A 72089-nucleotide genomic window follows, 5' to 3' on the forward strand; every position below is an offset into this window, starting at 1 on the left:
CACTTTTTTCAGGGCTTTGTTAGAATTATACTAATGTGTATTTTTTAAAAAAAGGAAGAAAAAAGAAGGGAAAAGCACACAGTGTATTTGAGAAGAGATATGAACCATTATGTCTTTGTCTGTTTCACCTGAAATATTTATTTGTACATATTGACAATGAGCATTTACAGCTGTCTGCTGAGGAAATATTACCCTGAGCTGCTTAAACCACCGTGCTAATCGACAGTGAGGTAGATTGGCAGAGATTCCCTCTGGAAGCGCCTGGGAAGCCTTCTGCAGTGCTCTGTAGATCTCTTCCCAGAGAATAAAAACACCCCTTCCATCCCTCTGCTCCAGCGGAAAGGAATAGGGAAGAAAGATCATTTGGGGGCTGACAACCATCATTTTGCCCATCCATTTAAAAGCAGTTTGCAGTCACAGGTAATAAAGGAGACTTGCCCAAACCAGCGAGCCCCACGCGGGCCACCATTTGTTGCAGTTTGAGTTATGGTGGTCAGGAAATAATGCCACACAAATAAATTAGCAAGCAGCAAAAAGGCTTTACCCTTGTTCAGATTCTACTGTTCATGCTGGTTCTCTATCCTCCAAGGCCACAATCCTCCTTGTCTCTGCTTCATCCAGGTTGTTTCTCCCCCACTCCTCAGAGCTATTTTAACACTTTGCTGTAGGATCACAGCTGCACATCATCAAAGCAAGGCCACAGCTGCACGTTATCAATGTCGATCAACCCACTGCCTTCATTCCCCTACAGAGACTCAGTTCCTTGGGACAGAGAAACTTTTTTCTGCTAGCTACCTTCGCACGGAGGGAGCTGTCTGGAGTAAAGGGGTGATGAGGATTTGCTGTCCAGGGGTGCAGGAATCCTCTCTGTCTGCTGATGATTCAGCTTGGGCTGAAGCCTTCTTCTGCTAGAACTTTCTTAGATGAGAACCCAAAACCGGCTGGAGAGGCCCACCAGCTCTGCCCCTCTACCCCTTGATGAACATCCCTCCCTAGAGGCACAGGCATGGGTCACAGATATACTCCTTCTTGAGGACCTCATCCTGCCTTCAGTCCCAGCGCCACTGCACTGTGCAAGCACCATCTCCGTGCTGCCTGGGGAAGCAGTCTCCAAAAGAATTAGTAGGTTTTATTTCTGCCTTTGGATAACAGCTGTGACTGTGAGTCGCTTCAGTCGCATGTGGCAACAGCTCGGAGCGGTGCTAACAGCTCCAGGTGTGCGGGAGAACAGCAAGTGGAAGGAGAAGCAAGGCAAATACCTTTATACCGCCAGCACAGATCAGGCAATGGCCTTTGCTTATGCAGATCATAATCATAATCATTATCTTTTATGATGAAGTACTTCGGTATTATGGGGCACAGGTACTTTTTTGAAGTGGTTACTAACACATTAAATAAGGAATTTAGAGCCAGGAAACATTTGATAAATGGCTGGTTGGGGGAGCACTTAAGCCATAAAATCTGCTTGTGATAACAACAATACTTCAAGTTGGAGAAGACCGAATCAGCCCTGACTGTGAGGCAGTGCTGAGGGTGATGGAGGGACAAGGCTATCATCCTGGTAATGTGTCTCCAATCAGGGTCCTCCTGAAGAAATATCCTTTTGGACCCTGATCCAACTTAACACTTCTGCATGTGGGCAGCTTTAAGACATGCTTTGACTTCAGGCAAATGTCCTGTTAAAGACAGCAGGCAAAGCACACGTGCTCAGTGCAGGGGGGTAGGTGAGGTCTAAGCACATCCCCGTGAAGGTGTAAGTGGCAGCGAGCAGGTCAGTAATCAGCATGTTTCATCTCCAGGTATCCACGGTTTTCTCCTTCTTGCTCCATCCCTATGGTGGGACAAGGCTCAGAAGCTCTGAGCACAGACCATTAGCGGTGGATACCGTGCTGAGCTGAGGGGAGGAATTTGTCCTATTCCATTAGCTGCCTGTGCAGGCAACATGTCCCCTTTCATTGCTAGTAAGTGATCACGTCTCCTCGGATAGAATGGCTGATGAAATCAAAGCAGCTTCTGTTGTTTCTGTCTCCAAGGTTAATTTTATCAAAAGCAAAGCTCCTTTGACCGCTATCAGCAGAAAGTAAAGTAAAGCTCTTTTTATTACAGGGATATCAATAGAAGCATTTGTCTGACCTCCCTATCACCTCTCCCCTCCCCACCCCCACTGGCTCCAAATTAGGGATGGGAGAATAGAGCTGATAAAATAGGGCTAAGATAAAAATCTTAATATTGCAGAACCCATGACATAGAAATTAGGAAGAACTACAAAAGCCCAATGTCGACCTTCAAAGATGGCTCAGAATCAAAACCATAGGGCTGTATCTGCTTTACCCATCCCAGCCTCTGGAGCAGCTTAAATGAAGCAAACCTGTGTCCTAAACAACCAGGGGGTTTAGTTTTTGAAGGCAAATTCAGCCCTACAGCAGCTTGTCTTTCCTAGTGATGGGATACTGGACACAACATAAATACTGATCCCTGATGGATTTTAGCAGGCCTGGAAAAAAATTAGGACCTGAGATGTGCAAACTAGAAAACTACGAGATTAGAAGTCAACGTGCTGATCTCTACCACTGCCTCATTTTGTTTCCCCATTCTTTTGCTGTCATGGTTTAGAGGTATAAGCAAAGGCAAAAGACAAGGAAAAGTCGACTGATTTTCCTGGTTCCTTGTGGATTACTAGAAAAGTTGATCTTTAAAACAGGTTTAATAACCCCAAAAGGAACAATAGTGTTATGTGCAGCTATGTACACAAGATTGCTGCCCAGAAAGGGGTGAAAGGATGTCAAGTAACTAAGGCACTGAAGTGGCACTAAGAAAATGTGGGTTCAATGGCATCGATTTCCTCTGTGATCTTAGAGAAATCATATTGGGTCTGATATTCACTAACACCGAAGCATTTTAACATCATGGGAGAAATGAAAAGTGAGTGTAAATGTAATATATACCCACTTCATGGCCCGTTTATGCTGCCAGAGTAGTGGAAAGCAAATTTAGTGCAAATGAGAATCACACATTTTATCTTTCTGTGCCCCAGTTCTGCATCTGTAATACAGAAGTTAATAAAACTGTCTGACTCCCTCTCGCTCTCACTCTTTTTTTTCACTACTTGTCAGCCCTGTTTATCTGGCCTATAAGCTCTTCAGTGCAAGAACTGTCTCTCACAATATCCCTGTATAGCCACTTGCACAAGGCCAGCTGATCCGAGCTGGTACCTCTGGATGCAGTTGCAGTCAGACTGCTAACAACAAAATCCCCTCAGCCAGCCCAGGGATTCCTTTTAAAGTCAAGAGAGCACCTACATGACAGAAACTTAGTCTGAAGTCTTCATTCATTCTTTCTTTTTTCTTTTTTCCAGGGTTTTTTTGACTGTGCCAGGATCTAAGAGAGACATCTGAGGCTGAAGAAAGGAAGACACTTGCTCACAGGTTGACACCCTGCCAGCAATCATAACAAACCCTGAAATTGGTATTTTCACCCTTATTCGGATGATCAGGTGTAAATATAAATTTTAATTATTTACATAATTAAGTCAGTAATTTGCTGCCCATCAGAAATGTTTGACGATATTTTGGTGCCATCTGTTTCCTAATTGAACTTAATCTCTAAAAGATGTTACAAAAATATCCACAAAATAATAATGATAAACACAAAACAATTCCCCCTCTTCCCCCCATAATTACTGCTGTTTTCCGTCATTTCCTAGGGAAAAAACGCTGGGGTTCAGATGTGCCAAGGTCCCATAAATAAGTGAGCAATGAAACAACAAAGAAGTGCTTAAAAGGAGCATCGAAGCTAGCAAGGTGCATAGGGAAGACCGAACTGCAGGGGTATAGGTGGAAACAGAAAACAAATCAAACCAGAATGTGCCACAAGCGCTCTATAAGTGATTCCCAGAGCCTGCGATGGTCCTCTGGCTTTCAACCACATCAAAGGTGTCATAAGGCTCCAAACTCACATGTGTGCAGAAGAGCAGAGGTGCGAGACTGCAACAAGTGGCACAGGTCTGAAAAGACAACATAAAATAATAAGAAAAATGTTTGGACGTAAGAACTACATCTGTCTGCAGACTTTTCTTCTTCTCTGCAACAGAACAAGAACTTTTCAAAGGCAGATCAGAGAGTGCTGGGTCACTCTCAAGCAGCACTTGGGCTTTCAGATACTTCAGGCAAAAATGATAGAACCGTTTTGGTCCATGAAAATAAGCGGGCAGCTTTCAGTTGCAAACAGGATCAGGAAACCTGTCCGCACCTCTCCTCGGAGTGCAGAGACAAACTGCACAGCCCAACCTACACTCTTTTTTTGGTAAATCAGTTTCTCGGTTTGTTTCGAACACAGACTTTCCTGTTTTCTGGGTTTGACCATATTGAAAATTCCTGCAGCTGAGGACTGGGTTGCAAAACAATCAGAACATATTCATTTTTTAAGATTAATCCATTTATCAAGCCTCAGAAAAGATGCAGCTCAAGTTTGGTGTAAGTCTGACTTAAATATTTAGGTTAATAGTTACTTTATTCCTTGCTTTATAGGAACATAACCTTCTTGCTGATTGAGTTGTCAAAACCAAGGATCATCTGATGGCTCCCAACAGACCTCTACAAAATTGGTGTACTCAAATCAATTGGCTTTGCTGGAATTGAAAGAGCTAACTGTCAACCACATATGGTGCCCATTTGTTCATGTGGATGGACTCCAGACATTGCACCAGTGCTGTTAAAGCCAGAGCTCCTTCTCCTAGGTGGCACAAGACTTCCATGGGAAAGGCTTGCTGCCTTTGCTTTGACCACTTTTATGATAGATGGGCAGGGAAGGTGAGAAATGCAGCTTACTGATGGAAGTTGAAGGAAAGCACAAAAATCCCTTGTGTGTGTATGTGCATCTAAGGACAGTTACGTGGAACTTCCGTTGGTATATTTCAAATGCACTTTAATTGTGATGGAACATAGAAAAGATCAATATTTTTTTACTCGTGTCACAAAAAAATCATCATGCTCAAAGAATCACTAAAATTGAGTAGCTAATGAGTTTGGTAGGAAAGGTATGTCACCACCTCTGTAGTCACATTAACTTTCCAATTTCTTTTCTTTTAATCTCTCCTTTCAAGTGTGCACGAAGAAATCTGTTCAATTTAGTCTCAGCCTAAAGGGCTTTTGGTTTTTTGTTTGTTACTTAATTTTCATGAATGCCAGCAGATCTCTCCCTGAATGATTTGAGTTTGGAAACAAATGTACTTTCCTCATATATTCTGATCAGACATTTTGCACCTTGATTTCTCAAAAGTGGATCAGGACAGCCTTGCCAAACTGCCTTATTTTGTAGAGGTGGCTGTGACATAAAAATTAAGTCAGGCTAGAAGAAAATTGGGTAAGTGGTTGTATAATTAATAATACCTGATTCAGGAAATTGTGAGTTTACAAATTACGGCACTTTTCTGCCAGTCTGAATTTTTTAATGTATGTTCATAAGCAATTCCCTTAATGTAGGCTAGCAAAATAATTATTTAAGTTCATAATTTTAAAATTATTAAAACAATATTTCATCAAATATATTTAATTCCCAATAAAATCTATCAAGGCAGCCAAGTTTGATTTTTTCTAACCTTGAATCCTTCCAAACTGTAGATTCTGCCAAAATACTGTAAGTTTTTTTTTTTTAATATAATTTAAGAGGCTTAAGATACTGTAAGCCCTTAGAGCAGTTTAAGAGGCTTACTGTAAACTCCCAAAAACTGCAGAGCAATTTAAGCAGTTAGAGCACCCCCAAGGTCCACACCCTCCCCTAGAGTAAAGTGGCACAAGCCCCCTGGTTTCAAAAGAGCTTCAGCACTTTGCCAGGAATCTGTCCCTCAATCTTTCGAAGCCTTAAGCCTCTTGGGGCCGTGCGTGCACAAGGCGAGCAGGCACTCCAGCAAGCCCTTGTCAAAACAGCCTGAGCTGCCGCTGCTAGTACAGCACCTCGAGCCCGAGCACAACAGGCACGGGAGACATTTTACAAGTGCTTAAATTAGAGCAGTCGCTGCACGTCCAAAGTATTGAAACTGGCACAATCCATAGGGTTGCTCCTCAAGAAGAAAGAGGCACCGAAGGTGGCAGAGTGCTTTGGGGGCGGGGGGTGTCTCAGACATGAGACTTGCTAGGCTTACGTGCAGCAAACCAAGGTTTAGAAGATGTAAATTACTTCCTGTGGTCTGAGTCTTCCATTACGAGCACAGTATAGTAGCAAATTAGCTCAGCTTGAAGAAGTTGCTCAGGGAAAGTCTGGCATTCTCCTGTTCCCTCCATAGCACTCCACCACCTTGGCACGTAGACACATCACACCGTGGCTTCTCACATCTCGGTACCCTCTGGGCACCAAGTCACTGCTGGACTTGCAGGTGCGGAGGGGTTTTGCTTGGCTCACCATGACCATTTGCAGACCCTAGCATGATCTCCCAGAAGAGATACCCAGCTCATCCTGCACCTAGCTAACGGCACTAGTAGACCTCTGTAAAACAATAATGGAACTCAGTGTGCCCGTCACACGTGCACCCTGCTTGAGCTCTGATCTGGCAGCTGCACCTCCGCATAGGCCAGTCTGTAACATTTGACTCAGTCTTGTTGAAGTTCAGTCTGAGACTTAATTATGGATTTAGGCTTTCTCAATGAGATTCCTCTCCATTCCAAAATGGGAATTTAGACCCTTGAAAGCACTGATTGAGCTATCCCAGTCATTCCTGGATGTGCAACGCACTAATGAAGACAGCTAAGACCTAGTACTCAGAAAGACCTCAACCCATTCAGAGCTCCCAGGCTTTTGAGTCCTTGATTCAAACTGCCTTTAATCAAGGAAGAGGTTCATGAGGGGCAATTAGCCAGGGAGTAAGCCACCCCCTGTATGAGCAGGTCTGAGTACAGAAAATCTTTCCCATTTTTCTAGAGAAAACGGTAACAGGAGCTGGTGAACAGCTTTGCTCGGGGCATGCCCAGAGGCTGGATGCCAATTCAATTTCAACCCAGACCTACAGCCATTGGAATGACAAATCTTTCCTTAACACTCTTATTAAATCCTAATCTCAATCTTATTCATCATTATTAAGCCTTGAAATTGGGCTGAATATTTAAATGAGGTGAAATGAAAAGACGGAGAGGCGTTGGGGGTGTGTGAAGTGGGGGAGAGAGGAAGATTTAAAGACAACTTGAATTCCCTTCATGAGTTGAAGAGTAATCTATCCAGATTCAGGAACTGATAGAGGCAAAAGATTTTCAGACGTAGCTAAAAAGCAGCAGGGGGAGAGAAAGAAATTACCTGTTAGAATTCAGACTTGTAATATTAGTCTTTCAAAGACTTCTTAGGAAAGTAGCAGGGACATGGGGAGGAGGGTTTGTGGAACAGAGACTAAGGACACATCAAGAAAAGATGAATTAGATGAATTGAGGGATTAAATGTACCAAGGTGGTTTAAGGGATATTGAAATAGGACTTCACCAAGGTGTCTGTTTGGCCCAGGCTAACTGTGATGGTAAGGGACGGTCTGCGTCAGCTGGGCTGTGGAAGCCTCACACCACAGGGGAGTGCCAACTGCTTTTAAAAGTCACACCAATGACGCTATATCCTGATTTACACATGCTTTTTACAGGATGCTCAGCGCCGACACCAAGTACTTTCCCAACTAGGATTTTTTAATAATAAAAATACTCTGGGTTTGGAAGCACTGGAACGGGATGAGACTTTAGTTTTAGCTCCTTAACTATGGAACCAGACCCCCCCAGACTGACTTTCTCCACGGGGGGCCAGGTGACGGTCTCAGCTTCTCCAGCCCTCTGTGACTCTCAGAATCAATCCAGTGTCAATCCCACCTTCAGACAGCTTTGCTGATGTAAGGGAGATCGCAATCTGCCTCACAAGGAATGGATATTTTTTGTGTTTAAAAATAAATATTCAGATTCAGAGCATTTCATGAAGCAGGGTGACCTACACCATCTGCTCCTTCTGACAGTACTTGGGAAGCCTGCAGGTCTGCTTTTCATATCACATGATGTATATATCATACTTTTTTCTCATTGTTCCTTTTCCTTCTTTTTTTATTTTTCTTTTTCAGATGGTACCAAGTCAGAGGACTAATTCCTGCTCCCTTCTCACAGTTCCTGCCTACCCAGAATAATTCATCCAGCTCATTGAAGATTTGTGCCTATCCACAATCTGTATCCCAAAATGCTAAAACAATCTATTTAACCTTTACGCCAGCTAATGCATACATTAGAATGAGGACCTATATATGAACATAAAAATGTGAGAAATTGAAACTCACTGACATAAAATCAAAGAGCTTGGCCATAAAAGGTGTCACTTTTATGTGATTATCTTGCCAATATCTCCACGTTGCTAAACTAAATCAAACTGCAATTTTTCCCACATGTATTGCATTTAATGGAGTCCGTTAATGGCAGCAATTCCTTATAGATCTCCGTGTAATGGAAGAATGGTTCCTTGTGCCATAGCGCTGGGGAAGTGGAGCCCCCCACACACCGCTGTATATCTTATGAGCTTGACCTTATATGACTCGCTGTGTCAGGCAACACCGAGCACTACTTTTGCTAAGACAATCCTTCAGGAAGATGAAAAGGCGCTTCAAGGAACTCGCTGCTGCCAGAAACTGGATCAAACCATGCCCAAGGACTGTGCTCTCCAGCCTCCTCCTCCCACTGGCACCGCGCGCTGCTGAACTCAGGAGCTGTATTTGCACAGCCCTTCACTTACCAGAGAGTTTGGTTCCCCAAGTTTTGCAGCAGGGTCTCTAGCAGAGATACTGTCCTGTCTTTTGTCCAGAAGAATGGTTTCACTTCTCTGTAGAACTGAAGATTACCCTGTGGACAAAAAAAACCCAAACCACAGCAAGCTCCTTTAATCCATAGGTGTCAAAAAGTGGAGGCAAGTGTCTGATCCCCAGTTTTATAGCTGGGGAAGTTGAAATGAAGTGATTCCCTCATGTTCACACAGCAAACCAGCGGCAGAGTCAGGGCAGAACCCAAGTAGCTTATATCCTTGCACCATGCTCTTCCTCACAGGTGAAGCTGCATCCATGTGCCTTCAGCTCATCTTTTCCACTGTCATACTTTTCCACTGTCACCTGTACTTGGAGAAAGCAGAAAACAGAAAGGATGTGCAGATCATGTTGTGCAGTCCATAATCTGGGAGACACATGCCCAGAGCACCTAGGGCTCCTCCAGTACCTCACCGATGCCCTGCACCCCTCACACCCACCCACAGAACATAAAGTCCCAACAATGCCCATTCATGCCTGACTCCATATCGTGCCCTGAATAGGGGCGGTGGGAGCAGACCTTAGAGGGACATCGCTTTCATCCTGTGCAGTCCATAATCTGGGAGACACATGCCCAGAGCACCTAGGGCTCCTCCAGTACCTCACCGATGCCCTGCACTCCTCACACCCACAGAACATAAAGTCCCAACAATGCCCATTCATGCCTGACTCCATATCGTGCCCTGAATAGGGGCGGTGGGAGCAGACCTTAGAGGGACATCGCTTTCATCCTGTGCCCAAATGAACACAGATTGTTGAGGGTCACTTTCTACCACCATTGGTCCTTACCTCTGCCCGGAGAAAACCTTCCCTCCTGAGGCCAGCAGAAATCAACGTAATGGCAGCCCAGATTAATCTGACATCCACATACTATTTTTTTTACATTATGTTATTAGGAAGATTTTGCTCACTGTTGTTTTAAAACCCCTAGAAACATGAAAATTCCATTTCCCCTGCATCTATTCATCTTTATTAACCATGTGCTGATTTTTTTTTTTATTCTTTTCTGCTGTTGGTAGAAAATCCAAGCCTATCCAACTCTTTTATTTCACTTTAGTATCAGCCAGAATTAGAGATTTTTGTGTTCTGTATGTGCCAACATCTGTAAGCGTGTATCAGTCAAAAGTGGGATCATTGCTATTACTTTAGTGGCATTCCTGGTTAAATTGAGTTGTTTGCTTTCTATGTTTTTAAAACATCGGATTATTTATTTATTTTTTTAGTTGAAACAAGTAACATCTGCTGCTTAGAGTAATAGTGCTCAAAACCATTTTAAACAGGATGAGTGGGTGGGAAAGGGAGAAGAAATCACAACCATGTATCTTTTAATCATTTTCAGACGGCAGACAGGTGTGGTGGGATTTTTTTGGAGGGACAGCGACGATAAAGACTGGAAGTGCATAAGTAGCAATTTTCTTGGGAATTCCAAAACAACTATTTCATGGCAAATTCAAAATGCTGTTCATCCCTTCTCTGCATCACAAACCATAATCAGTTTTTAGCTTGCAATTAAAGAATTCCCAGAAAGTCTCCATACACAGAAATTCTTCTCCCAGAAGTTGACAGAGATTCATTTCCCAGAAATCAATGTTCAAGTAATTATTGTGGTATAAAATACTTTCAACAACTGAAAGAACCTGCCAGTCTTAGCCTGGATTTCCCACCAGATTGTAACATGTTACATCACCTGACCTGGCTCAGCAGGGTCGCACAGCAATACATGTTTCTGTCCGCATGGCTTGCACGAGCGGCAAAAACAGACTGGTTGGGCCCCTGAAAACTTCAATGCTTCTCCAGCATTTCAAACTTTAGTGAATTGATTAGTCATTTTTCATATAAGCAACATTTTCTACGCCATATATCTCTACCTCCTATTACCAGAGAAAAGAATTTCAATGTGTTATTTCTATAGGCTTCCAGAGTTTGGGATGTGGAAAGAGCCACTTGCCTAGGAGCTGCCGTCTATGTTTGTCCAGCTATATGATACTCTGCTGCAACGTTATTTGTCATCCTCGAGAGATCTTCAATCCCACTCCAGCCCTAAAGTCGTCCCCGTTGACGCTGGTACTTGGGAGTGCAGAAACCCTCACCATTTTTGCAATGTTAGCATGAGTTTGATACCAATTTCCTACAGTATCCCTCAGATCATCTAGGCACCTCATGGGAAAACTGAGTGCAAAAACTTCATCTGCCCTAGTTTTCCGAAATGAGCCCACTTCCACCCTCCCACTGCATCCCACAGATCCCTGCAGAGCACAGAAGCAGCAGCTATAGCCCAAAGGTGCAACAAAGGAAATGCAAATTTTTTCCACTTTTAGACTATTAAAAATGGAGAAGAATATACAATTTTTCCACATCCCTTGAGGCCTTTTTGGTGGCAATGTGGAGAGGAGATTCAAGGATACGGGTTGATAGGACTCCTCCCACAGAAGATTTACTCAGAGGCTGGGGTGCCAGGGCAGTGGGGACAGAGGGCAGAGCCCCACAGGTACAGGCGGCCCTGTGGGTTTCAGAGAGGTGTCCCTCCAGCACGGGGAACGTAGTTTGTCTGCATCCTGAAAGGCACCATGTAATTTTATGGTGTCATAAAAAGGATTATTATGCTAATAGGAGTTAATAATTCTAAAAGCTTCATGACCTCTTTGGTCATCTTGGCTCAGCTTCAGCCTGGGTGATTTTTTATTTTTTTATTTTTTTTGTGAGTTGAGCTGGCAATGACCATTACACACAAGAAGCCAAATCCTCAGCTGGTGTAACTCAGCCTGACTCCATGGGAGCCAGCTGAGCTCTGCCTGTGCATAGAGAGAGATGGATCTAGCCAATGGACCTCTGATATTTTGCAGACTTGAAGAGAAGAAATGTAAAACTCTGACATGATTTACTCTATCCTGGGATCTCAGACTGTGTTGTCCTACTTTTTGTCCTCTGCAGTGTCTTTTGAGCCACCCTTGGGTGTAATGGGCTTCTGAAGCGAGCCGAGCTATCTAGCGTAATCATCTTAAGGAAACAAATAACTGTGCTTACTGGCTGGTTTGATGGTACCGAAAAACAAATGCACTTCAGCTAACGTTAAGTTCCAGAGTCCTCAAATAGAAAAAATGAGCAAAGCAAAGGTCATACTTAGTAACAGGAATGTAAGGTCCACCTGTGCTCCACAACATCATGATCTTAACTGCCCACATACTGCTTGGGGACCAGACATATCCCTGATGAGAGGTTACCTGCAGTTTCTGTGTGTCAAGGTACAGACAGAACAACAACAGGCTTAAACCTCTTCCCACCATCCAGTGCACCACTTCACTGCATTTAAATCAACGTCATCACTCTGCCGCAGCTCTCCTGCTTAGTACAGCCTTGGGAGAAAGACAGCTGCACAATAAAAAGGTGCCCCCATGCCTGATTCCAGCTGCTGACCTCACCTCCCTCGCTCTCAATTTCTGGGCTGAAAATGATACACTGGGCATGAGGTTACCCGTTCTAAAAGAGAAGTTTGCACCAAAGTGCTCAGAGGTGGCTGCTTGGCACCACATTGCCTTCGCTCTTCACTGCAGGAGATGTTGGGCTCTCTGTTTCACCATCCTCTCTATGCACATTCTGATGTTTATATAGATACATTCAAAGATATACATACAGACATAAAAATACTTACATATATGTATACATACATGTATAAAAGTGACACTGAAGAACCATTTGCTCAAAGCACAGACCTGAGAAGATTAAATCTGTTCCGATGCCCAGGTGGTAGCTTGACCCCTGCGATGTTACTCCTTAAGTATGCTGATTTAAAATCAGCATCAGGCCCGTGCTTCTCTAAGAAAACGCTCAGAAAAAGCATTGCTATCAGTGCCTTGTGCTGGCACAACCTAATCAGCGTCACCTCTTAGCATGAAGAACCAGGGCTCAAAATAGTCCACTCCAGTGTCTTTTGATTGCAAAGTGTTTCAAGAGAGGGGACCTGTGTGCAAAAGCCTAATAAAACCACGACCCACACTGCATTTGCATTTTCCACTGGGTTTGCTGGCATTTCGCACCTGCCAGGGACCGCTGCAGCAATTCCCAGAGCACGGTGCTCCTGACCTCAACTGTGGCTGAGGGTCCAGAGCGCTGCACCGTGCTAGCAGAACTGCCTCCTCAGCAGGGGGGATGCTGTGCCAGGGGGAGGCAGAGGTGCAGTAAACAAGGGCACAACCCGAGGTTCCCTGGATTGAGGGTAAAGAAAAGCACTGAGAACAAAGCAAATATTAGCCCGGATCTCAGCAGCTACAAGTTAAATTGGAAAATGAAAGAGGAAAAATTAAATGGGGTGGGTACTATTGCTCCTGAACTGAGCAGCACTGGAGGGGCATCTCTCTCTATCCCCCTCTCCCTCCATCCTCTCTGTCTGTGGCCTGTACAAACAACTCAGTGTATATGTATTTTTGGCACAAAACACAGTGTCCTGTGATTCTTGATTATAATTATAATAATGGGTTTCAGAAAGCCTGCAAGTGGTTCTGGGAATTATAATAAGGGCTTAGGACAGACGTGTTGTTTATATGGTTAGTGTTTGTTGCATATTAAACCAAGTTTAGCAGAATAGCTGCTGGTGTAAGAAATTGCAAAATACACAATTAAATGCAAACTAGCAGAAAAACACCTCTCTTCTCCTTGAGAGACAGGCATGCTCATATTGTCATCTATACTCTATGAGCAGGGATTAAAGCAGACTCAGATGGCTAGTACTGTTGTGATGGTATGCCATTGCATTTGCTTTGTCTGAATTTCCACTCCTACAATCTTCTCTTAATTTACCATGAGAAAAATATGTATTCGATCCTTTTTTTCTTCATGTTCTACTCATCTCTCTCTTTATGATTATCCTTGCTTAAAGCATCCAGCCATGCAAAAGCTCCACTGAGTCATGCAGTTCCCATTACAACTGAAGTAAAATTATTCCCAATGATAGCATCTTTTTCCCATGATTTTTTTCCAAGAGTCTTAATTTCTATTCAGTCACATGACCAGATTTCCACTTTCTCCCTTGTGAAATTATTTTATAGTTTAATAGGTTGTAAGTTGTGGCCAAAAACCCCCAAGGTCCATCTGTCTCAGAGCCAGCTCCAAGTAATTGCTGATGGATGTGACCTTGGAAAGGCCCTCTGGTTGTGAGCATGAAGTCTATAGATGCTGGATGGAAATAGGGACCCTCAGAGATGATGCAAAGAAATAAGTGATTTTGTAAAAACCTGTATGAATTCTCTTTTCTTTGTTCGTGGTTATGGCAGATAGGCACTAAACCCACAAAAGGGACTGCTGGAGTCTGCAGGATTTTGCACCTGACTGAGCAGGAGGAATCGAGATTGCGCTCGGGTCCAAAGCAAGGGTTCTGCAGCCAAACCTGCCAGGCTGAGATAGCACCGAGGGTGGCACAGAGCACCAGCGCTGGGCTCAGTGGGGACCCTGCAGTCAGTGGGTTCACCCTGGGCAGACTCACCTCCAGTCCCCTCTAAGTGGTTTCTGCCTGCCTCAGAGCTGCAGCTTCCCTCTGTTTTGAAGGGGGAGAGAGGGAAAAATAAAGATAATAAAAAATAAGCCATCATCCTCCTCCTGGCTGTGTTTTCCAAGGCTGCATCTCGATGCCTCCCCAGCCTAGGGCCAGCTGCTGTCAAATCCCTCTCGGAGAATGCCAGCCACAGACACCACTGCTTCCCAGCCGTTGCAGGCTGCATGTTGATCGTGTTCCTCTCCTTTGTTAACACAATTGCCTTCACCTTTACATAAATCAGATTTAGAGAACACATTGCGTCTCAGAAGCCTTGGGACACCTCGAGGCCTCTCAGTTCAATGGAGCTCATTATGGAAATCAGCTAAATGCTGAGCAGAGAGATAAGTGCGAACTGTTTACCAAACCCCTCCACCAGAGATATACAGCAAGAGCTAATGGGAGTTCATTTGCAGCCTTACTCAGTCATTCAACCCTCTTTATCTGCTCCTTCGAATAATCTACAGGGAGAGATGCACCAGTTAGGGTGAAAGATCTTTCTGCCTAGCTCCTCGTGGACAGGCAGGGTGGGGAGATGGGCAGGGAGGACCTGGGGTTGTGCCACGAGGAACTAAAGCAAGACAAAAATCCACATGCTCAGCTCCAAGCATTCTTGAAGATCACCAATATTCTCAGTGTCGTGGTCAATGTCCAGCTTCACCAGCAATCATCGTGTCAGAGGAGGAAATCCTCCCAGCTCCGCTCCCCCTGAGAGCCTGCAACTCTGCCGAGGGTCACGGGCAAGCCCGGAGCTGACAGGGTGAAAAGAAAGGATTGTGGGGAAGAACAATGCAGCTGTGAGGGCACAGGCAGCGGTTACCCAAGGTGATGGAGCATCGGACATAATGGGAGAAATGGATGTCAAATGTTCCCAGTTGTGGGAGTAGGGAAATCTTTTCTGGAAGCACTTTCCAGCCTGTTTCAGCCAGAGCCAAGTACAGGTGATCACAAGGAAGATGTGGATGAAGATGCTCCTGCAGACACCTGCTATGCAGGGAAGGAGGTCCTCGGAACAGCAGCTACACTGGCAAGCCTGGGTGTACCTGTACAGCACACAAACCACAGCCAGCTCTAGAACAGGCTTTTTATTTTTTGCCAAAACATTTTTACTTAGGATTGTGAAACTTTACAAGCTGAGGAATGGCTTTGACTTGTTCCTCAACTCCATATTTTTTTAAATTTTACAGTTGTCAAAACATTTTGTTCTGACATTTTCTCTGAAAAATGCCAGTTTTCTAGTTCAAGATGACTTTCCAATTTAAAATTAGTGCAGAATTATTAATGTCATGATTTCAAAATAAACAAAGAGATACACTACCTTTTAACTAATTATGGAGGGAGCTGTTCAATTACCAGACAAAAACACTTTTCAGTTTTTCAAAGTGAAATATTTCTTCAGATTATAGGTTTGCAAAGGTCTCAAAGATGTCATCTTCTCACCTTAATTCAAGAGAGGAAATATTTCAAGCTCTCCACACTATTTTTGAAAGAGGAAAGACACTTTCCGCTCTAACAGACTCCTTTTATGGAACTACCTCTGTTCTGAGGTTCTCATTAACTACAGTCAATGGCTATAATTTTTGTCTGCCTAACATGAAGAAGTCAGAGGGAGTATGACACCTGTCCCTGACACACGACCTTCCACTGAAGGTGTGTAGTAAAGGTGCCTGTTCTTGCAAGAATAACCTCTCTCATTAGAATGCAAGCAGACTTTCCAAACTAAGATAATTTTTCTCTGTTGTCCCAAATTCCAATACTCTGCCCTCCTCAAATGATTTTCAAAGGAATAGTTTGGTACCAGGTGTGTTTTATTATTATTATTTACACCTTGTATGTTGAACTGCATTTCTTCCTCACCTCTGAAAACCACAGCGGAGCTTTTAGCTGCCATTGCCAACCCCAGCACTTTGAAATGGAACATTATTTAAAATTCAGGACAGATTGTCTCCTATCTGCCTATAGTAATTTCATGCAACCAGAGAGGGACAGAGAGTAGAAAGTGAGATGTAGTTTTGCAGTATTGTATATGCTCTCTAGTGGGTGGGCTGAGCAGCCTTGTGTTTTACCTGTAATTTTGTCCTTACATTCAGAAATAATTTTCTGTTCTAAGAGCTGAAAGAGTGATTTATAGATAACACACATAAGGACAGACACCATAACACTAAAATGCCACTACCTCTGAGACAGAACATGGCCGTTATTGACCAAAATACAGCGACGCTTTGCAAGGGTGAGCATGGGGATTACTGAGGAGTCCCGAGTTTAATTTGAAATTCAAAGAGGATTGAAATGGGTGAAAACAAGGTTGCCTGCATCAAAACTTTACCAAGAGACTGGACTCCTATTGCTATCCCACAGAGATGTTTGTGGGGATTCCTGGTGCTTACCTCCTGCTTAGCTGGTCCTGGCAGCAGGAATGGGAACTGATCCGACTGAAAATTAATCTGGCATGAAACTCCACCTGGGGTAGAAGCACTTCACCATTCACCAACTGTTCCCTGCAAACCGCTGTTGTCGCTTAAGACAACATGATTAACAGCCCTGGCAGCCAGGCTTTCCTACATGATGTTCCAGGTACAATCCAATTCATGTCTCCTAGAAGTTAATTTGTATTATTTTTTTAATATTTATTACTTTTATTACTTATAACATATCTTAAGTCAGTAGAACTTCTGCTATTTGTCATTACTTACATCTGTTTTCCAGCACAAAGTAAATCTGGGGAGAAACTACTTAGTGGAATGTGAGGTCACTCCCCCTAGCCAATTTGCTAGATCTTTTACTTCCAAGGAAATATAGTTGCTCAGATTTCAGGGTCATGCACTTCGGGATCAGGAAGGAGGCAGAATAAAGACGTGTAATTGGATATGTTGACTTCTCCATTTCTACTGACCTTCTGAGCTCTGAAAAGCATCCCATGCAACTAAATACACTGCATCTAAATGCAACTAAATCTGCAAAACATGCAACTAAATACACTGCACCTAAATAAGCAGGCGCTGTTGCCAGATGCTTTGAAACCTCCTTTCCCCTACCACCATTTGGATTTTGTCCTCAAGGCTCATCCAAGCTGCCTTTCCCAGCCTGGGAGTTTACATCAATATTAGCTGCGCTATTAGCTAAAAATCTCCAGCACAAATCAGTCTTGGGTGTCAACTTGCGATCCGTTGTTGAATTAAAAATAAAGAAACTTCTAGAGAAATCAACCAGTCAGAATTGTTTTGCACTAGACAGGAAGGCCAATAGGACTAACTATAGATTTCTTCCAAGACTGATGTTCTAATTTCTGCAGGATTTCATGGTGACCTTTGGTGCATTTCATGATCTGGTCCTTTAGAAAGCACTATATTACATCTCAGTCATTGTACAAATAACAACTTGGGATTATAGTCTGCTGCTAATAAATGTGGTTAATCATCAATAAGTGAGTTTCAGCTATTATATACTGACGATGTAATTTTATACCTCGCCAATCCAGAGAAATCGGTTCCATTCCTTTTAGATTTGCTGGATAGATCTGGGGCCTTTCAAGGTTAATGTCACTAAATCATCTGCTAATTTTAAGGAATCATTTGAGTACCTGGAGAGAACATGCCCTTTACGTATTTCTAAGTTGGGTTTTAAATACTTATTTGGCTTTATCTATCTGCTGGGTTTAGAAGGAAGATTGATACTGTTGTTGCCGCACCAAAGCAAATACACAATGACCTTGATAAGTGGACTACTTTATGCATAAGTTGCATAGGATGCAATAACACCACTAAAGTCGTCAGTCTCAGACAGTTAGATCTTCCCTCATTAAACTCCATTTCACTACCAAGTCAGTTGAAAAAAAAATAATATAAAATTAGAAGCCAATTAATGGTCTTGTTGGTGGGGAGAAGGAATGTCTGTGCAGAAGCTGAGCTGCAGTGATTTTATCTGTGCTAGCCGAGCACAGGCAGCGGGCTTGCCGTCAGCAGGAGCTCAGGGCGCCTCAACTTGCCTTCCTCTTAACTCACACCATGCCTGAACGCAGGCACACTGAATGTCAGCAAGGGAGTGAGAGCTCACTAAAGGCACCTGACAGTCTGGGTTTGTAGACCCTCGCCATGTGGCAGTCACACCAAAGAAGCATTCTCCCCCACCTCCACCCATTTCTGGTACCTTCGGCAAGCACACCTCGAGGGGCAAAGCTCACAGGAGGATGGCTGAGCTTTCATTTTGGTCACTTTGCACAACGCTTTTTGACCAGCACTCAGGTAAAACGGATAAAGGAACGCCCAGCGCCACATCCCACCAAACAGCATGGATACCTTCTTCTTTGGGAACGTGGCTGCAGGTGAGAGTAGGTGACCTGAGCCAAACCCTCCCAACAGACTCAGAACAGTGCCCAAGTCGAAGGCACGGGCCACTGTGGAGACATAAATTTTGCCCTAGGAAAGTGTTGTCAGTCACAGCAGGACTAAAGAGTTAATTTTGCCTTGCCCTAGGCATGCCCTTTAAATGACTATCAGTGTCAGATAGCTATAGTATAGTGCATAATATATATAATAAGGCATAATATATAACAAGAAAATACTCCCCAAAGTTTTTGGGAAGACAGATGTTTACGCATGCACATGTGGTTTCAATGGATTAAAAATTCTGTAGTTAAAAAAAAAGACATTTTAGATCAATAAAGTATATATCTTACTATCAATTTTCTAGAAAGTTTTCCAATTTTTAGAATGACCCATAACAACTTTAGTGAGTTTTAATCTGCACATTAGAAGCATCAGCCTTCTAGGAAATTTTCTTATACCCTCCCACCAGGCACTGCAATGACTAATAGGAACGAGAAAGCTTTTCTCTTCTAGTTCTTGCTGACTTCTTGTCTTAGAAGCACAGGGATTACTCCTATAATATTTTGTTTGCAAAGTGTTGTGAATCTGATCTATTAAACTTATTTGCAAATTGTTTCACCAATTCTATAAACAGCATATGTAATAGAGGAATAGGGAGGAGAAAACTGGCAAATAACGTTATCAAAATACTATAACATCAACTGAATAAATTACCTGGCAAATGCTGTTTGACTAGTTCCACTGTGATTGTCACAGGCAAAGCCTGAAACCTCATCCAGGCAGGAGCGTATGGGGCGTGATTGCTGTCTATAGGGTTCCACGGAGCTGCAGGGTGCGGATCAGCCTGCAGAGGCAAAACCCAACTCCAGGCATCTTTTCTGGAGGAAATTCAGGCTCCTTTTTAGGGTACTGCGGGAATAAAATACCTGCTTGCAGAGCTGCTGTTATTAGTCACTGGTATTGCTCATAACGTGCTAGGTGCCATGCCGATGAAAAAACCCAGTCACCAGCATTTCCCTCGCCCGTCTTGCTGAAGGATAGCAAAGAATGTAATTTTGTGGCTAAATGCAGTTCGTTTATCTCCTGCCTTTAGCCAACAAATTTATCACACACATTAATATCGAAAGAGGTTAGAGTTCAGCGAATGAAACATTTGTTTTCTTGTGCGCTCTCCATAAATAAACTCTCCCACCTTCGTGGCAGTATTTTTACAAAGCGAGTGAGAGAAACACACACATTAAACAGATAGTTATGTGCACATGGTGGGGGAGGCTGTGCATGTTAAAATGCTCCCACAGCAGACCTCTGTGACTCTGCCTGCATTACATCTCTCTTCTCCCCTCCTCTCTTTTTGTTGTCTCATAGTTATTAGTCAGCCAGACATTTTTTATCTCTTGGAAAGATACTTTAGCTCATATCCAATGTAATCATCTCAGGGGCTTCTACTTTAGTCCCCACAGGCCTGGAAAAACGACTCTCTTTTACTGATTAACAAAAAAAAATACAAAATGCTAAGAAAAATGGCTTTATTCTCAACCTTTCATTAACTCCTACTGTGCCTGCTTGGTTTGGAAGAGCTGGTTTCCCACTTGCAAGCCAAGCTACAATTTCTTTCTGTTCTTTGGCCCACATAATGCAGTTGAGTGATTCAATATTTTATTTGTGACCCTAACAGATAATAGTACAGCAGAGTCTGCAAGATAAAACAGTGCCAATGTCGCTATGTCCAGCCCTGCTGCCTGTTGCAGTGGATGTCCTGTTGCACCACCGCAGCGCTGTGGCGGCGTGTTACACCTCAGTCCCAGCCCAAATTAACACCACCATGGTGAGGGTTGAAAAGCGAGTGAAAATCCCCAAAAGGATGGTCCGAGGTTTGTGTGAACCCCACCCCATCTGTGTCAGCAGGGCAGAAGTCATGCTCAGAGCAACACGATATCATGTCATGACAGACACAGAGGTGCAAACATCCAGCTCCATAATTCCACGGACTGAACGTAATGCAGTGACATTGCACTGGAGCACGAGGAGATGGAATGGGTAAACTGAAAAAAAAAAAAAAAAACCAACCAAAAAAACCCAGAGACCAACACAAAAAATATCTAAAGCAGCCCCTGAAAACTCTTTAGTCTTTCCATCCCCACTGCTAGTCAGCTCCTCCAGCAGAAGAAGGATCTTAAGAAAGGGAAAAGAAACTATAAGGGAGAAAGCAGATGTCTAAAAGAGAGCAGACAGAATGGCAGCCCGTCCGTACCCACGGACAAACCGCTCACATCCTGCTCGGGAAGGGGCAGATTTTCACTCATGTACAGCTTTTCAAAAACCTTCACCCAAACGTTCAGGATTTTCCAGCAATTTCACACCGAGACTGATTTTCCCAAGAGGCTGAACCACAAAACTTAATGGAGGAGTTTGTGATGGTTGTTCACAGAAGTATTTGTCAATTATTTTTTACAGCATATGACAGGGTTGGTCCCCTAAGAAACCAGCCTAGCATTTACCCTAGAGGTGAAAACTTTAACAGGCTCAAATTGCAGCTTATTTTTTGTGTGGCAGTAATGCTCTGGAGTCCCAGCAGCAGACAAAGACCTTATTGTAGTAAGAAAAAACCCACAGAGGTGTGCTGCAAAGGAAGCGCAGTCTAAAAGACACTACGCCTGCTCTCCTGACCACCTTAGACACTATCCCGGCTTCCCAAGGAGCAGGGCCAGCGGTTTCACAATGATCGAGTAACTGGGCACTGCAGCACTGCCTCATCCACAGCAGGGAGCGAGCTATAAATAATCTTTCTAATTCTCAATCTCTCCTTCCCTTAGGAGATCTCCGTTCTCTAAATACTCTCTCATTTTGGAAATTCTGCTGAAAATTCTGTCAGCAGGGATCAAGGCATACAATTTTATTACTAGATTTGGAAGAAACTGTAAACTGTAAATATTTCTAGCTTTTTAACAGTGATCAGAAAGTAAAGAGTGACTGCGGACTCTACCCGGTACCTATATTATCAACATATGGCCTTGACAGAAGAGAACTGGCCCAGGAAAGCAGTGCAGCGGGCTGCCACGCAGCCTTCCTCTTGGGCTGGAAATCAAAAATTTTTAAACTGCCTGCACAAAAAAAAAAAACCCACAAACAAAAAAAAAGAACAAAACACCCCAACTTCCAGAGTTTTGTGTGGAAAAGATTAAACCATTAAGCGAGATTAAAATGTCTTGCATGTCTCCTCAGAACTTTATCAGCTCACCAGTGTATGTTACATTATAATGAAAAAATACAACGCGGAAATGGAAAGCTTGGCGCTATTGAAATATATCCTAAAAAGCAGAAGCAAAAATTCCCTCAGACCTTTTCAGAAGGACTTGTTTTGACATGTTGTTGTCAAAATCATGGATCAAACTGATACATTGGAGTGTTGTGCTGAAAATTACAAGAAAATTTAATAAGTTTAGTGGTTTAGAGTACAAAAATTGGGTTCCAGTCCCCACCAAGTGGCTCTACGAACTTGAAGATTTCACCTTCCCTTTTACGCTCTCTCGGAAGTTAAGACTGAAGCAAGGGTTTTCTTTTTCATCTGTCTAATCAATGCCTTCCTACTGCAGTGGCAATTCAGTCTTAATCAGAATGGTAAAATCCTATAATAAACCATAATATTATACAGACAATCAAATACAGTCCCTCAAGACATACTCAAATCTGTGGTCATCAAGAAGGAATGTTTTCTCTGGTTCATTCTTTAAATCACCATCTTATTTCTGGTGAATCATACCTCTGAGAAGATATACACCTTCTGCTCTGTAAATAATCCTTTTCTCCATGGAATTCAGTTTTTATCCTTCCAAATCATGCCATTATCCAAGATGCCAGTTTAAGCTAATTAATGTGATATACCTGCCTACTGGTACCTGGACTGTAATCGTTAGTCATTTGAATAGGCCACTAAAAAAAACATTAGGTTGAAGAGGACCAAAGCTGCAGAGGGATTTTTTTAGAAGGGCATGTGGTGATAGAACAAGGGGGAATTGATTTAATTTGAAAGAGGGAAAATTTAGATTAGCTATTAGGAAGAAATTCTTCACTGTGAAGGTGGTGAGACACTGGAAGAGGTCTACCAGAGAAGCTGTGGATGCTCCATCCCTGGCAGAATCCAAGGCCAGGATGGACGGGGCTTGGAGCAACCTGGTCTAGTGGAAGGGCAGGGGCTTTGGACTAGGTGGTCTTTAATGTCCCTTCTGATCCAAAACATTCTATGATTCTATGACCAGCCTGTTGCTCACTGTCCACATTCCAGACATGGCTGTCATCACACCTTGGTCTTCTGCAGAAAAATACTCTCCTGCACAACTCCTAAAGCAGGAGTTTGTTTTTAAGTTTTCCTAACTGTACACTTAACATCTGACCCATACATCAAGTCGAAGTCTGATGTAGCTTCTGCTGGTGGCTAAGATTGCCCATGACAGAGACTCCGTAAAAACTGCAGAAAGCTGCTGTGTCCTTTAATAGTGGATTTCTCTTTGGATGATCAGTGTGGACAGGCCCATACAAATGAATCACTAATTAAATGGCTCAATAAATAACAACCACTGTTGTAAGCCAGAACCTCTAGTGCAAGGGAAAGACTGGCACTGATGTGCCACATGCTTCATTTGTTTCTTCATTTACAGAGGGAGCCATAAGCTTTAAGAAGGAATGACATTTATATTAAGGGAAAGAAAAAGCAAAACAGAAGTCAAGTCTCCTAAGGAACACAGCAAATAATATTGCCAACCTTGAGCAGTCAAAAATGGAGAGCCCATCCTCTAAGAATCGTGGGGTAAAAAAAACCAAAATCATAGGAATGGGTTTTGTGCTTCCTTGGTGTTTTTATTTTAAAATAAATACTTTTTTTTTTTTTCTCCTGGATTTTGAGACTATAGAGGGGGCTCATTTTCTATGAACAGGCTGTCCTTCACAGTTAAAAAGCTAAATAAGTTCTTTTTTCTTTTTCCCCTCTTCCATTTTTCCTTTTTCCTGAAGCTCTAAGGAAAATCCCAAAAGCTGCAGAACTCACTGTAAAATTGCCAAAACACATGTCCTGACACATGTCACATTAGTTCTCTTGCACAAAACAGCAGCTACCTCTGCGGACACCAGAGTTGGAGACATGCACAGGCAACGTGGAGGGAAAACCAGCACGATCCCGCCATCACTGCAGGCCCTGCAGTCGTCCTGCAGACTTGGGCAGCATCTCTCCCAGCATGGATCTCCTCCCTGGTCCTGCCCACCATGATCCTGACGGACCACTCTGTGGTAAGGAGGCAGGGAGCCGCCCGAAGGAAGAAGTACTTTGCACGACCGCAGTATTTTGTGCTGCCAGACAGCATGAGGAGAGGCACACTATGGCGGTTTAGGAGTGCTGGGCAGGCTGGGGGTGTCGGGGCCTGTGCTCCCACCACCCCAGCGGAGCTGGCACAGGACAGCGGCCAGCGCTGCCCACTGGTGTCCCAGGGCTGGGCACCTGCACTGCCGGGCCCACAGCCGCCGCCTCCGACTGCATGTCCTCACAGTCTCATTTCCGAAGGGTGTTATTTCACTGCTGCCTCCCAGATAATGTAACTGAATCATTCAATTGAGCATAAAATAGAAATTTGGCTTCTTATCTGCTGGGAAACCAGCTTTACTATTTTCTTTCTGCAAAATACATTTTTCACTATCTTATCTTCTAATAAACAATCCCAGCTCTGCAGGCTGCAGAAATGTTCTGAACACATTTAAGAGACATTTCCTCCCCTCCTCGCTCCCCCTCTCTCCCTCCTTCTTTATCCCCCCTTCCCACACTTTAAAACGTCTGTTTTAAAGGCATATTTTTAAAAGGGATCCAATTTGTATTCCATCTTCCTTTGGTGAAGGTATATATTTTTCATAAGCCTGTCCTCTGCTTTTGAGGCCTCTCTCCCTCGGTTTAATTTTCATTCCCATCTCCCTTTCTTCCTCCGTACAGAACTGAAACACCAACTCCCCACCACCACCATCCCTAACGCTTTCTCTTGTTTTAAGAAAAAGGCAATTCAGACTTAAAAACTGCCCTCCCCTCCCCTGGACCCGCCACACAGCGCTTGCCTAACAGAAACTAAACGTGTCAGTGAAAGGTCAGCTATGAATTTTTAAAGCTTTCTATCTCACTCCGGCTGACATCAAAAGCATTAGCTGTAGCACTAAATCAGGGAACAAGGGGGAATTAGAATATGCAACAAGTCCTGCCGTGGAATGCGATGTGGCAGAGGGTATTCAGAGACTCCTCTCAGGATGGGAGAAGAAGCTGCGCCAAAATTCAGTGTCAAGGCACTGATTTCTTGCTCATCTGCCCTCCTCCTCGGGCAATCGCAGCAGCCAGCTGCCTCTTGCAAGGTATCAGTGAAAATCAGGACACAGAATGAAAGTTTAAGAGATGCATTGTGCATTGGTGTCAGTACTGCAAACAGAAAGCTGATCTGGGAGGTGATTTCATGATCCCTCCTTACATACAGCTCCGCGGTCTTCTCCTGGATGCCCCAGCAGCTATCCACTAAGGCATCCTCCCTCTGGGTTAAAGCCTTTCTGGCTTCAAAACAAGGTGGAGTTTTTCTTTCTATACCAAATCAAGCAGTGCAGGGGAAGAAAAATCAGTGTAATTCCTGCAAAAATGAACAAATCTTAGGAGAGCTACAGCTGCCGTGTCCCAGCAGCTCTATCTCAGAGCATGCCTGGTTTGCTGGAGGTGCAGTCTCACACACGCTCCAGGGACCTTCACCAGCACCCCTGGGGCTCTGCCTCTTTCACACTGGCTTTGCATTTTCTCATCCTAGGCAGATAGCAGTGTCTCTAGGCAGATTTAGTTTGGAGAGAACATATCTAGATTTGTGTAGAAGAGATCCAAAGCAACAGCTACATAGCAGAAATTTTTCATTTTGATGTCTCTTGGCAGGCTGGTTTCAACTCCTCATAGTTTTTGTCTCTTTTCTGTAAACAACGAGCTACATCCCAAGGTTAGAGTGCGCACTACCGTGTGCAACAACAGAACATGGGCACAGTTCAAGAGGTGATTTATTATTCATTGATCATTTAACAATTTGGCAGTTGAAAGCAGAACTTATCCCACCAGGACTGCAATGGGCAAAGCAGCCATTCATATGGCATGGACATGTTTTGGTGGGAACAAAGGATGCTCCCACGGAGAAGAAAAGTCAAGTTAAAAACTCTGGCACATAAAGCCTGCATTGGCCTCTCTGCAAATCATTAAATTGGAGTGCAGGGATGTTCAGGAACATCATCTGGAAAGCCTGGCACAAAAATGCATGTGATATCTGGTCTGAAAGCCTTCCTTCCCTGTGCTGGGACAGGCTGATATGGCTTATGGTTCTACATTAGATACTGCCAGCTTGGGGTAAACTCCCAGCTGCTCCTACTAAGCCTAGTAAGAACCGTCACTGACTGCAACAAGACAAATTCTGAACCTTCAGCAGCACATCTTTGACACCTCTCTACCCTTTCATTCCCTGTCCCTTTCCAAGCCTCCACCATACTTGACTGGCTGTTTTCAGAATATTTCTTGATTCCTTTGGACAAGGACACAATGATTAGGAACGGAAGATTCCCGATTTTAAAGCAATATAAATTCATAAAAAAATAAAATGTTTTGTGGAAGTGTGTTTATTTTTAATAGAATATGTTTCTCATTTTCTCCAATGGGTGACCACATTTAGTTTCAGCTTTTTATTTCATGTCAGCCTATCACAGAAAATATTAGTTATGGCACACTTACATCTAACATTGCTAAATCAAATATTTCATGTTGCATTACAAAGTTTTAAAATTATTGATTTATAACCTTGTTTCTGAAACAATTGCAGGGGGTAACTTTTCCATTTTGTTAAAAAATGCCAGCATATTGACTTCTTTCCGTATTCTGGATGGAAACAAATTCCAGTGTGTCACAGTTGAACAGAAATTCTGTTTTCCAAACAGCTTCAGTTTCCATCTGTCCATAGTGAATCACTGTCCATCCATCCACACAATCTTTCAGCCTTATTTTTCATCCAGCTTTTTCTCTGTGTTTACATTTCTCCATCTGGCTACCCGTATGCTGCTTGATATCTCCATTTACCCTTCCATGGAGCTAATTTTCTACCAGCAGAACATCCACCAAAGACTTGGAGACCAATCATGTAGTTTTCAGAGCTCAGAAATGAAGTGGCAGAGATGAATGCTCAATAAAAAAGTTTACATCTTTGACTGAAGAATGGTGGCACTGATGAAGAAGTAGTAGATCCTCAGCTTTAGGGATGCCTGACACTCCTTTGATATGTTTAAGGAGTGGGATGAGGCACCTAAGCAGGAAAAATTACATGGGCATCTATTCACTCCCACTAGAAGTACGACAGTCTTTCTTGATACTGCGAGATCATATCTGTCCATCCCCCCGTTTCTGCTGGCTCTCACAGTACTTTGGCAGGGGGCCTAGCTTTTCCTAGCTGAAGATGGCCATAAAGCCATTAGAGAACCCCATGTTGTTCCATATTTAAAATCCACATCAGATCATTGTAATGGTCCATAAAGCCTCCATAAACCTGTGTAATGAGCTGTAGCAAGAGATACAGTGTCTTGTTCCTGGATGGCATAAGGCCAGCCCCTGAAAAGGCTGCCACTATGGTATGTGTGTCCTGTGCACCTTTGTGAGAGTGTCCACGTGCACCCACCCAGGTGACATGGCCAGCTGCTCTGATGCTCAACCTTGTATTTCTTTTCTTGCTGGAAGTGTAACCCAAACCTTTTGCTCACACACCCGGCTGCAAAGGAATTACTTGCCTTGAAGCAGCAGTGGACTAAAAGATACAGTGAATCTTCTTTAGGTCACCCCCACAAAAGCCTAGAAGTAGTTCCTACCACCTCTGGCCCCGTTCAGAGTTATACATAAATCCTTGATACAAGGTTCAGGCCTGTTGCTGAACTTCCAAATCATCCTCTATCCCCATCCATGTTACAGCTGCTGCGCAGCACTCCCATTTTTCTTTTGGCCAGATGAAAACTTACAATCCATTGCACTGAGATGTATTGCTTCACACAGTGCTCTATTGCCCTGTTCTTGCTTAGAGACAATTTCACTGATGTGAGTAGAAGGACCAACATAATCAAAGATCCTAGTGGATTTAGGAATTTGAATCTCAGTGAGATAATATCTAAAGGCATTAAAATTTTGTCAATAATCCAGTCAAGAAGACTAACACCCAATTAAACCTTCACAGAAGAGAAAAATCTCATAGGAAATAAAAATTGTAAACTTCTTCCTGAATTCCACTTTTTTTTTTTTTCTGCATTTTCATGTTCTAGAGGCTGAAATATTTGGGGTCATTCTAGTTCTTGTATATTTGCTAAAGATCTCTTTATTGGCACAGCAACACTTTATTTACTTAATAGTGAAAAAGTCATGTCTGTATTTGTCAACTAACCAAATTATGTTCAAACAAAATATGATTTTAAATCTCAAAACAAGGAAAATTAGGGAGGAAAATGTCAAGTGTTTAGGAAGCATGAAGGATCTATAGCATATATTAATATCCAATCCTACCCAAAAGGGCAAAGAATATACTAGAATACATAACTCAGAGAGCAACCTGTATGACAAATGAGTTGTTCTTCTCACTAGATTGAGTATTGGAGAGGTCTGAGCTGCAGCACTATGTCCAGGTTTGGCACAGTGTTTAGGAGCAAAGTGGACAAAGCAGAGAGCATCCAGAGCAATGCAAATGATCAAAAACAAAGGGGAAAGGCAGAAGGACCTGGGGCTACTCAGCAGAAAAGATAAAGGAAGAATCAGGAGGTATTCCCTTTCCAACACTAAAAGGAAAAGGAAGATAAAGGGCAAGAAATACTGGGCTTATATTGCAGCAGAGTTATTTGTGTTAGGTTTTAGGAAAACGTTTTTCTCATTCCGGGAAATGAAGCAATGGAACAGGTTGCTTAAGGATGTTATCGATCCCCACCACAGGAATCCTTTGAGACCTAGGTTAAACCAGAGTCCTTAATGGTGACATTTACCACTTTACCCCACTAGGGTGGGGAGCAGAACAGGTAACCTTAGTGAGATCTCTTCTGCCCATGCTTTCTGGAGGTCTGTGACATATAGATGCTTTTGATGTACCTGAGATGCCAACTGCTTCATGTTTGCACCCCCAGCTCTGCCCAAAGTTCCTTTCAGTTGTGACTGAAGCAGGATTTCTGGATACTCTCCCAACAGGCTTGTAAAGCTGTGGTAAACACAGGGCACGTTGGGTATCCCATTTGGCTCTGACACTTTTTAAAAATCTAGTTATTATTGAAAGTTACTGTGCCAGCAGTTGTATTATTAATACTATTATTTATTATTTATGAAGTGCCAAGTGTGTGCTAGATGCTTATATGATTATACACAGAGTTACACGGGAGTTGCACAGTCTACTGAATTACGATGTAATGTTATTACCTGCAACCTTTGCATGAGAATGGTATTTTTCATTTACTGTGGTTGGCTCCTTCATCACGTGATGGTCTGAACAGGGTCTGTGAATTTTAAGCCATTAATGCACTAGGCCTGACACTGAAAGGAGGCAGTGAGAGAAATGGTACCCCTATTTTACAGATGGAGGCAAATGTTGAGGCTCCAAGGAAACTAAGCATCCTGGTGTCACACAACAAAGCACAGAAGTCTTCGATTCATTGTAAGTTGCTGGTTATTTTTACTGACTTGAATGAGATGGTTGTTGTGCTTGGAAATGAAGTCTTCATTTCCTTGTGGGCCTGGATGACTTAGCTTGGGTGATATCTTGTAGCAATGACTTTCACGCGCTTGTTACATATTACATCCAGTTACATTCCCTTCCACATCAACACTCTTTCTACCCCCGTTCAAGGCAAAGAAGACAATTCTTCTACAAGTCAGAAGAATATGTTGTATTTTCTGTATTCCATTCAATACTTGCCACTTTATTGCTATGCACTCGATCACACAGCTGTTCTAATGGGACTAAATTCTCAAATCTTTTGATCTCTCTTTACATAATATTTATTCATGCTTTACACAATGTTAGTGCACAGTAAAATTTTGGAAACTTTGGAGGTACGCCACTGAATTCCCCCCAAAGACAGTCTGATGAAATAAGATTTTAAAACTATCAGCAGAGGAAGGCATCTTTATCCATTTCAGAAAAATGAAACTTTTTTAATCATCATCTGATCAGTTCTCATACCTACACTACAGGAGCAGGACATTACTATGTCCATACCTCCAACTGCAGTTTTAATCAGAAGAGAGACTGTTCACTGGTTTAATGAGGTAAGTGAGACCTCCAGTAATATTGTCTGTGTAATTGACACAGTTCTCTGGGAAACATTACACTTTATAATGAAAATACTGTATATAATTAGGATCCAATAGGAAGAAAATAGTAATTAGGCAGAATTAACTGAACAGAAGCAATCAAGCAAATAAAGGTTATTCTCTGGAGAGGACCCTTTGGGGTTCAGATGTGTACATCCTATGATTGTAAAGAAGTCACAGTAATTAACAGGAGTCTTTTCATTGCATAAGAATAGCCTAACACTGGCTGTGGGTTTGACCCCTGCAAATCGGAATGTGTTATTTCTGTCCTGTGCTTTCACAGGGAGGAGGCTGTATCCAATAACGTGAGTGCTCGCACAAAGGCTTTAGCAGAGGTTATGGAGGCATCAGGACCTTCAGTTCTGTTCTTGCCCAGCCTTCGCAGACCCTTGCTGCATTTCACTTCCTGCTCCTGCCCGTCAGATTTTCCAAAGCAGCTTGCTGTACAGGAATTTCACAGTAACACTAATCCATATAAAATTTCACAGTAATAATCAGATTACACAACAATCCAGGTGAGATCCTTTTCCTTGAATTACCAACATGAGACGAGCCAGTTGATTAAGCATAGGTCTGAGTCCTCTATCAACCACATAGGAAACCTCCAAGCCTGTTCTAGGACTCTTCAGCCCCAGTTCTGGAGCATGGTTGTGGGGAGAGCAGGAATGTTCCTGAAGTCTTAGGAACCACTCAGCTTCTCATCTGTGTGATCTGGGCAAGGGAGACAGCACAGAACCGTACCAATCCCAGCTCAGCCCACACACAGTTATCCTTCGAGCAGCCCTGGCTAAGCACAGTCACCACTTCAGCCCTAAATGAAAACCAACAAGGTAGGCAGAAAGCACACAGGGCATGTCCCGAGCCCATTTCTCTTCTAACCATTTAGACAAAATGCAAAGAGGATTCAGTTTTGCCCAACAGCAAGGAACTCAGTAGTATGAAGCTTCTTGAGCTTTGAGACATTTCCATTAAAGAGAACAGACACCCACCAGTCCAGCATAGCACATCCAGACACCAGTACAACATGGGCTGCTCCTGACAGAGGAGCTCTTAGCACAATGGTTACGTGGTCATTACAGACATCGACTGTCACTTTGTAAAGTAATTAGCACCTCCCTGAAAGCCACTTACCTACTCTGGGACCAAGGCGCTTGCCCAGATGTTGCCACCCGAGTACATTTGAGTCCCTGTGTGAGTGCAGAGCAGGTATCATTGAGAGTAGCAGCTTCCCAAGGATTCCTTCTGAGCAGTCATCAGAGGCTGATAGCAACGGTCAAATAAAGGAAGAGAACAGAAACCAAGCAAGGACTAAACGGGAGGTGGTGCTTTATTTCCTCCTCCCACCCCCTCTTCTCTCCTGGAGTCAATCTGGGACAAAGGAGAGGCACCTGCTCCAACCACCACACGAGGCTGAAGGCAAACCTGCTGATGACCAGAGGTCTGCCCGGGGAGAGCTCAGAGAAGTGCATAACAGGAAAGCAAATGAATCCAACACTTCACTTAAGCAGAAATTGTAACCAGACAAAATAGATGAGCCCAGGACTTGCTTTAAAGCAGTTCCTATTGCTTAACAATACTTCCATTCCTATCTATTTTTCTACTTTATTTATCTATGCATTGATCTTTTGAGTAAAGATTTACCACAGCTATCAACATAACACTTAGCATAAATTAACAACAAGAATGGCTTCATGGATTTTTTGTTTTTATTCGCATAGATCAAAAGTGAAGTTCTTACACAGCTCCCAATTTGAATGAGATTTTCTTAAATTACACAAACTTTTCCCAATGATTTTGATCCTTCAACGACTAACACGTGTGGCACGAACCACCCATGCTTCTTGACTCAAGGCTTCTTGTTAGATCGGGAACAATTCCTCACCCTCATCCCTCCACAAAACGTCAGGCAGTGTACCTTAGGAGGGTAAGTAAAGCATGTTTCTTTAATGTGATGCCCAGTGTACCATTTCATCTCCAATCTTTCATGTTCTCTCGTTGGAACTGAACTCCCCACCCGTGCAGCAGTAGAGGGACTGGTTGCAGTGGGAAGGGCGCTGCGCTGGCTTGGGGGGTTTCAGCCCGTTACCCCGACATACAGGTCCGACAGTTGTACCTGCCCAAAGCAGACCCTCTGGAAAAGAATCCCGTACTTGGAGAATTCAGCATGTCTGTCAGCACTTTGTGCTGACGGTTAGTTGTCCTTACTGTTGCAAAATATGTGTCTTACTTTTCATTTGAATTTGTCTGGCTTTAGCTTCCAGCCATTGGTTTTTATGACACCTTTCTCTGCCAGATTAGAGTCCTTTAGCACTCATTGTTTTCTCCCAGTGAAGATACACATACCCTTTAATCAAGTCATTTTTCAGGCTCCTATTTTGATAAGTGCTTGGCTGAACTGAGGTTAAAAAAAGTTACCAGCAAAAGACACAAGTAAAAGTTGTGGAATTTAAAATATATATATATTTCTATATATATCTGAAATCTCAGTGCAGAAATAAAAGAAAGAGAGAATTTAAATTAAAATTTACTTTTTTTTCCTCCTTTTTTCAATGTCAAGCTTTTTTTCCTCCCAATAAAATAATATTGCTGATTATATTTTTGTTTTCAAGCGGAAGATGATTGAAATGGAACTATTTTTCCCTTTGCTTGCACTTTTTTATCTAGCCACTTCAATCTCTGTTTATAGTCCACTGAGTGAGGCAGATGAAACCCTCTCACAACCCGTCTGGAGGGAGTGCTTGCTGGAGAGAGCTCTGCGGAGCGGGGAGGTGAAATGGGCTGTGGGGAGCGGGGTGTCTCAGAGGCAGAATGGTACTCCCACTGGAGACATAGGCTCTATTTTGGGGTCTCTTGAACTTTGTCTCCTCAGGGGGTGGGAATCTCTCTCACAGAACTTCAGATGTGTTTCAAGTGCTTTAGCAAAGCCAAATGCCTTGCAAAAAGGGGTGTTTCAGCATGGTGTTCCCAGCTACACCTCATCTGTAACAACTCTGGAGAGGTTCTCTGGGGTCTCCGTCTCCCTGGCTGAGCCATGGAAGGTACTCACATTGTGGGTTGTAACCTAGTATGGCCTGGAAAAGGACCAGTTCAGGAACACCAGCTCCACGCTCTGCTCCCACAACCAAACTAATCCCCGTCATTCCACCTGGCTCTCAGTGAATGGTGTCAAGCTACCTAAGCAATTTTTAATCCTTTTGGGGTTTGACGCACAAAGTGATGGGGACTAAAATGCATCTTATAACATAAAAGCAGGGAGAAAACTGAGAGGACCATTGGGACTGTACCGGGGTAGGACTGAGTTTTCTTCCTGGCCATCTCACTGACCTTCTGGCTGAACTGGGTCAAACAATGTCTCTGTCCTGTGCCTCAGTTTCTCCATCACTGACATGCTTGGAACAAATGAGTCAAGAATGTGTGTGACCAAATGAAAAAGAAATGGAGAAAGAGGGAAAAAACCAAACAAACAAGCTGTGCAAAACCCCAGTTGTACAGAGGAGTTTCTGAAGCCTCCCTTTCTCTGGCCTGGTGTCTGATTCTGTAACGTTAGACAAACTCCAAACTCACCCTGCAGCTGTCGTTCAAAGGCACTTCCAGATTTCACTCTACACAATTGCCTCATTTGAGGAAATTTATAAGAACTCACTGTCTATACAATTGCAGCAACTCTCTTGAATTAGGTGGGAGTGCAGAATGGACTCACAATTTATTCCAGGGAGAACAAACAAGTGGACAAGGATGATTGCCCAGAAAAGCTTTGTCAGGCCAAGCAAGGCTTTGGGTTTTTCTTCTTCTTTTCAAGATATTTGATGAAAGGACAAAACAGTGAGAGGGGGGAACCTATAGAGTGAGAAATATGTTTATGAAATCTTTTCATTTAAACTCAGATTAAATTTTTCATTTTATTTGTAGGACACTTCATTCTTGAAAGAAACATTTTTCATGTCTTTTGTTCAGCAAGTTGGTAAACCTGTAGAAGAAAAAGCCATTTTAGACCGCTGTTATATTTCGAACATGTCTCAAAGAATGCTTTCTCTTCGCTTCAGAACATTTCTGTCCACCTTTTTTGCCCTCTTTTTTTTTTTTTTTTTTTTAAACAGAACTATTCTCTCAATTCAGTGCAACTTCGTTGGTGTCTTTAACCCAGAAGTTAAAGCCCATTTTTCCAACAAAATTAGCACTTCTTTAAAACTTTACATCAACCCCTAAAAAATAATACTACCCCCCAACCCTTTGTGACGTCTTTGAGACCTATATGTAAAAAATATCCTACGGCAGCTAAGAATTAATGTTAGTATTGTTCTCTATTATAATGGGAAATGTATGATCCAGACAAGTATCTAATAGCCACTTGTGCACACCAAAAGTAAGATGAAAAACCTCAGCAAGTTCAAAGTTTGTAGTCCAATTATGTTCTGTCTTGCGGGTGCTCTATAGGGGGTGAAAGTAATGTCCCTCAAACCACTCCATATCATTGCAATATCTAACAAATCCTTTGGCACTCCAGCAAGGAGTTCAAAGAAAAAGCATCATCAGCTCAAATAATTACTGTCCATATTAAGTGTTTTAATATTGCAGATAGATGTAAAAGGCAAAGGACAATGGCTCAAACACAAAGAGCCCAGCAAAGTACAACCTGGGGAAGGCCATGGATATCCAGTGCGTTGTCCTTTTCCCTGGTCTGTTCTCTGCAATATTAAACCACTTAATCTGTAATTGCCCAAGCCTATGATGTCTTTGCTTTGAACTCTCTGTAAGAGTGCCATAGGATTTGTCAGATGTTTCTAAAACAAAGTCTACCAGGAGGCTGAAAGGTCTCTTAGTAGCTATGACAATGGTTTAATGGAATATAATTTCCAGTAAAGGGAACTAATTTAATATTTTCACATATCATGTAAGCAAGGCACCAGCTAGGAGAAAGGAATGAAAATTATAGCAAGAGGCAATCAAGATGAACGGTGCTGTAAAATCATAACTCACCGATGTGCACTAAACTTACTGCAGGAACTCGGCTTAGATGTGACTTGCGTTTTGCTCTCAGCGAGGACAGCTCAGCTTGATGGAAAGGCACAGCAGCCTCGGAGCCCGGCACCGCTGGGTTCCAAACCGGCCATGCCCCTCATCTCCCAGATGGCACTCAGGAAATCACTTCTTTCCCTCCATGCTCCCTTCTTAGTGTTTGTCTTGTCTTTCAAGGCTGAAAACTCTTCTCTACCATGGGCAGTCCCTCACACTGCCGTGCCTGAGACAGTGCTTGAATACACAGAACAGACACGCAGGGAAGGAAGGTGTGGGCTGCCTGAGGATCCCTGGCCATGACCAAGTCTCATGATTCTTCCTTAGTGCACAGCAAGTAGAACCCTGAGGTATGGTCTTCCTGTAGATTTGCCTTTTTATTTGCCTTTTTATTTGTATTTTTATTTATTCCATTCCTTTTTTATTTCCATTTTCCTTTTAATTCCTGTCTAGAACTCCACGCAGACAGCGTGCTCCTGCCAGGCAGCTATTTGCCTCCTCCCCTGCAGCGAACACCTTGCAGGCAGGGTGGTGAAGCCCCCTCCATGTGCACAGGAGTAGATTCTGGACAGTCTGAAACAAAGCACACCAAGAAGATTTGACATTTGACCAGCAAAAGAGGCTAGATGATGGAGATAACTATCACCATCTCTTCCCATGCACTTATGAGCACATGCTTGTAGGGTCCTCTTGTAAACTTCTGCAGGAAGCAGATATGATGAAAGTGTTTTTTCCAGTCGGAAAATTTGTCACAACAAGAGACTCGTTGGTGATGTGGCTTGTGGCTTGGGTTTCCTGTGTTCAGGCAGTAACAGTCTTGCCACCAAAAGAAAAAATTGTTATTCCCCTGTTATTTTTCCCTATTTATTCCTTGGTTGTGGTGGCATATGTTGCTTTCTCTTGTGTGAAATGCCTTCTACTCTCAGATTGTTTCTCTGAAAAGGAATCTTCCCCGTGGCATCTCTCAGGAGCATTTGCAAAAGTTCATATGGTTTCAGAAGTCTGGAGTGCAGAAGTGTTTAGCATGATTTGGCTGCCCAACTAAATAATTGCTTTTCGGCATTCTGCAGATGTCCCACTCCTGTTCTTTGAAGGAAATATGCTGAATTATTGAAATAAGATAGAGTCAGGATTAAGAAAGGAAGTACCATCTTATGATTAAAGCATTAGCCTTGAATTCAGGAGATATACATTCAGTTTCTGACTGTCACAGATTTTCTGAGAAGCCTTAGGCTTACCACAAAGGCTGAGATCCATTTTTGTCTAACGTATGATACGCAAAATTTTTAGAACAAGTAAGTTGCCTAGGCTGCTCTTACAGCCAGTGGAGTGCGAGAGAGATCTCCAAAGAGAGACTCACCCCACCCCGTGGTACATGACAAGATACGTGCAATGATTCAGGCTCTGGAGGTGTTTCTCTGCTTAATGCAAACAGGAATCTGAACGATGGAGTTGGCCTAGATACCTTTTAGCTGGCTAAAATCAGGTGAGATTGCTTCCACCCTTTGTCCTTATGCCTCAGTTTCCCACATGCATAGAGCTGATGCTTCCTCTGGCCTGTTGAATTTACTGGATTCTAAACATTTCTCCTAAAGAAATAGCAAAACGTGGCCTGATTTCAGCTGAGTCTTAGTAATACAGTTCTATAAACAACACAAATACTTGTTTGGGATTCCAGCAACTGCAGCACCTGAACTCCACACACACAGCATAACGTGAAGGACTGGCTAGAGAAACAGAGTTTGCTTGATTAAAAATGTTAAGAGAAATGGGTGGGAAATTATTTGTCTACATTCATTAAACATCTGAAGTATCTCAGGAAAGTTGGATGAAATTAGAAGAAATTATTAAAAAGTAACTACAGATACAACTTTTATGACAGTGAATATATGTGCAATAACTCATAACTAGAGCAGGCTGAAAAACGTTCTGCTGGAATATTTTTTTTCTGACAAAAAATGGCATTTTATTGAAATCAGCCTATCCTGAGGAACATGTCAATTTAAGTGATTTTTTTTCCTAAGAAATAGAACTGAAATGAAATGTTCCCAATAAGGTTCAACTTTATCAGAACAGAATGTTTCAAATTTTTTGGAGGTTGAAATAACTCCATTAAAAATATTTTATGCAGATCGGTAATGCTTAAAATACCAAAACTGGAAGAAAGTACTTGGCATTGATCAAAAATAGTGCACTGAATACCCAGAAATTATGTTTTTTAGAAGACTTCTTTTGGAAGAATTTCCTTTCCACCTTCAAAAAAAAAAAAAAAAAAAAAAAAAAGCAATCCAACCCCAAATCTGAAAGGATAGAACTCGAACAGTACTCAATATCGCTTCTGCTCCACTGCATGAAGCATTTAACTCGAGGCAGATATATCTTCATTTTTTTGTATGTCACCTGCTGTTTTAACATACAGGTAAGAGAAACAAAACCTTGTATCATAAGCATTTCTGTTGATCTGTTATTAACAAAACCGCAGTGAAATCACAGCTGCCATTGATACATCAGGCTACAGGAGCCACCTTCAGAGGCAGAAAGATTATTTTTGTAATTCCTTCAGGGAGAAGTCTCTATTTGCTGAGAAGCAAATAAATCTCTTCAGTCTTCTCCTTCATGGTGTCCTATTTAATGTGCCAGGTTTCTGCGCACTGCTTTTCCTTACCGTATATGTAGTACATCAGACTCCCAGTGTCCCCTGCCCTTCTCTACCTGGCAAATCCCTGAGGATCAGCCTGGCGTTCCTCTGTAAGTGCAGTGTTCCCCAAGGTTTCTAATTCACATTCTCCTTGGTGAAAGCCCTGCAGCACTCCAGCAAGAGAGAGCTCAGACAGCTTCCGAACTCCATGTGTGACAGACTCAGAAGACTCATTTCACCAGCCGTTAATCTCCCACAATCCTCTAAGCTTTAGCTGTTAAGACTGAAGCAAGCAGTGCAGCTTTGCCATACTTTAAACTTGTTATTAGTTTTCATAATTTTTCTCAAAAGAACATAAGACTAAATCAATCTCCCATCCCTAATATGTTGATAATCGTTTTGAAATATTTAAAGCTTTGCTTCTGAAAGCTTCACCGAAATAACCATCTCCTCTGTCCCCTGGTGCTTTCTTGGCTCTTATTTTGGTGTTCCCTTTTCCCCTATCAGACTTTCCCAGACTGTTTAATTGTCTCGTGGCCAAAGACTATCCTTTCTACTTCTGCCTTCCCTCCTGGGATTTGCTTCAAAATTTCCTGTTTGTCATTACATTTACCCATCTCTATTTTTATACCTCACTTACCTTCCCACAGCTGACTTCTGAGGCTCCATGGTCTTTGGGTACTACCAACTACAGTAGGTGCCTACTGCTACGGTGACTACAAGGCAGATCTCTTGCTGTTGGAACATTCCTGCATCAAATCCTGTAAAAATAGAAATGTCTCCCCATACTGCAGAGATCTCAAGTCATTCCAAGGACTGGACTTGCAGCAGGACCAAACTCATGAGATCCAAAATTAAAACAGATGTGACTTTGACAGCAGTGGAACCACACTGCTCTGACCTGCAAAGTAAAAAGAACTTTCTTTGTTTCCAGGGTTTACTGAACCACCTTGCTATTACCTACAGGTAACTTACGCTCCACATTTGCTTGCTGTCATATCCATTAGATTACAACTCAGCGTGCTACATCCATCCAAAGGTGTCAAGCCACATCTCCTTTGGTGTTAAAAGAAGCTTTCACAGAATTAAGCAGGTTTGACCGACCTACAGGATTGACAACAGCCTCTAGATGAGCTCTAATGTCATCACAGCAAGTATTCAGTGCTACTGGGCAGGAGAGCTTACCTCTGATATTTATTCTTCCCTGATGTGAATAACTGTGCAAGATGGGGAGCGAAGTCTCATGGCACTGTCTCCTCGATACAACGATATGGTGAACTCTCACGTGAAGTTATAAGAACTGAAATTGTTCAGCACCTGAGATATGCAGGCCCCAGATCTCTGTGTAGCATCCGCCGGCTTATAGAGATCAAGGCAAGCAGAAAGCAACAAGATATTTAACAGAGGAATCTCTGCATCCCATTGCATACTAATTAGACACTAGGCACAGATACATCAGGGGAAGCAGAGGGAGGAAGGAGGAAAAAAAAAATCTCTTGGCAAGACAATGTTGCATTTCAATCTTTCACCTTCACTGGGTAATGGGATGTGATGGAACATTAAAACAAACAAACAGCTTTTGGTGTTTACAAGAAATGTTTAAATGGGAGATCACAAGCCAGAGGTGCTCCACAGAACATCTGGAGTACTGGAAAACAATGCGATTACACAGATGAGTCACATTCATTAGGCTATAAAATCTCCAGTAATGAATGTACGAAAGGGACTTTCATGTAGATTGTCATCTATATCCAAAAAAAAAAACCCAACAAAAAAACAACAACCCAAGCCCCCAGATAATAAACTTGGCAATTCCTTCCCTGCCCACCCCCTTTTCCTCCTCCCCTTTGGAATGAGAATCCCAGTGTAATTACAGAGCTTCGTGCCTGCAGCTCAAAGCCCATGTCACAGGCACAGGCGCAGCTCCACGTGTGGGCACTAGCTGGGCAGAAAGTGAAGCAAGGATTCGAATGTGGGTGTAGCTCTGCTCCACAGTCACTGCACTGAGACGTTCAGCATCTTCATTTTCCCCATACACCTGGCACCAGCAGTGGTAGGGGATGCTTCTTGTCCACATGCTCCCTCCAGATGATCCCACTGACAGTGGAGATATCTCTTAGGCAGGAAAAGACACAACATAAGGGGCACCTGGGGTTGTCTGCTGAGTAGCCAGGTGAAAGAGGATGAGAACAAGTTGTTCATTGTCTCTTTGAGCTGGCAGAAGATGAAAACAAACTACAAGGATGTATTCTTCACATGGTATGTGGTCCAGCGGTGGAACTCCTTGCCACAGGACACTGTGAATGTTGCAAGTGTGTACGCGTTCAGGGGGACGTTGGGTGGAAAATCAGTCTATTGAGAGCTATTGAGCACAAAGAACCTGCACCTAGCCTAGAAAGGCTCAGGGCTGCAACTTGCCTGTGACAGGAAGGGTGCAGGCAGAAGTACTATCAGATTGCTCTGTTCTGATGGTCCCCCTGCAAGACTACGTGTAGAGACGGTGCTGGGCTGTGTAGGCTCTTGGTCAACTAGCCTGGCATTTTAGTGCTCCTATATGTCATCTTCAGTGACCTGTAATACCTGAATATGCATCAAGGGTGAAAACTGGACTCTGTGTCCGACTCATTCCACACATATCACTGCTCAGCAGACAGTCAGGCATTTCAGACGTGGCCACAGGACTATTATCACAGCAGCTAGAGGAGAAAAAAATCCCTTAATCTGTTCTAGCAATCTTAGTAAGATTTCTTTGAAGAGGTCCCCTAAATGTCTGGGCTGCCTCCCTCAAAACTTGGCCCCAGACATGTCTCTCTAACCAACAAATTAATGGCAGAATTTTCCCCAAAGCAAGGTTAGCAATAGCTTTGACAGATGTTTCAGGATCTTTTATCACATTAGAATTATTGGATGTTGTCAGCTAAACCGAACAGCATCAGAGCCCCCCTTTTCAGCTCGTTCTTGAACACAGATGTTTTAAAATAACCCTCTTGTGGGTTTTACCCATTGCCACTGCCTGTGTAACATATCATCACTTCTTGAAAGCCCTCATTACTCGGAGGATTTTTTTTTTCTAAAGGCCCATTTGTAGAGTTGGCACCTTTTTTTCATTTCCAGTAGATCTATTTCCCCCTAGACCATGTCTGTCTGGGGAGATCTCATTCAAGGACAATTGGGCTTCAAATTGGGAAATCAGACTGCTAAATCCCTTAGTTATCTTTGAAAATCCCATCCTTGAAGCTTAAGTCAGATGAGAACTTCATCTGCTTTCTGTAATTTGCTGGTTTTCAACTCCATTTCTGAAAGGATTTTTTTTTCTCATGAGCAGAGGACTGTGACCTTCATAGAGAAATGCAATCAGTTCAACAGAATAAACAACAATTACATTTCCATAGGAAAATATTTTTTCTATTTCTGTTTCTGACTCAGGGTTAAATAACTAAATCATTGCAATTTCTTTATTTTCTTTGCCTCTTGAGGGAAAACACCATTACCTGAGCTGTTTACATTCCTCTTATATCACATACCACATTTGCTCGTTCTTGGCCCTGTGTCTGGAGCAGAACTTTGGGGAATTATGAACTTGGGGATCAAGCTTTGTCCCTCACTGGCCACGTCTCACATCACCACTTTGCTTCTCACCAGTTCAGCCTCCTTATCTGTAAAACACCGAGATGCTGTTAGCATCCATTAATTAATATTTATAAAGTGCTTTGACATCTTCACATAAGTACAAAGCCTTCTGATTAGGGAGAGAATGCAAATGTCACATATGTTACTTGTACATAAAAGCTTGAGAGATCTGTCAGTGCTGGGTCCGTGATACCCGACAGCACCGTGTGATGTGCCGGGGCTCGAAGCAGAGACACCGTGGCAGAGGTCTCTACCCAGGCTCCGCAGGCTGGGTGTAGGTGGCTGCAAAACTCCTATCCAGCATCAGCAAGAGGAGACTGTAAGAAACAAAAGTAAAGCAGTCTCATTTTTAAATGAGGGCAAATCAAGGCACACAGCAATTTAAGGGTAGAGTTAGTCTGAATGAGGCTGGTCCTGCTCTGGGACTACTGGTGCCTTTCGGTGTGAATAAGGATGGAAATCTGAGCCTGGTTGTGAATAGGGAAGAACTGGGTTCAGAACTAGGTATTTGTTTTGCTCTTCCCACAGCTGCTCACTACAGCTTCAAACTGAAAAAAAAAAAGAGAATGTTTTTGTTCACAAAGTGCTTAACTGGGACACTTTTGACAATTTCAAAATGCTTGGGACAGTTATATTTTTAGTATCAGTGAATTGAAAAACTTGTCAAAATGCTTATCTTCCTGGGGAACAAAACCACACTGGTGTAATCAAACGGGAATGCTCTCAGGTCGGCTGCTGCCTGCATCGGCTCCCCAGACCCCCGCCTGCCCTTCCCCATGGAGCACTAACACATTCATCACAGAGTAGCCCCTGGAGGAGTTCAGCAGCTCCTTTCCCACATCAACTACAGATCTGGAACTGGTCAGGAGTGCCCCTTGGTCAGGAGATCCCTGGATACGTGTGTGTGCTTCCTTCCCACCCGGCAGCCAGCACGGGCTCTCAGACCACCTGGCCTTTGGGCTGCCACTGTGCAATGGCTCCGACAAAAAGCCCCACACTCCCTCCGCTGTACGGCACAGACCATGGGGTCACCCCAGACCACGGCAAGGGAACCCACGGCTCAATTTCCAGACAGATTTTTCCTGAGTAGGAGTGTCAGAGGCTGCTGGTGGAAGTGGGAATGGAGCAAAGAGGCTCCAGCCTCCACAGGGCAGGGGCTTGCGTTCACCCTGACTGAGCCTAACCATGTCACAGTGCTCCCCAGGATAACGGACTTGATGGATTTCACACTTTAAGGCTTTTGCTTTGAAAGAGCCCCAGCTTTTATCTTAGCAAAGTACAGCTTTGTAACCTAAAAATAGCCCTCCCAAGCTCCTTCCATCGGAACAGCAGAAGATGAGCTGGCGACTCTCAATTTTTGGTGCTTCTCTATCAGAAAGATGAAACATTTTCCCTGTAATCCTCCAAAATGGAATGTTTAGGGTTTCGGAGGTTACTGGAAATTTCCCTGGCAGCTGGTCAAATATGTGATCCCATTAGAGCTTCTTTGATGAGGAAGTGTATCTTGACTCAGAGAGAAAATGAGGATGGGAGGGGACAGCATGTCAAAGGAAAAAGAGAAGCAGAGAGAGAAAAGGAAGGGAAAAAACCTCCATGAACCAAGAAATGTAATCTACCAGAGTCCATCTCTTCCTTTCACAGAGGAAAACAAGAAATTGCATCCAACAACTCAAATACCTGCCCAAATTCTGATTACAAATGAGCAAGAAGCAGCCCTGCTCTCTCTGTGTGAGGGAATGAGACCATGGCAGGGGGGTAGTGGTGGTGGTGTTTGGTCCCCAAGGGGCTGGGGAAGGCCATGTGTTGCCTCTCTCCCACGGGCAGGGCTCATGGCACCAGCCTGAGAAAGCACCTGGCAACCTGGGGTTAGAAAAAATAAAGCCTCCTGGATCCCAAGCTGCACGCAAGCTGCTTGTTGGCTCCCTTAGCACCACACGTCCTGCAAGGTGCACCCAGAGTCAGATCAGCTCTTTCTGTTAGCAGGAGAAAAGGACAAGGAATCGTGTTTTACATGCTCTATTGTGAATCTCTGAATGGCTTTGCAGTACATAACACACCGGGTTTGTTCAGGGCATGGACAAGCATCTCCACGTCCCGGTGGTAGAACCACTGCAGAGCGGCATTGCCCCTGGGTGGAGAGGAGGGTGCAGGTGCTTTGTGCCGGGGGCTGTGGCAGCCCCAGTGCCCAGCCCTAGTGCCCAGCCCCAGTGCCCAGCCCCAGGCTCTGCAGCAGGCACTGGGGCTGCGTCCAAGCCCAAGCACATCCCCATGTGCAAGAGACCCGTCACAGGCGTGCATGTGTCTGCTCGCCAGTTACCCATCACATCTGTGTTCCCCACAGGTCCAGCATGCTACAGTCAAGGGAGGGTCAGATCCTTCCCTAGGAGGCATGTCGAATTTCAGCAGCTGCCTTTTTTTTATTTTTTGGCATCACTTACCCACAAGCAAAAAATTAACTTCTTAGTATTTCTATTAGAGTGACAAGACATCAAGACTCCTTCCAGCATCATTTTTTACCTAAATGGATACTCATTCTCTGCTCTCTGGTATTAATGAGGCATCATTTGTCAGTAAAAGTGGGCAATGTAGGTTAAGACAAAACAAAAAAATAGTTCCACCCCCTCCCACCTCCCTGAGGGTGATAGTCTGACCTGCTGCCCTGCACTGTGGTTACCCCCTAAAAATCCCACCCATTCCCACCACCCTCAGCAAAGTGCACCCCCTGCAAACCTGCCAGCATAACTGCACATGAAATTGTTTCCTAAACTGTTTTCTTCAGACTAGGGCAGGATTGGAAAAAACCTCCTAGCAAAATTGGCTTAAGTGTCTGGATTCTGAGAAGCGACGAAGTTTTTTTTCTGCACTGTGCATGATCATCAGTCATAAAAACCCAGCAGAGCAAAATCTACCTCCCTGATACATCCTTCCAGCTCTGCTGTCCTCAGGTAAGCAACGCTAAGCGAGATTTATCCCTCCAAAAAGAATTTTGGGAAAATGGGGCAGATGGGATGCCAGCTCATGCTCCCATCACAATGGCATCTCCACAGTGCTACAGGGAATCAAAAGCACTATACGCTTGTATTAATTAGCAGCAAAAACTGCTATGACTGAACACCCAGAAGGAGCGGATCTGATGAGCGAGTGCAGGCTGCTTCTGCATAATCTCTTTTTAGATCAGAACCCCGATTTAACTTGGAGCCAACGGGGTACTTCATAATAGAGCTAGCCCGCACAGGTTTAACTATGCCAGTGACATGAGGAATGCGTAAAATGCTGCAAATATATCCCCAGCTCCAGGAACAGGGTGTCATTCCAAGTGGCAAGCCCTGTTCAGCATGGATTTATGACCCCCGCGGAGGCATGCACTGCCATCTGCTTTCTCCAAGCCCCGCCAAGCAGCCTGCATGAGACGTGCAGGCTTGGTCCCTCCGTTGGCTTTGCGCTGGGCAGGCTGCTCAGGCTGGCAAGCTCAGCAGCTGCAGGTTAAAAAAGGGTATTAAAGTGGGTTATCTCTCGCTTTAAAAGGGGACCGGCATTTCCTAGGAGGGAAAGAGCTAAACACAAGACTGAAAATAGCTGTGTTTTCTCAAGCCTGCATGTCAAAAGTCTATCTGCATGTGAGCTCATGCATGCAGCTTATGCATTCACATAAACCCTTATCTGTATAAATAAGGCTTTATCTATATATGAGTTTTAATGGCCAGATTTAAAATACACTAGCGAGTTTCTGTAATCTTAGGCACCCGGTTTAGGGTGCCTTATTCACACCCTGCCACACTTGCACCCTATCACACCCATTTCACACCCTATCACACTCAGTCCTATAAATAACCACATTGCCATGGCAGGAAATGTCTTCTAATTAGCACCCCAGACACAGTCTCCTGGCGTGCTTCCACTCCTTCCATTGGCACAGAGCTGGTGTCTTTTATTTTTTTTCTTGCAACATTCCCTTAAAGACCCATTGATGTCTTGTTGAGACCATTTGCAAGAAGGGGAAGGAAAAAAGGAAAGGCATCCAGTGGAAGGTGTCAGATGATAGTAGATGTATCATGTGCCTTCCTTCCCCTGGCCCACTGCTGAGCACTGCTGCAAAAACAGGCTCTCAAAACCATCAGGTTCATCGCTGTTACAGCTAGAAATGACCTCTTAGATCATGCAGCCCAGCTCCCTGCCTCTCAGGATGACTCCCTGGTGTACACTTTATGCTGCTTTGTCCAGCTTAATTATCCATCCCTGCTGTTAATGGGATAGAGCACCAAAATCTCCTGACTGCCACCATCTTTCAGGGGTATTTTATTGTTCTTCCCTTCATGGTGGTTTGTATGGTTGAGTTTTGAGACTACATTATTTTAGGCTCTGACGCTTTAAAGCCTTAAAGACAAGAAATGTCCTCATGGTCTCGGACTTCAGTGCAACATGCAAAATGTGGCTTGAATTTGTAGATCTTTGCATGTTGATATGAAAAGCAGACATTTTAGAAGAGATTTAGTTAAGTGTTAAGGAAAAGATTTTGCTGTTCTGTGGTTTGAATTTGGGATTGGAAGTTTCTCTCTCACAAACACACACAAGTTCATGTGTGTGTCTACAAATACAAACATAAGCATATGTAACACATATATACCTGTGGTGCTGATATTTTTATCCACACACACTATTGTCTGTACATATGTGAGCATGCACACAGGCACAAATACATTGAGTGCCACGAAGTCCCAACTGCCGTATCTCAGCCTGGTAAGCAGCTTCATTTTTCTCCCATTTCCTTAGTGCCCAGCGGCCCAAGGCTGGCTGAATGTCTGTCATGTCATGGCAAAGCTCTCATAATAATTCCAGTCTAGTCTAAACTCCTGTGCTGTCCTCCTTGTGCACTGAGTGCATCCTGCCCAGGATTTATTTTCCTACATCTGACACATGCTTTTCATTTCTAGACTGATTTCCAAATGAAATGAGGCTTGTGCCTCCTGCCTTAGACTGTATTTTTGTCACAGTGGTCAAGGATATGATGTTTCGATGTGTTTCATGAAAATAAGTCATCAGGTAAAGGAGAAAGTGCTGTTAATGAACCTCAGCCCTTGATCAACCGGCAGAGCATGCTCACAGAGCAGTGATTCTGCAAATGCACCCATCTCAGGAGCTCATTCAGGTGTGAGTCCAAGAGACAGACCTCTTGGGACGAGGCTCCCTTCAGCCCGTTGCTCACCGAGCCATCTCCAGCTTTCTCCCACCAGGCTGGCAAGCTCAGCTCACCCCGTGCTGCCAGGGAACACCTCTCACACTTGCAGCCAGGAGGGAAGATCTTCATTCTCAGCTGAGGTTGCTCACAGGTCCCAGAGAAAATCCTCTCCCCCAGCCATCCCCACTCTCAGCTTGCAGGACCCACGTGCTTTTCCCTTGTGTCAGGAAGTTCCCCACCATCCCCCTTTTGCTCGCTCTCTTTCCTGGCCCACATGCATCTGCTTCAGCATCTGTGTCAGGGCTTTGCTATAATTAGGGTCTCCTCTGCTCCCACCCCCACGGTCTTTCCAAAATTCCTCGCTTTAGCCGTTCATGTAAATCTGTTTCTCAGTCACACGGTGCTTCAAATTAAACCTGAAATGTTTCTTTTTAGCCTTTTAACTAGTTCCTGCAAGAGTCTTACTGCAGAACAGGGGATTTCACTGCTGTGTCAGGGAGCCCTGGGGCATGAAAAGGCAGGTGACGCTTTTTAGGAGAGGAGGGGAGGACTCTGCTCTCCATGTGCAGGACTGCCCTTTCCCAGGAATCCATCAGTTCTCGACTCAAGTGTCTGTCCTGCTACACTGGGAAACCACTGAGCTATTCCCTTTGCAGCAGCTCTATTTCTGCAGTAGCAGAGGATACCATGAGCCTCACCTCTAAGTCCTTTCTTTGTACCCATAACAAAGCAAAACTTTGATATTTTTTTAACTTAACTTTCTCCTTAAGACACAGGCAGCTATTGAAAATGCAAAACCTTCAGCAACTTGCACTCTCCTTGGGGAAAGAAAGCAGAGCAACAGTCAGCACCAGGCAGGGGAAAGGAACAGCCGTCTTTTTCCATCCCAATGCTCTGCTAATACCCCTGAGCACCTGCAACTGTCCAGGGGTGGCTGAACCAGCCAGTGCTTTTTTCTCTGTCATTACCATCATGCTGGTGGCTTTCACCCCTCACTGCCAGGAGATGCCACTTCCAAACTGAAACCAACAACAAACCTCAAGCTGTTGATGACCTGTGGCAGACAAGATTGTGCCTGCACAGCAGTGAGAAGGAGACACACAGCCCCTAGCAGGGGCTCCTGGCGCAGGCAGGGCTTGCTCTGCCTGCAGGGCTGTCTATCCTGACTGCAGGCACCAGCTCTCCTAGCTGGTCCTCCTCCATCCCTGGCTGAGGCAGCAGGAACCATGTGCTGAGTCTGCTTCAGCTGGGAATTATACTTTGCATATCTTACATCTATCAGTGTAAAAATAGGATGTATGAATAAAGGGTGTTAAAATCACCACCTCAGTCTGATTTCTCATGCTCTGTAATATAACATATGGCTGCAACTGAACTCCCAGGGAGAACTTGGGAAGCAAGCAGAGATAAAGACGTTGTTTAACCATTTCAGTGCCCTGGGCATGCTCTGCAGTTCTCCAGGAAATGTTGGTGTGGGCTAAGAGAGGAGTACACAGAGAGTAAATGCGGGTGGCATTGTCAGTCTCATCTGCACATCAGGCACGAGACTGAGTGCAGTGCTCTGACCCCAACACGCTGAGTTACAAGCACCAGGCTAATTGCAAGAGCACCAGAATGCAGCGTCACCTGATTTACCTCCCTTCACAGGTTGGCTGCTTTTGCAATTGGGAGCTGCCTCCTCCAGAGTGCAGAGGGTCTTGGCAAGCCTGCTCTGCACATTGTCTGTGGCACTGAGAGGGTTAAAGTTAACAGTTGCCCCCCCAGCTTTGAAATAATGAATTTCATCAGAAAGGGGTTAGGACAAGGCAAATGCTGCTGCTATTTCACTTGCAACTGCAAACTTGGGATGAACCTGCCAAAATCCTTCCTGCACAGAGCAAGAGATGACAAGAAGGTACCTTGGTGTGCAGGCAGACACCATCAGCAGTGGTTCTGGGCCAGGAGGGGCCCCCTTTCCCAGCTGGACCAGTTGCAGTCACTGAGCTTCACAAGAAGCGCTTGAACAGTGAGACACCACATACTTCAATGCTGCTGAATGCAAAGGTATAACAGGAGAGGAAATAGTTGTTCAGATTCAACCAAATCCCTAGAGTCAGGATTATATATCTTAAGGTAGTGTTTGATGGAAAAAGATAATGATGGGTTGACTTTCAATAGCACAGTGCCCCCCAGTCATAAACTGGATCATCCCTTGGATGCTGCAATGAAGGGAAAAGCCCTGCTGAACGAGGCTCCACAGAAAATGGATCTGGCTACAGGTTGTTATCACCCAGCGATGGAAGTGGGCTGGGGGCACAAGCCATGTGCTGGATACCCACGCACAGGGCATAGCTGGGATCCTGCACATGAGCAGCCAGGGCTGTATAGAGGGTCTGACTGCTGTTCATGGTGGTTCTACCAAACTGGAGGAAAAGTGGACCCATGAGCAGTCCACACCAGTGCTTAGACCTTACCTATGTGAATAAAGTTGCTTCTGTAACCAGACCAGAAAAAAGAAGAGGAGACTGGGGACTTTGGCCCAGTATCACGTTCCAGCACTTGTGGGCTTTTTAATTTTTTTTTTTTCTCCCCTGTTTGAGTTCTGCCTTGTCAGGTTTAATCGGTAGTGTTTGTAATTCAGGTAGCAAATTGATTTTTGAAAGTACTCTGTCCCTATTCAGTCCACGTTACCGTGGATCCTTGCATTAATTATGCACTGATATTGATGTTTTTGTCAGACAAGGTCTAATGTCACTATATTCAGAACTTGCTTCTTCCTTGTTAAAAATGTTTCCGAATGTGGCCTTGGGAAAAATACCGTGTGTCACTCTCAGGATCAAAGATAACCTGGCAAGGAAATACTCTATTAGCACTGAAATTCGTGTACCTTTTCTCCCTGCTCTACCATCTTCCTTAGAAGGAGCACGGCAAAGTTTGGTGAGAAGAGAGGGACTGAGGATCCTCCAAGGAGAATTGAGCTGTCAGCACTGTTTAAGCTAATAGGGAAGGACAACAGTTTTAGGATGCACATCGTAAATGGAGACAAGTAAAAGCAGCAGTTCACACTTCATGGTCTGTGTAACTGCGTCCTGGCTGCAAAGCTCCCTTCTGTTGAGTTGGGAGGAATTAGGGATTCCTGTCCAAGGGCTGCAGGTTGTCTCCACAGCATGGGGAAGAACTAGGTATGTGGCAGTGTTCTTGGAAGCTACCTGGGATTTTGTGTGCATCACAAAGTCAGTGCAAGTCAACAATATGCCGTCCTTGTGGAAAAAGGGAAGAAAGGAGCTAGATCTCATTTTGGAATAGTATTAACAAGAGTGTCGTATGAAAGGCACAGGAGGTAATTATTCCGCTCTATTTGCTGCTGGTCAGATCTCAGCTGGAATATTGTGCACACTTCTGGGCACCAACCCACAAGAAAGACGTAGACCAACTGGAATGAGTCCAGGAGAAAACAACAAGAATGATTAGATGTTTTGAAAATGTGATTTAAGAAAGACTGAAAGAATCGGGTTTGTTCAGTCCAAGAATGAGAAGACTAAATTGGGAACATGATAGCAGACTTTCAATATACAAGAGGTCATTAGAGAGAAGATGTTGTTCAGTTTTACATCTGGGGAAGAATAATAACAAATCAAATTAATTTCAGATGCGAGGAAAAATGTTACAATTTTGAAGACAGTGAAGTAATCAAGCAAGTACATAAGGAGGTCAAGAAGGTTTTTAAGCGTTGGATAAACAAACATCCACCAGGCGTGCCCATAATACGCTTGAAGCTGCCTCCATCAAATGGGGAAAGAAAGGACAAATTTCTCTAAGTTTCCTCCAGGCCCATATTTCTCAGTCCCCATAATGTGATTCTTGGTTAGTTTGACACGTTCTGGTGAGATTCTTAAAATCTTTTCAGGACACCTGTGCTCCTTGCCCTCAGATGTCATTTGCATACTGAGATGTATGTACGTATACAAAGCTGACCACCTTGTATAACCCAGTCTCAACAGTCACTGATCCCTTAGCTCTGGGTGGGGTTCAGAGGGTGTATTCAGACATGGAGGGTCATTCGTTTATTTAAACCATGCATCATTTTTTGTCAACTGTTAGTCCTCCAGGTTTTCAAAACTGGGATAAACCTGGTGGGTAGGTGGCAGGGCAAAGCAGTGCCAAGAGACATATTTATTACTTATTAGAGGTGGAAGCTTGTTGCACTTTGTATGTGCTGAAGTAGCCATAAAATCCCAGTTTAATAACCATGTTCCTGCATAATAAACACATTTGCAAAAGCCTCCTCTGGAAGCTGGCGACTTGTGGAATATTTTGAAACACTTTGTTAGACTTGCATTTCCCAAGGAGCTTAGGCACCTGCCTCAGCATCCACTACCAAGACCCTCAGTACTATATGTAGGGTTTCCTGTCAATGAAATCTCATTAGCATCACTTTGCCAAATTAAATGGATTAAAGCTGGGAAGCAGCTGGAGTGCAGAGCAGTCACATTGACTGTTGCCTTAGGTTAGACTGAAATTAGCTGGCTTCGGGCTCCCTGTTGCATTTGACATTGCCCACAGTAGCCAAGCAGTACCACGGCTTTACTTCTGCTTTGCAAAGTAAACGGCTGCCTCTGCGTGCGTGGAGCTACTCTGTGGTAAGGGAAGTCACCTGGGTGATGGTCACACATGGCAAAGGTAAAAAACATAGGTGCCTTTTTGCAGGAGGCTTAAACAACTTTTCCATGGCTAGGAAAAAAGCTTCCCAGCAACTGTGAGAGAGATTTTTGTCATCAGAACTACTAAATGATTCACAGCTTCATGTATGTTCCTTTAAGCTGGGATTTTCATCCTGTGTACAGGAACATTACCGCTTTGCCTGGCTAGAAATTTGTATCAAGTATTCCCATCAAAGCTTCATCTCTCCTGGCTAGCTCAGCTGTTCCAGGTGAGAAGTATTAAAACTTTAATGTTTGAAGGACGCTGGGGGCTGAATTACTCTGAATGAATAACCATTCTTTTTCATGAGACCATGGATTTGGGCCGATAAATAACAATCTTTTGCCATGTCTCAGACAACTCCAGACTGTGATACAAAGCCGAGGAGAGAGGAGTGGGAAGGGAGGGCGGAAAGGCAAGGGGATATGGGGAATAGCTCCATTAATCCATTTGAGTAAAGGACAGAGAAAAAACCCAGAGCCTCTAGAATTAGCACAAAGGCTCAAAGGGACGTGTTCAGATGGCCTAAATTCTACCTAAATCTCTAAGTCCCTAAGCCTAATGTTTCCCTGTTGACTGGGGATATGTGAAGGCCTAGAACCAGCCAATAAGAAAGGTGTACAGGCTTAGGTGGAATTTAGGGCACCTAAATATATACAACATATTCATAAAGATGGCCTTGATCCTATATGGACACCCCCTCTACCTTTTTGCTCTAGAAGGCAGTGAGCCCTTGCCACGTCTTGGAAAAGAGTTTGTTGGGAACACTATTGGAGGTAAATCACTCACCCTCCATCTTGTGCAACGTTTTCTCGAACAGGGAAAGATGTTGGTCTTAGGTCTTTGTGCCCGTTGTTTCCCTGACAAGCTCCAAGTCCAGAGACCCGGTCCGGTTCTAGTCTGGGTGTCCCCACACTTCAGAAGCAATTGTGACTCAGTGTTAAATGCCCTTTGGGAAATGGGCACTGAGGTGCAAACCTCTGTAAGTCACTGGGATCTGGAAGCCCTGGCTGGCTCCATCACTATCTTTTAACTTTTTTTTCCAGTTTTTTGGGGTTTTTTTGGTCTGTCCTGTTTCATTCACACACATACTTCTACTATGCTGTTTGCATCTCTTGCAACGCCCTGTTTTCCAGTTGTCCTTCACAAATGGTAGAGGGGGGACAATGGTCCATTGCCTTCACAAAATGGTCAAGGTGGAAGCATGGGAGGTTGTAACTCAAGTGAAAGGAGAAGTTTTCTGTATTGGTGGAAAAGGTAAAAAACTGAGGAAGCTCTTGTATACTAAGGTTTCAGAGTCTCTTCTGGAGTCTGCATTTTACCCAGTCCTTGCCTGAGCTCTGCAGAAAGAGCCCAGCCTGTAGTAAATAATTCCTCACTGCAAGCACAGGGATCATGCTCTTGCCCTCAGTAAGAAATCATCAGTAGGCCAATTTCCAGCTTTCCTCTGCTGCATCAGGGAATAAGGATAGAGAAAATGTTCCTGAAATTAATACAAACAAAGACACCCCTCTTCCCCTGGGGACATCTTCATTGCTTCCTATTCACTAGACTTTGCGGACAAAGAGTGTGAAATTGAATTCAAGAGTCCACGCTGCAAAACAAGGGCAGGGAAGCTGTGTTAGGGGAGCATTAAGAGATAAATCTTTCTTTTTTTTTTTTTTTTTTTTTTAAATGTGGAGTCTTTCCCTTCAAACCGGTCCTAATCCCTTGACTTTCTGTTCATGAATAGATTGAATTTTTCACTATGACATTGCCTAAAGACAATGAGCTATTTCACAACAAATGATTTATGTACTGGAATCTAGAGAGATTTTTGCTCATAAAAACACTCCAGCCATTTATCTTGATCTCCTGATATATCAGAGCCAGGGCTGTATGTCTCTAAATTAACTGCAGATTAAACAATTCAAGCTGGTTGAAAAGTGTAAATGCAAGAGAAAAGCTCAAAGAAGAAGTTCAATCAATTTCCATGATTGGATTCTTATCAAGACAAAAATGTGAGCAGTTTCCATTGGCCATTTCAGGATAAACAAGCCAGGAGGTAAATAGACTCCAGGCATCTGTGAAGCTATACCATGTGTGCAAGGGAGTAGGTTTAAATAAAGCAAACAAGCTTGAGTTTCCGTCAGGGCGGGCGTCTGCGTCTGTGATGCTAAGCAAAGTTAGTTTGCAGAATGTTTTGGGGGCTTTTTTTTTCTTTTTTCTGACAATTGCTGGAAGATACAAAAAGGGAATGACTGCAGCAATTCAGAAGCATGAAACACAAAACAAGAAATCAGAAGAGAAACAAAAATGGGAGCGCTGCACACAAGAGGAAGCACTATACAGTGTACTCCAGCTCCCTGGGAGAAGAGAGGGAGGGGGGGGAAGGCTTATTTCTGCACATCTTCAAACAAGTTTTCTTGGCATCCAGGGGCAAAGCCAATATGCAGCTCAGCTCAATTTGTCTTTTTAGCTCAACGGTTTTGAGCCTTGTCTATGTGCAACTCTTTTTTTACTCATTTGCATTCAACATGCAGCAAATACACACACGCTCATGGGTCCAGGGCTTAGTTCTGTTTACATCCATGTGAACCCCCAGCAATGCCATCAGTTTGGTTTACCTCTAGCAGCAGAATATCAACATGTGCCCCCCACTGCCAGTCACTGCCGCTTTTATTAAGGTGTTGTCTAGGCACAGGGCAAGGCAGGGAAGGCTCAAGTGCATCTGAACCGCTCACAGCCTTGCAGCTTTGTGAACTTTTTTACTCTATTAAACCCTGATACGAGCATCAGGAGAAATGTGGCCCCTGCTCTATGCAGATGCATGGAGCAGTGCTCTTTAAAGTTTTGCGGAGGAGGGAGTGCAGTGACTAATTTTGCTTTGCTTTGGTGCATGAGGGCTGCAGTCTGATCTGGCTCAATCAAGTTCAGCTAATTTGGAAATGATGAGTAAAATGGAGCAAGCTGCAAGACAGTGTAAGCAGGTCCCAAAGTGGGAATTAAGGTACATAACTAATTGAGGCATGTAATCCATACCAATATGGTGTGAAGGTTGAAAGGGACTCTGGCACCAAGTATGGGGGGAAACACAACTGGAAGAAGACTGTAAAGCAAAAAAGGCTGCCTTTTACACTGTGTTTCTCACCTGCTTCCTGCCCACAAAGTCAGGTTTTGCACCATTTCTGCATCCCTCCAGGAGATGTGTGAGCACCAGAGGTTCTCTGTGTGCATGCAGCTGCGTGCCACTTAGTGAAAAGTGCACCAATGCCATCCACAAGAGAGTTTCATGTGTCACGGACCATGGGTGGGGTCATGGGGTCAACTAGACAACACCACAATATCCAAACCTACCTTAACCAGGTGGCATTCCTGGTGGTACCTGTGAATTTGGACTTTTTCTCCCTGGTGCCAGGCAAGGAGCACGCTCAACCCCATGGCTGGGGCCAGGTCTTTGGTTCTGAATTCTAGTCTGGTTCATCTGCGAGTGGCTGTGATGCACAGCAAAGGGACAACCATGAAGTTCCTAAATGTTCAGTGCTTTCTGCACAGGCAAATATACATCCCAGCTTACATACTGATTGCTCCAGCCCCGACCACGCAAACCTTCCACCTCTTGCCAGCCCCTGAAGGAGTTTGGCGAATAAAAGGTCACGAGACAGTTCCTTCTGTTGAGGCTGTTCCTTCTCTCCATCAACTTCTATGGACTTACAGTGTCTGTACTAATGATTTGCGAAGATCCAGCTGCACACCTAATGAGGGTTTTGGGTTTTTTTTTTATTCATGGCTAAATCTGATATTTAAGCATGCTTAAAAAAATGAAGATGTGGCTCAGGACTGGCAGCAGTGTGCCTAAGGCAGAAGACCTGCAGGCAGACACTTGCTGCTTAGGCTGAGCCCTTGTCACTTGACATTTCAGAGGGCAGTGCTGGAGAGTTTTGGGTTTGCCCTGATCCCACTCCCTCTCCTTCCCATCTGCACTCACCAAGCTTCCACGGGGAGCTCAGCACTCATCCGTCATCGGGTGCACACACATCAGCCAGACTGATGGGCTGCACAGAGAAGGTTTATTGCTGTCACATCACATCACCACGGGGCTCCCGTGCAGCACACCTGGCTCTCCCCCACTGTCAGCAGTGCCAGCAGCCTTGCGATGCGCCTGCTCCGGCCTTGGTCTTCACAGAAAACTGGAGCACCCTGACCTCGGTGCAGGAGGCTTTAGCTTCCATGCCTTTTTGCATTCTACTGAGTAGGTTAATGATGCTTTTTGTGAGTCCAGACAGAAAGCAGAAATGCCCTTAAAGCAGCAGAAAAAATGCAGGGATTAAAGCGAGGGTGCTTTCTTCTTTCTTTTACTCTACCTGGGGATGGGGAATAGACGTTTCAAGGATGTTGCTCAGAGGGAATTACTCACTGCACACAATTTAAAGCCAGCGTCACCATGAGAAAGCTGAGGCAGGCAGGAGAGACCACAGAGTTTCTAGATTAGTGGCTATGAGTTCCTCCCAGCACTGGCAGAGAAAGTGTTAGCTCCTTTCCACCAGCCAGAAAAAACTGCCCTCATTGCTAGCAGGGCTACAGCAGATGAAAGCAGCTGGAGTGGTGGGACACTATAAAAGAGATGTGCTTCAGGTGGCCAGGGTCTGCATTTAGCATTGCAAGCAGGGGTGGGATAAACTTCAGGGACTGACCAGGAAAGGGATTGCTTTCTTTGCAGAAAAACTGGGTTTATAGCTTCAGTCTAGTTGTCTTTCTGCTTTACGTATGGCTTTAAGGAGGTGAGATAGCCTTCATTTAATTTCACAGTAAACCTTAGCTTAACAGTGGTTAGATGCCTCCCAGCTGGAGAGCACCTTGCTGCTCTCGGAGTAATGAGGATAGCCAGGGGACTTGGGCTGATCAGGTTTTTTATTTGTATGCCAGGACAGAACCCGCTGCCACCACGCTGGCTAAGTCACCCCGGGCTTTGCCTGGCTGATGGCAGCAGCACGGTACCGACCCGGGTATGAGGTCTCAGTGGTGCCGCTGTTCATTTGGGTTGTTAATACAAGTCCAGGGAGTTGCTGACTCACAGGTGAAAGCTAAGAGTTGCAAAAGCTGGATCTCTCTGCCTGAGTGCAAAGATTCTGAGGGAATTGAGAGGTTTCTGGGAAGACTAGAAGGTAGAGGGAACATCCCTGTCTAGCAGAAGGATTTTCTAGGCATTTAAGGTTTTCAAGTAGCATCAAACTAAGAGCACCACAGAAAGAACAGCAGTAACAAAGAGTTTGTTTAAGCATCAGCAAAATACAGTGTTGTGGTTCTGGAAATGTTAAGTTCCTTCTCCCATAATCTGCAAAATATTATTGCAATTGTCATATTTATTTAATAAAACAACAGGCTCTGTTTGCACTTTAAAATATGCAGGTTTGTGTTTTCATTTTTGAAAAAAAAAAATCAAAAAAAGGTAAAAAAGGTTGTATGCCCCAGGAGTCTGACTAACACAAATGGAAATAGCATGAACCTTGCCCATTAGCAAGCGGGTTTACTGCAAACACAAGCAGCATGGTACAGGAGCTTCAGGTAATTCTATGCTCAAGCTACACTGAGGAGGAGGAAGACAGAGATTATTTGCAGGACTGGGGTTTAGCTCAAAGAAGAGTGAACTCAGGTAAAACTGAGCCAGGCTGATGAATAAGACCTGATAGTAACAGAGCAACAAACTACACGCAGAGGTTGTGCTGTGCATTGCCTTATGGTGACTTGATTTCATAGGACAGTTTAGGGTTTTTCTGAGAAAAGCCCACAGCCTAGCCCAGAAGGAAAAACTAAAATGAAACAAAGCAAAACCTAGTCTGTTTGTTTGGAGTTTTTTTCCTTTGTGCCAGAAAATACAATCCAAGCCAACACCTTATCAGGATCTGGCTGGAAACTGTCCAATACTCCTCCAAGGAGCACCCCACTGACACCACAGTGTCTCCGCTGCCATCCTGGCCGTGCATTAGGATATAACCAGTGGAGCAGTTCTGGGGCTGTGCCAGGACAGGCCAGGATGACTCTGGTAGATCTGGGTGATGAAAGAAGGTCTCCTGTCTCCTATTCAGCCTAACTTATTCTCAGAGCTTATATAAAACCATAAGCAGCTCAGGGGTAAATCTTACCATCACATTTAACAGAAGTTTTTGGACTGCATCCTGCTCAAGCCCTTTGCTTGATGCTCAAGCATCACTTTGCTGCAAGAAGAGGGGTCAGCCCTACTCCCCCCAGGCAGTTCAGCCATGCGGTAGGGGTCCAACCAGCAGATTTCAGAGCCCTGAACCCAGCCCTGCCCCCTCACCAGCCCTGGGTGTGTCCCCCAGCCCAGAGGGGCTGCAAGGACGATGGCCGCTGGAGGTGCATGGTGCCAGCCAGCTCATCCGAAAGCACCTGGGCAAGGAGCTCCCCTGCCTGGCACGAGCATCCTGCGGTGACATGGCGGGCAGAGGCAAGGGGCTCATCCCCCCTCGCCTTGCCAGAGCCCGTGGCAATGAATGGGGTTTGGCTGAGGTGGGTTTCACCAGCAGCCAGGAGGAGTGGGAAGGGACTTTCAGGCACCTTCAGGCCGAGCACATCTCCTCTCCCCAGGAATTCATTTACGGAGTAAGCAGAGGCCTCTTTCAAGGCCTGTGTTCCGCTAAGTGAATATATAATGATGCAGTCTATACATTTATACATCATCCCCTGCAAACAGGGGCCTATTTAGGACAAGATCAGACTATGCTTCTCCCGGCAGGGGTTGCATTAGCAATTCATTTCATAGCATAAAAGGAGTGTACGGAGACAATCATCCATAGCCTGAATAAAACACTGGAGGAGAAGCCAGGGACCAAGGGAGGGAAAGGATGACTCCTTTGAAACGAAAGTTTAAAAAAAAAAAAAAAAAAAGGAGAAAAAAAGAAAAAAGAAAGAGAAAATATAGCTTCTCTAGAAGCCAAAATCTCCTGGAAAAGTAATCAGAGAAATAGGAAATCTGAGCTGTTTATTATTCTGGATTGATGGAAGGAGAGGAAAAGGGGGAATAAAACATGTATTTCCTCTTGAGATTGATGGAAGTAGGGCTAGAGAACCTGAAGAATGTATGAAAAGAGTTTGGGAAGGAAAAGGGAAGAAAATGTTATCAGAACCACATATAAATGCATATGTGTTCATGTGTGTGCACGCACAGCCTGGTGGTGATCACAAAGAATCTGATGTTAAATAAAAAGGAAAAAAAAAAAAGTATTCTGCCTCCAGGATACATAGACTGGAAGATGATAAATTAGGGAATGTAGAAATGGAAGCTGGAATATGGGAAAGAAGGAGGGAGAGAAAAGGAACAGACAGACAAAGGATAGGAAAGGTAAAGTGAGGACTTGTTTACTCTCTCTAATCGCCCAGACCTTTCCAAGGTGCACGTGGGATCACCCAGCCATCAAAAGATGCAGGTTTGTGAGACAGAATGAAGCACATGCCCACTAGCATCATTTGTCTTTTTCTCTATTTAATGGCCTTGTTTACATGAGGGCCAACAATTTCAGATGGAACAGCTGTGTGAGTTTAAATTTGTGGCTGTCTGACAAAAGAGAGAACAAAGGTCCCAGTGAGGGTTGGAATGCTCCATCATCTCCTAACAGAAACCTCTTTGAAACTAAAAAGCAACACAAAAGCAGCCAAAAGTCACTGAGGACTAATTCCCCTAAATTCCCCTTACTGCATTTCCCTGCCCTCCAAGAGAACCCAGCCCTGCACCCCCAAATCACCACACCAGACCTCTCCGAAGAACTTTAACTCCTGCTTGAGGTGTCGGAGCCGTCTGATGCTGCCCCTGTGCTGTCCGCCAACGTCAGTGCTGTAGAGCAGCTCCAGCACTCAGCAATATTTGTGTACAACCCTGCTCCTGTACGAGGTGACTGAGAAAGGATCGAGAACAAATCATTCCCCCAGCCCCAAGCCTCCTCTTCTTTTAAGTGCACCTCTTCAAAAGTACCTGTTAGAATCACATAGCAAATGATGCTCACAGTTTTTCTTTTCTTTGGGCTGAACCTCATCTGTTCTGGGGGGGTTGAGGCACCTTGCAGGTAGCAGCTTTCACTATTTTCACCCCTCAAGCAGCAGGCACTTTAAATATGCATTAAAAAAAATAATTAAGGGGCTGAACCCAAACGTCTTAGTCTTATATTGCAGCCACCTGCGTTAACGTGATGCTGGCTAGTACCACTACCTTGGCACGCTTACGTGTTCCAAGGGTAACTTCTGTCTTCCAGAGTCTCTCTAACAGTGCTCACATCCCTCTTCCCCAGGACAGAGCAGATGCCCATTTTACAATGCAATTCCTCTGCTTCATGGACATCAGTGCTGCAAAGCAATATTCAGCCTAAAGACCGTTCTCATCCCCTCCGCCACTGACCTGAGTGACTGTGGTCCAAGATTTCCTCCAAAAAGACCACACAGCGCTGCCTCCCCCAGTCCAGCCTTCATTTCTGTCTGGCCCTGGTTGTTCATGATGATGAGTCTTCTGAGAAAGCCACTAATTAAAGGCATGCGATAGTTAAACTTTTGCTAATCAAGACAAATGAATCAAGTCTCGAGTGTATGATAGTAGAGCCGAATCGCTCCTTCCCCCACACTAGTCAGCCTTCAATTACAAGGCTCAGATATTATCGTGAAATATTTCCCCTGAAGCCCCATTCTGCAGCTCTTGGTTATGGTTCTCCTGATTCGTTGTGTTTATTTAGCGCTATGGGGGTGTTTTGTCAGCAGAACACGCGAGCATATCCAAATGTTAACGAGCCCATTAAAGACAGACAAGATGTAATCGGACCAGACACTCTGACTGGCTGGCAGCAGGACAGACCAAAAATTCAGGAGAAAATGTGTTCCTTTGCCCAGTTGCAGTGACAGATAGATTCAGGAGAAGAGCTCCAGGGCAAAGGACATAGGCCAGGCTGGGAGCCTGTCCCAGAAAATCACTGAGGGTGAACCAAGGGAACCACTGCCTTTTTCTAGAAGCCTAAAATAAATAGGGAGAAAGTTCCCAGAGGTAGAGCCTTGAATGGAAGGAGGATTGGGCCCTGTTTCCACCCTCTTCAGAAATCAAAGGACTTTGCAGAATGCAGATAGCATGAACCAAAGCAGAAACGGAGCTACTGAGTTGGAAGCAAACTATCCTGACCTCTATTACACTTCAGAGTTGTTGATTTAACTGCTGTATTTTCAAACATCTAATTTGCACCCTCAGGTCACCAATATAAAGCTGCCGGAGGGAGGCAATCGGGGAAGAAAAGAAAAAAAAAAAAAAAAAAGTCTTCTGGGCTGGAGCAGAGAGACGGAGAGAGTCAGAAAAGTAGCAAAACTTGCTGCAAACTTAAAATCTGCTTGTGTGTGTGACCCGTGCTGCTGCTGAATCAGGGCTTGCTTTGATCTTTCGGTACAGATAACCTACAGATCATGGGTTTATGACTCCAGTATTTAGGAGGAGAGCAAGGCAGTGTGTGCCTGTGTAGCCAAGACCTAACCCCGACCTCCCAGAGCAAGGTGGCTCCCCTGCCTGCCCTGGGTTAGGGCCAGGCTCATCTCCTGGCAGCACCCATCCTGCCAGGCTCTGGGCCCCGGTGCTGGGCTGTGCCCTGCCAGGGGTCCAGGCTGCTGGGGCCACCATTGCCCCTGGAGGCGACGCAATCGCAGGCACAGGCAGAGCAAACGCCTCCTGTTGCTGCTTGGCACTGGGATGCAAAACGACTTTCACCGCGTGGGCTCTCCACATGGGCACCACTGTCAGCACAACTGTTGGTTGCTTCACTGTTTGTCACAGTTTTAACACTCTGTTTTGCCCTTTTTGGAGTTTGCTAGAGAGCTGGCCCCTGTCATCACTGCTGCTAATTCTACAAAATTCCACAAAAAGCTTTGCTTTTCGTGTCTGTCTGACAAATACGCTCATTGCAAATGTTTTCAGTCTCTGGCTGGTCCATGGGCTGCTTGGTTGTGAGCAGCCACTTAGTTTGTTACCAGTTACTTGAGCTGTGAGATCAATCAGGTGCTCACAACTTCTGTTTAATTACGAGGTCATTCACTTTTTTCTGTTTCAACCCTCCAGTCTGCAAGTCAACCTGCGGTTTTACATGGAAATGAGGGCATTCATCTGGCTATGCACCCTTGTCCGACTTAAACAGTTAGTTAACTAATAAGGGAGGTAAAGAATGATCTATGAAATTGTTCTTCCAGTTTTAGGGAGCACCCTGACTGCATGAGTTTGAACCAGCTTAAAAAAGGGCAGTTGTTTTGAAGGCAATCAAATGGAGGTGAAACTTCTAAGAAGTTCTGAGGAGGAGTCCCTAAGAAGGTAGATACTTGGGTGAGCCATCTTGGAGCTGTGCAAGTTGGCATCTTCAACGTCCAGCTGCCAGAAAATGGCTTTTGAGCCTCTTCTGAATGGAGGCCTCACATTAGGACATGACCACACGGCTCTCCTGGAGCATTGGTCCCATTGTACAGCTGCATCACCGCACAGCAGGATCCTGGAGGCTTTAAAGTGCACATCCAAGCCAGAAGCCAAAAAAAACAGTTAGTGCCACTAACAAAAACAACTCTCTTGATCTCCTTGACATCGGTGCAGCAAACATCCCACTCTGGTGCATTCTTGCATAAAAGAGAAGCTTCTTGCTGCTCAATCACACTGCTTTTAATAGCTTTCTGAATGCAAACATCCGCGGCTTTTATTTCAGTTTAATCTGCCAATTTTTCTAAGTCTTTATCACACTTTATCAAACAGTGTATCAGTGTGAGATATCCAACCCCCTCCCCTCAGGCACCTCTGAAATTGAAATCCCAGGAAGAAAGCAGCTTCTTTCATATTTTAATTATTTTAACATTTTCCTTTAGTGGCCTCTGTATTATTATGACTTGTTTTTCTCTCTGTGGAACAGGGCTGTGATCCCACACTGGGTGGGAAATTTGTTTGTCTAGAGCAAAATAGCAGAATGCCTGTAATGCATTAGATATGGATTAGAGAAATTGTGTTTGGGAAATACATAATCTCTTGGTAAAAGAGGAAAAATAAAAAAACTGTTTCATTTTGGCAGTAATTTGTTTTTCCCCGATTATAATTTTTAATGAAAAAGTGTGTTTTAACCACATGAGTGCTGCCTAATGTGCCAAGTGTTAGGTATAAACTGCATCTCCAATAATGTCTCTTCATTCTTTACCATTGAGGGCTCTGATTCAGGAAAACATTTAGCCACATGCTCCAATCCATCCTTCCTGTAGAAATCACTCATGTGTAGAATTAACTTCAAGTATCCTGGGACCTGCTCATGTGCTTAAAGTTTGAGACACTGAAATATTTCTCAAGTTTCAGATTGTCTCTTGATTTAGCACCACATGATGCGGTACATAAGGCATTAGAACTGACATCAAGACTCACAGCAGCTTTACCAGGTGTCAGCTTGGCCCTAATATGATTCAGAAGGAGTAGTCACTGCAGCCCCGGCACGGTATCCTCGCCCTGACGTGCTGGGTGTAAGCGAGCAGGGGAGCAGGGCTCGTGCCCAGGCACAGATGAGGATCTGGCGTATTATTAGGATTTCTTTGACTGTCGGCAATGCTGTTTCCCTTGTCCTGCACAGTATCTGCTGCTTATGGGACAAGCATTACACCTGACGAGAGGACAAACGTAATTAACCAAAGCCCCTGCCCTGTGCTGGACCTGCTGCTGGGCCCCGTGTGCTCACATGCGTGATGGATGTGCTCAGCAACCCAGCCCCCCATCCACAATTCCAGCCACACAACTGTCATGAAACATCCTTCAGGTCCTTGGCTTGTTAAAAATAGATACCAAAATAAAAAAAAAATATGACTAGTCATCCCTATTAGGCAACTGATGGTTGCTTGGCCCCTCGGGTCTTCTCTGAGGCAGGTTTTGCTGAATGTTATTCGTGAAAACTTTTGAGGTTAAGTGTAAAAGAAATTGAATTTCAGCTCTTGGAGCAGCATATTGTGAGTCCAGCCATCAAAGATCACTGCAGCCCTTTGACTCTGAACACAGAGGGAATCCAGGGGGACCAGGCAAGCAGTGGGAGTCCGGGAGGAAATCAGATGCATGTGTGTGAGTTTTTTCTTCCACATGATGGTATAAATGAGCAGCCAGAACACTGGAGCACACCGGACTTCCATGCTTGCAAACCCAGGTGAGAGAACACAGATGGGTCTGGGTTCCTCTGCACACACACCCTGTAGGAACAAAGCCGTTGCCTCCAGCCAGCTAGGTTCATTTTGATCTTCAAATGCCATTACATTCATTTAAATAGCCTTTGATACCTGTTGTAATGAATTGTTCAAAAATTGTCCTTGTTCAAAAATCCCAGCATCACCTGCAGCGGTCCTTGCCTTTTGCACCCAGATCCTGAGCCCCCCTTGGCCCAGCTCCAGGGTTTCCAGCTCCTGGGGTTCCCAGCTCCTGGGGTTCCCAGCCCCTGGAGCAGTTAATCTCCTCTTATAGTAGCTGGAGGAACCCAGAGCAGTTCCTTGTTCCCCAAAGCGTGGGATTAGCCATACGACATGAGCTCAGGAGGTTTTCAGAGTAGCAGCCTGCTTCTGCCCCCATCCAGGCTTCCCTCCCCGGCTGCCGGCTGGTTTGGAAGATCTGCATCTCAGAGTCTCTCTGGGTCTGATTTTAAACTCAATTTCTCCCATTTTCTGGCAAATCATTCCATCTCACAGAGCTTTTCCAGTAACTAGGCATTGTTGGCACAGAGAGGCCAGGCCCATTATTATTGTATTTACTCTGGACCCCAGCTTCTCCTTCTCAGCCAATAAATCCATTTGAGAGCAAAGGTTTTGATAGACACTTTAATAGAGCTCTCCTTAACCTGACCATGTTAATGATTTTTTGAGGGATGGCTCTGTGCCAGTTTGTGCAGCTCATTAGTTGTTTTTTTTAGTTTGTTATGAGCTGCATCTCCTCCTTCTTCTCTCTCCCCTACTCCTTCACGGTGAAGGTCGCTGCTCCGTGCTGCCCAGCTCCTGGAGACCAGCCCCTGCTCAGGCACCAAGATCCACTTTGTTGCTTAAAGGCCACAAAGACTCCCCGTCACCGGCAAGCGCCCTCAGCCCCTGCAGATGACAAGAGTAGCAGGACTGTTTGCCTCTGCTGTGCACACCGTGTATTTTACAAAGCACTGATTGACTCGATCTTAACTAGTGAAGGAGAGGGGGCAGGGAAGGAGGTCTTCTCTTCTGTGACAGCAGAGCAGTGCTGAGCTCTGCACTTCTGATACTGCTGGCTCAGCCAGAGTTCTCCAGCTGTGGTGTTTGGGGAACCAGCTGCTGGACCATCTCCCTGCTGATGAGCCCCTCTAATAGCCGAGTGTTTTTTTCCTCGTTAGTAGGAAAAGCAACTACAATTTTCTGTTCAAATGGCATCATATCTTCTCTCTTCCTACTTATCCCACTGGGAGAGCCATGATGAAGGAAACAAATGACATGGGCTCAGGATGCTGTACAGGGACTCAGGAAATAAAATTTGATTTTGAAAGGATAAAATGTTTTGACTTCCATGATGGAACAAGCAATTGTCCATGGATTTGCTGTGCTCCAGAAATGGAACTTCATGCTAAAAAGAGATTTTATAGAGCTCAAGCTATTATCTGATGATGGAGAGCTCCCAAGCCAGCCCTCATTCTCCAGCTGGCTTCCTAGCAGAGTTGCTCTGATAGCGTAATATATCCCGGTCATAACTATTGAGATTTAGCCATCATCAGCCAGCATAGCTACACATATAAGCAAGCAGCGTACAATTTCAAAGGCTTTGACCAAACCAATTAAAGGACATGCTGGAAAAGCACTGGGATCCCAGGAAGAGTGTTCTCTGCAGTTAGAAACATCTTCCGAGAGAAAACTACAAGGTGCTTATGTTGTCCTCTGTGCATGGGTTCAGGTGTGCGTCAGGTACCGTGGCAGATTCCTGGTGAGCCTGAGGGGACAGGAAAGTGCCCACGCTCCCGTTCTGCAGGTGCACAGGTCCCACTTCAGTCACCCACCATGACATAGAAGGTTGCGAATAGATTCCATGACCAACAGGGGTCTGCTTTTTGGTTGTTTGGGCAGAAAAGCCATGAATGTGAAAGCTAGTTTCACTAACCTCTTACACATCTACAGATGTGATCCTGGGTTTCCTGAAGGTATAATCACCTCTCTGTAGCTTTCTTGAGCACGTGGGGTTTAAATTTAGGCAAATGCTTTCACTTTGTTCCTTTTCTGACCACCAAGGCTGTACTAGCACTGGATGTAAGCACTCCAGTAACTTGGAGACTAAACAAATCCTAGGCAGCACCAACGTGAGCCTTCAGCAAGGATGCATACCAAAAGGTTCGGTGACATTTAGGAAATGATCCATCATTGGACTACGTACACTGCATTTTTGCTTTTACTTCCACAGTGTCTCTGTATAGCTGTCACCTGTGTGAAGCGTGTGTAGCAGCTGGATCCACAGTATTCAGCTGTGCCAGTGATACTTCTGCAGGACTTACAGGGAAGTTCCTTTAATTGGAAGAAGGGAAAATCTCTGATCCTGTACTGGAACTTGTTTCACCACCGAGTTACACTTACAGTTGCAGGTTCTGCTGGGAAACAAAAGCCTCTATGTCAAAATACAGGGAGAAAGAATCTGCAGACTTTCTAACCAGAAGCCTGACAGTCCAAGCACCGACTGAGATGATCTAGGATGGACTTTTGAGGCTGATTTTATGCCTGTGTCATTTTCAAGTGTGCAGCAAATTTTCCCCCAGTAGATAATCCACTTAGGATGCATGTCTCTCTGCATTCATCATTCCTCGGCTCCCCTCTTGCGTATTCCATAGGTAATTGCCACGCATACGCTTTCTGCTGTTTACCTTTCCAAACCACATTTCTCATTCTAATTAAAGGAGCAGGGTTTTATTGTTAATGTTGGCCGTGTACAAGGAGAAGATCATTTCACTGTGATATGTCAAAGGATGAGATCTGCCCTTCCCAACAGGTTTCCTGCACAGTGAAAGGAGAGCATTTTAGGCAAAGGAATCGCCCAGTTCCTTGCAGGCTCTGGTGAAGACAGCTCTTGAGTTTCACCAAGCTCTCTCAATACATCAGGGACTTCCAGCTTCACTGGGAGAAGAATGCAACTGACGGCACCCTTCCTGAACCCATACCTGCTGCAAACCTGCTGATAACCAACCCCAAATGACATCAGGGCCTTAATGTCTTCTAGCAGTAGAAAATTATAAACCCACTCCAAAGTCCAACACCACTGCTTCTTGTATTTACAGCAGGCATTTCTTGCGAGGTTTTGAAGAGGATGCCTTGCTTTTGCCCTCTAGGGAAAAGCCACTCACCAACATTATAGAGAGAATTTAATTCAGGACCTATATCTGGATTTCCATTTTCATATTACAGCTGATCTGTTTTCGAATTACTGCCCCAGCCACAGTGCAAATTCTGATTATGCAGTACCCACGGGGGCAGAGTCCTTCTGGTTTACACAGCCAGCTTTCCAAAGGAATTCACAATGCTAATGCAATCCTATAGGCAGCTTTAAACATTCAGGGCATTCCTGCAATTCAGAGCAAAGCTAGCTGTCACCCGAAATAGCATCTCACAGGCTGTAGTGATGAGCCTCAGGCTGGGTCAGATTCTGCCAGTTTTCCCACAGATCTGGAGGAATCCTGTGGATTTTATTGAGGCTCAGCTCTGGTTTACACTGAGGCTTACAGCACAGTTTGGTCCATTCTAACTTCTATTGGCTAATTCTGCCTTTTCTGTTCTTCAGGGTCACATCACTCTTTTAGGGATCAGCCATGAGGGCTGGATTTGCTCCAGAGCACCTGTGGTATTTTGATAACTTCAAATATTGCTAACTTCTCAGATTTAAATATACAACTTACAGACAGGGGCAAAGTTTAACTCACTCTAATCAACTATAAAATGAACCCCGAGCTCACAGTTACACTTTAAAAGAGGGTCTTTTTTATGCTAATCATTAACTGCAGCAGGGATATTCCTTCCTAGAGATTTGTTATTAATGACTGCTGAAATTACTGATTTCAATTAACTATGTTACATTTATATTGAAATACAGTTGGTGCTGCTCCGGGGAAATATAAATACTGAAATGAGAGCTGGTGCCTCCTCTGTTAAAGAACCGCAAGAACAAACAGGGCGTGCAGCACCCCTTTAGTCCTGCACAGCATGGATACTGTACCCTCTTTCTCTTGCTTTTATTTTTTCTCCCCTTCCTCTTTTTCCATCCTCTCTCCCTCTTACTGTTAAAAGCATTCCCCCTCCCTGCAGACATCTGATTCTGCTCCCTGGAATGATGATGCCCCCAGGGACTCCTCACCCTCCCAGCCCCCTGGCTCAGTGCCTTTTGGCTTTTGAGATATTGGTGTCATTGCTCACTGCCTCCGTGGCCTTTTTCTCATTCAGGCCACGTCGCCACTGAGGGACATCCAGTGCTAAGCCACCAAAATGGGATTGCACAAACTCTGCACGTTAATTAGTTTGATGCATCTCTCTGCTAGGGAAGGAAGGAGGGAACTGTTGCTAATAGCAGACATTTTGAAGGAGGTAATGCAGAGCTGTGGGGTTCAAAGAAAAGGAAATGAGGGGGAATGGCCCAGGCCTAGCCTTTTTAAAACTAATTCCAGGCTTTGGAGCCTACGGAGTATATTATTGAGGGTCTCCTGGTCTCCACCTCTTCTCTTTTCCTGCTCAGTACTTTGTGCTGATCTTTGAGTTCTGTGTACACACTTCATCCTCTCTTCTCATCACTCTAGCATTCAGCAAAACATGAGTCAAACCCTTGCTTCCTACAGAAAGCCAGCATTGGCGCAGTGTGGGCTGGTCCACGCAGTGATCTCATGGTGATGCAGAAAGGAAGAATTGTATAAATCTTCTGGACACCCACAAAAGAGACCCCCAGTTCTGACAGCTGCATTGGCACCAAGTCCTGACCCCTGGTTCACAGATGCCAGCCAAGGTGCTGGACAAGGGCTGGAGATGTGGGGCTGCCTCTGTGCCATGCACCAAGCCCCAGTGCAGCCTGCTCATCTTATCCAGGCAACAGGAGAGGCGTGTGTGTGCATTGGGTCCCACTGGCATTGAAGGACTCTGTAATTACTCTCAAAGGTTTCTATTATGTGCAAAACTGTCATTAACTCCCAGTGGTGTGATTGCCCTTTATTGATAATATAGAGCTCAGCAATCCACAGACATGGCTTATTGTGCTTGCTCATAGTGGAAGGAAATGAACCTCCCATCCTTTCTCTCACAGCTTGCTATTAAGGTGTAACACACACATGAAGGCTACACCCACCCTGACCTGCATTTGCCCACAACAGAGAAATCACTCGTATCTGCCTGAAATGACACCCACCAGCTCTGAGCTCTAGGCCCAGAGAAGAGAGCTGAGGAAGAATGGCTGTAGGACCCCGAGGCCGTGGACCACAACATTGGGGTGCTTCCCAAAACTCCTGTGTGAAAGGGGCACAGGTCTCTGAGAGGGGACCTTCTGTGAGATTCAGCAAAGACACTGGGCAGGCTTGCATAGGCTGAAATTCAAAGCCCTGTGGTCATGTGCAGCTTGTATTCTCTTAACATAAAAACATGAAAGCGTTCCCTCCATAAATACTTCTCACTTCCTTTAGGTGAAGAGGAGCCGCTCTAGGTGGGCATTTTACTACCAGCTTTGGCCATGCTTCATGGCTGTGGAAGAGCAGGTGGGGAAAGGCAGGGGAGAGAGAGCTGAGGTTTCAGCCCTTGCCAGAGCCATGTCCATCACAGGGGACAGTAAAACCTGGTTTGAACCCAGTTTGTGGCACACAGTCTAATGCAGGCACCACAATGCATAAATAGGAATCAGGAGCAGTTGGCCGCTGGGTTTTGTTGGAACATTATTGCTCAGTCTTGTTTCCAGTCACTGCATCTGTATAACAACATCACTTCTATACCATGTAATTAGACAATTTATTAAACAGCAACTGTAGTAAGCAGAGCGCGGGAGATACTTATCTTCTGACAGAGGAAATATGTTATGGGGGAGCATATACTTCTGTGACTCAGCCTGAGCTGTTGCCTAGCAGGCAGACAGCCCTTGAGGGGAAAATGTTTTCGTGATGTAGACTTTGGGCCAGCCATCAGGAGAGCCAAATTCTGCCTGTGCTACCCTGCCATGGGTCTGCTGCGTGACCTCAGCCAAGATGCTCAGTCTTGCTGCCCCCCACGTGCCATACGTAGAATGAAAACAATAATCTGGCTTTTCTCTCACATGTTACCTGGCTGGTTCTACTTTTCTTGTTGACTTTCCCAGGAAGAAGCTGTGCATCTTGTTCCGCTCCTGTCATGCCCAGAGCTCACTGTGCCCCCACATCCCTCCATGCTCCCCAATAACAAACGTCTTTCCTTCCAGTAAGGTCAAAGCAGCTGACTTCACAGACTGCCAGAAAAAGGCAGCGTATTCTGGGGTTTGCATCTTTCAAGACGAGAGTCAGAGAAACAAAGCAAATGCCATCGTTCCAGATCCTCAGGAAGAAATGGTCTCAGTGTGAAATTCAGCCAGAAAAAAAAAGAAACCCTATTTCTGACAAAGACGAAAATCATGCTAGCCTGCTTACTTGCCCGTGGGAAAACACGAGACCCAGGTCTTCCAGGCTTCAAAAGCCTGAGGCTAAAGAAAACGTTATCTCTTTACTGAGGCCTAATGTACTGACAACACCACAGCGTGTGAAGCAAAATGTCCTCCAGTGATTCCCTAGTAAGCCCTACTGAGCAGCTTGGTTGCTAGGGGCTTTGGCAGAAGCCCCATAAATTTATCATATGGTTTTGCATTGAGTTCAGCGAACCTTGGGAGGACACTGACACCTGGGAGTGCTCAGCACCCACGAGAGCAGATACAGCCAGTGAGAAGGGTATGTCCTAGGTGCATGAGAGAGCAAAGCTGCCTTTCATCCTGGGGCCCGGAGGATATTCAGAACATAAATCATTCTCATCCATTCTTCCCATATCGTGTTAGCAGACCTACATGGTCACAGTTGACCATGCTGGGTAAATAATCTAATGTAATTACAGGGTAAAGAAATGGCAAATTCTCTTCTAAACCAGAGTAGAGCTTGCATCTATTATTTATTAGAGGCAACCAGCAGAAGAGAGCAGGTTACGTGGTAATTACTTTTTGACCTCCTGGAGGTAATTGCATAATCATTTGCAGAGAATTGCTATTACAGTTGGGTGAATCCTGCAAGCCATTTTATGTGAACAGTCATTTGAATTTTTAAACCAATTTCCACCTAACTATGGAGTTCTGATAAGGTCGTCCACCACCTCAGTGTCTGAACAGCTTTTTTTCCCTGCTTTTTTGGGGGCTCTGTGTTCTTCAGATATTAAAGTAAAAGAGCTAACTGGCAGCAATACTCTTACCCATTCGATCAGTCGCCCAGAAAAACTTTGCCCAGCCTTTCAGTGGTTGCAGGCTGCTCATGGGTTTTTGATCTGGGCAGAGAGAGGTGGTTCCATTTATGCTGGCACTGTCAACAGGTCAATGTCTGTAGACTTTTCTCTCTGGAGTGAAAATCAAAGCACTGAAATTATCCATGACAATGCAGCCCCTGATGTGGTCACCTCCCCAGGACATGCAGACTTTGAAACAGGTTCCCAGGGCAATGGGCTTGCTTGGCTTGCCTTTATTGTGTGCCCAGGTCTCCAGCAGCTCAGAGGCTGGGCTGCCCAAACCTGGGAGCAGGCACAAGGCATTCCCTGGAAGCTTTACTTGGTTTGCCATAGCTTTAGCTCCATCCTGAAATAGGGATTTGTGACACAAGGGGTTACTTGGTCTCCAGACCTTCCTCTCTCTCCCCATCAGCTGGGGGGGTGGGGTGGGGTGCAAAATGACTAACTCAGAGCAGACAGCCAGCTGGGCAAGGCAAATATCACTTCGATTTCTCTTTTAGTCCTCTTTATCTCTTCCCCCAATTCTACAGGTATCCTGGAGCCAGGCCCTTGAAGCTGCGATATTGGCTGTTCTTAAATTCTTGAAGCTCTGAAATCACTTTCCTTGTGATTGAACTGTTACCATCAGGGTCCCATCTGGAGAAGTAATATTCAAAGCCTCAAGGAGATCGTTGCACAATCTTCTGTGGCACACAAGTTCTTTTCTGGCATCTCCTTTAGCCTGTGAGTCCCTTCCTTTTACCTTCAGAAGCCATGGGGACGCTGAGGGGACATCAGAAACCCCCCAGATAACTTTTAGCCCACCTGAAGTTTCTCTGTATTGCTTTGCAATATTGCAACTCTGCAATAGTTGAGACCATACTGTTTTAAAATTTATAGTGTAATTGATTTCTTTATAAATCATTCAGCTCTTATTATTTATTAATTCTTCTGTCAAGGTTAATTTGAAATACTTCTAAATAAGGCTTCCTGACAACACCTTTGTTTATGAGATTGACAGCATGCCAGTGCATGCTTCTCCGTTGCTCGCAAAGGCAATCTGCACAGACTCATGTCCCAGGAAAGGTGATCCTGCTTCGCTCCAGCAAAAAGATGCAACGCAAATCACCCACAGGTCCTGCAGTTGTTTGTCATTAATATTGCAGAATCACATTTCTGTTGTCTGGACAGGATTCAGATTAAAATGTCGTGTATGAGGAGGAGTGTGGTGGACAACTTGCTGCCTTAACTCTGTAGGAATTCAGCCAAATAACGCAGCAGGCATGAAATCTTCCTATATGTGTCTGAAATCGTGAAGAAACAGTGAATCGGGACTTATCAGATCATCTGAAGTGCAGCAATTATACTTTATTCTGTTGTATTTGAATAGAGAGAGAGACAAATATTCACTGAGCGCTGCTCATTGAGAGGAATCGCCAAGAAACATGATACCTAGAAATAGCAGAGCTTAAGGTAAAAACTGCAGGTGGGGACCGTCAGGAATAAAAAGAACATGA

This window comes from Falco biarmicus, chromosome 9, assembly GCF_023638135.1.
Source record: "Falco biarmicus isolate bFalBia1 chromosome 9, bFalBia1.pri, whole genome shotgun sequence".
Classification (NCBI taxonomy): domain Eukaryota; kingdom Metazoa; phylum Chordata; class Aves; order Falconiformes; family Falconidae; genus Falco; species Falco biarmicus.